Here is a 71,667-nt window from a genome sequence, read left to right as displayed (position 1 = left end):
GGTGGCCCAGGATTGGACTCAACGTCGCCACACAGCATAAGAAGAGACAGTACGAAGTCACGACCAATAAAATAAACTTCAAGCACTCTACGTGGGCATGTCAGCTGGATAAGGCACACATTATTGGATCTGATTGTAGAAACATTGCTACTAACCTGCATGAAAAACAGGAATGCATTTGACATGGTGTCGACTGGACGCCAGCTGCCATGCCCACTGAAGAAGGACGATGGCAGGAGGGCTTTTATATCGCGGTTCGTCGATGACGTCGATGAGGTTGCACGTGGCGATCCGCAGCAGTCGCTCAGATTCGGAAATTCTTTTTCTTTTGCGCAGTCTCCGTGCTGGCGTAGGCGTTCAGCGAGGATGAATTCCATGTTCACAGCGCTGGCTTCCGCAGTCGAGGCGATTAGGGCAAACTGCATGAAAAACAGGAATGGATTTGACATGGTGTCGACTGGACGCCAGCTGACATGCCCACTGAAGAAGGTTGGTTGGTTGGTTGGTTGGTTGCGACTGACAGAAGAATGAAAAGGAAAGTGCACGGGCCTGCCAACTGGCTCAAGCCGAGCCACCAACGCTGCCACGTGCAGATAGAAGGCAGGTGAAAGATAAGAGGACAGAGTAAAAGACAGAGTAAAGACGCGCGTCGCAACAACCGCGTCCGCCGGAACGGACGCTGGCTGAAAAAATACAGATACACGGCCGCAGCCCGAAGGCTGCGAACCGAATGCTGATATATCGCGGTTCGTCGATGACGTCGATGAGGTTGCACGTGGCGATCCCCAGCAGTCGCTCAGATTCGGAAATTCTTTTTCTTTTGCGCAGTCTCCGTGCTGGCGTAGGCGTTCAGCGAGGATGAATTCCGTGTTCACAGCGCCGGCTTCCGCAGTCGAGGCGATTAGGGCAAACTGCATGAAAAACAGGAATGGATTTGACATGGTGTCGACTGGACGCCAGCTGACATGCCCACTGTTGTTCACCTCAAAGAATGGCGCACACCCACAGAGGGGGATCGTCCAAGAAGAGGTTTGGTTGGTTTATGGGGTTTAACGTCCCAAAGCGACTAAGGCTATGAGAGACGCCGTAGTGGAGGGCTCCGGAAATTTCGACCACCCGGGGTTCTTTAACGTGCACTGACATCGCACAGTACACGGGCCTCTAGAATTTCTCCTCCAAAGAGATTCTAGCCGCCGCGGCCGGGATCGAACCCGCGTCTTTTGGGTCAGCAGTCGAGCACCGTAACCACTGAGCCACCGCGGCGGCTCGGCCAAGAAGAGGGGTGCATAGAGAGTTAGCGGAGACCTCCATTACGGCACCACTTTCTTTCTTTCTTTCTTTCTTTCTTTCTTTCTTTCTTTCTTTCTTTCTTTCTTTCTTTCTTTCTTTCTTTCTTTCTTTCTTTCTTTCTTTCTTCCTTTCTTTCTTTCTTTCTTTCTTTCTTTCTTTCTTTCTTTCTTTCTTTCTTTCTTTCTTTCTTTCTTTCTTTCCTTCTTTCTTTCTTTCTTTCTTTCTTTCTTTCTTCCTTTCTTTCTTTCTTTCTTTCTTTCTGTCTTTCTTCCTTTCTCTCTTTCTTTCTTTCTCTCTTTCTTCCTTCCTTTCTTTCTTTTTTCACTCCCACCTTCCTCCCTTCTCTTATGGCGCAGTTCAGGTGTCCACCGAGATATGTGAGACAGATACTGCGCCATTTCCTTTCCACAAAAACCAATTTACACGTAGTGTGCGATAAAATGGTGCCGTGGGGAAATTTGGGTGATGAGGTGTAATTAGTTCATCGATTAAATACGAAAAAACGCAAAAATTACTTAGAAGTCAAAATAGCTATAGACCTCGATATAGTACATGGACGTCAGAACAGCCACGGATGTCGATATAATATGTGGGCGTTTTGCTTTCGCATTGCTCTAATGCAGGTCGCCGCAGTGATCTCAAAGTTTTTTCCAGTACTATTAACTGGGGGAACGCCACCACGCGATCAGTTCTTCCTGCACGATCGGAGCCAGCACAAAGCAGCGGTCACTGGATTAACGCTTGATGTGTCAATGCAAGCGTTAAGCGTTAATCAAGCGTTAATCCAGTGACCGCTGCTTTGTGCTGGCTCCGATCGTGCAGGAAGAACTCTCCCCCAGATCCGTTCCTGTCCCATGTCACCGATTCACAAGCTCTGCGCCAGCGAACACGCGCTCTAATTCCTCCGTGTTCGCACCCTCTCCCCCGTAGCCTTACTCGGCAGGAGGAGGTATCAGTGCGCCGGATTCGGGCAGGGGCGGCCCTGACCCCATCTGTCCGTTATCGGTCGGGTGATAAATATCTGCCAGCAACTGACAGGTGCCCTCACTGCGGCGCTGCGCCGGACATTTGTGATGTGCGACACCTGTTGTGGACTTGCCCAGCGACGGCCCCTATTAAAAAAACGGCTCCTCAGGGAGGTCGGCCTGTGGTGGAACCGCGACGGGGACTATGTGAAGTGGACTATGGACAATCACTTCACCAGCAGCCTATGCGAGTACCTCGCCGAAACTGGTCTACACTCCTTTTAACTTTCTGAAACCTACATTCCATTCCCCCTTTTCTCAACTTATGCCTCATGGCAGACTTCTCGAATAAAAGAAAAAAAAGATTAACGCTTCGAGCTCTCACCGCATGGCGGCGACACCTTCTGTGAAAGTTGCGAATGCTCAAATCACGCCTTGCCTTGTTTTCAAATGATTCGAAGAAGAAGAAAGTTCCTTACGTATACCACTATACCTTGGCCAATCCCCCCACGTGGGTATGTGCCATTATAAAGAGGTGAAGAAGAAGAAGAAGAAGAAGAAGAAGAAGATACTGTGAGCCAGCCTAAAGAAGACGACAAAGACGGTAGGGGTTCACCTGGAATTAACTAAACGAAGATTTTGTTATGCGCAAAAGGTAAGTAATATCTCTATTATTTACAGCGTTTCTCTTTGAGGATACCTTGCTGTGGACATTTAGTGCTCGTGATCGGCCGTCGGGAAAGGAGAAATTTTCTTAATTGCCAGAATGTCTGCACTTGCAAAGAAGACTTGGCACCTTGTTTCGTTTGTTTCTTGCCGTGTGCAGGTCCTTCACTTGAACGTCCATTATGCGCCACTCCGAAAACCACCTGCTGCCTGCCTTCGCTACGCAGGTAAGGCTGTGAAACGGCGCTTTCTATTTTTTACACGGTTAGCGGCGGTCGAGTGCCCTACATGGTTTGTCGGCGTGGCACCTTTAGAAGTTGAGCGGTAGGTTTATTAGCGCTGCTAACCTCGCGACTATATACCAAGAAGTCTGCACTCCTCTTTGGCGCGTCTGATTTCACTGCGCGTAACAAATGGAGCATTACAGCGCCCACGAGCCATTTCATGAGAATGTGCTGTATGGCCCCATAGCGAAGGCATGTGGAATATCTAGTTATAAGGTGAGCTTTTCCGAATAGCTTCGTTCATAGAATTTAGGGAGCACCGCGGCAGCCGTGACGGGCAAGGTCACGCGGGGTGCTTCAGCATTTCGCCGGCATCGGACCGCGGCTTTTGCGGACAATTACGAACCCTGTTTGTGTGAATGTAGCGACTGAAGGAAGAATGAAAAGGAAAGTGCGTGGGCCTATTCACTCTCTCCAGCTTAGCCACATTCGCTGGCACGTGCATGCAGCAGAAGAGTTAAGAGATGTGAGAACAGACTGAGAGAAGAGAGGGATGGGGCAACAACCGCGTCTGCCGAAGCGACGGGGATGGCTTTAGCAACAGATACCGCTGGCAGCAAGGAGCAGTAGCCGCCATAGTGGGGAGAGGGGGTGTTGGTGAATAGCACTTATTGCGAAACAAATGAAGAGCGGGGCAATGGCCCCGTTACATGGCCAAAGGCAGCCCTTGGGGTCGTCTTTTCAGAGCAAAAGACAGCCCTTTAGCCACTTCATGGGCGGTAAATAAAAACAGAGCGGTACAGACAAAAATACCACAGTAGAATTTTCGGCGCAGATGCAGAGTCTTACTATCCCCACAGACTGTCGGTAAACTACATTTTACTTTTGGGTTTAAATCAGATCGCCCCTTTCTTGTCACCCGGTTTTAAATCGGGAAACTTACCACTCAGGTCTGCACGCACGGAGTATTGCAGAGTAGATACACGTATTATCTTGTTCTCCAAATCGCGAACTGACGGGAACTGCGAAAGAGAGCACGGAAACGTGAACGGGGGAAACAGGTAACAGCACGGCAATAGGAAATATCCTGGAGGTTTGTAGCAGACGAAGGTGCAGGCCAAAAGTGACCAAGATGTGGTGAAGCTCTGCAGCAGACGTTGTCTAGCCCCAATTGAAGCTTGCCGTGGTCAATAATAACATGGACAGTTCCAAAAATATAAGAATGTAATTTAAGGATGCGGAAATAGCACAACGAAAGGAGGACGAATGCGCGGTTCTGATGCGATAGCGTTATAGGCCTCGTTGTCCAAAAATCCAGTGTCGGCGTTTTCGGCGTCAGAGTTGAGCGAAAAATCACGGGCATGGCTCGTCAGGTGGACCGCAGAGAGCAACCTAGCAGGCAGGTGGGCCACCATGGTCACATGGCCTTACGGCGTCATCACATTCCCACCGAATAGTGGGCAAAGTGTCCATTGTGGCAGGCGATAGTTAAACTAATGACTGGTCGCTCGGGACGAGCAACCAGGGCCGCAGGAGGCCCACCACTGGGAGCACCTGCCATCGCAGAGCAGTGGCGCAACGCTTAACCGCTGCACCACTGTGCCAGGAGGGATATGAGGACTCCCAGGGATCTACGGATGTAAAGTAGAGAATGACCTTGAGAATATATCAAGAGTTAATCCGTTAAGATTTCGTACCATACCCTTAGGGCGGAGCTTAAGTGTCCCCTCCAATTGTTCGTTTGCATAATATGGCCGTTAATGGTGGTGGTGTTAGTGTACAGGAGGAATTAGCCCGGCAGTGGTGTGTCGGCAGTTGCTCCAGATTTGTACCTTATTTGAAAGATTTTGTCTCTACCGCTTCTTCATAATGGCAGTGTCCTCTAATAGCTTCAGCACGCCACCTCACCTATGTGCGTCAGTTTGGCTCTTGTTCGTGATGTGAGCCATTTTTTGTAGCGAGAGCTACACTACGCTACCCAGTCGAGCACTTCGTCGTGAGCCTGGGAGGCCGATAGTGCGCATGCGCGGCAACTGGACAAGGGCAGCAGGTGCGCGGCCCATACCGCCAGAGCTCGACCAGCGCAGCGGCCGCGTGTGGGGTCGAGTGGATAAACTTTGTGTGTGCGGCTGTGTGTAAAAAGCTGAGGTGATACGACAGCATGCGCAACCAGGGGGAACTGTAGCTCTCGCTACGTATATCCTGGCATAGCAGAGCTGAGTCAACGCCATGTTTTTTAGCGCGGCCGCGTTTTTGTGACGAGCTTGAAACACTCCTGGTCAACGTGAGGAGAATTAAACGTTCCGTTGGACGGCGTCTCTCGCATAGTGCCGCGAATCTTTTTAGCGTCCGTTTGTTCATGCTTCAAGGCTGCCGACGCGCCGCTTTATCGCTTCGTTTGTGACGCAAGACGCGCCTAGAATTATCTCCATTGATCTCATCCGGACGGAGCCGATTCTAATTTGCGCTAGAATGTTCTAGTAACTTCTAAAGCTGTATCTCGAATGTTCGCTATCAGCTTTAAAAAGAGCACGGCTGACAGCGGCGGTCATTCTGTTCGACGACCGCCGATCATGCTTGCTGCTACACCGCCGCCGAGTGATTCAGTTCTTTGCGGGCGCAAGTCAGCCAAATGAAGAGTTTCGCTTCGAAGACATTCTCGCTGTTTTCCAGTGCGCCGAACTGCAGTCACCACTACGTGACTGCCCGGAGTGTGCCCGGAGGACTCCAAAAGTGAGCAGCGATGAGTGTGACACTCACTGTTTTGCCTATTCCCGGTGCATTACGCCGTCGTCGGGGAGATACTGGTAGAAAATTCTAGAAAACATCCGTCTCGTGCGCAACAGTATATAAAAGTTGACTCCAGCGTCGACCGCACCATGTCAAATAGCTCGAGGAGTTGCTATGTCGAAAGGCGCAGAGATAGAAGCACAAACAGTAGAAAGGGAAGTTAAAGAGGAACGCAAATAAAAATTCAAAGGCACTTTGGCTCTCTAAAGTGCTGCAAGGGGAAAGCGTTTCCTGGCGCATTGTTTGTTTTGTTTTCATATCTTATTTTTTATTTTGTTATTTTCTTTTGTTATTTTGTTTGTTTCCCTACCTTTTATTTCTTTTATTTCATTTATAAAATCCATGCATACACTATATGCGCCTTTATTGATGCCCACACCCCGAGCCTTCGTGGCGGAGTGGTAGCGTCTCCACTTGAAAATGCCAAAGGCCCTGGTACGATTCCCACCCTCGACGCTGTTATTTTTAAAGTAGTGACGCCGAACCGCGGACACATTTGCTAACATTCCTTGGTCACGACAGTATGAGGCAAAAATTTCCCGGCTCACACCCCCAGAGGCACAGCGGGAGCGGATTCCCGCTTGTTGTTGCGACTGAGAGAAGAATGAGGACAGTGCACGGGCCTGCCAACTGGCTCCTGCCGAGCCACCACCGCTGCCACGTGCAGATAGAGGAGAGTTACAAGATCAGACGAAAGAGAAAAAGGAAAGAAAAGACGCGCGTAGCAGCAACAACCGCGTCCGCTGAAGCGGACGCTGGCTGAAAAAAAAAATTGGCAGTGGTTTAGCTCTGGTTAATCCTGGAGGATTGCGAAAGCAACGAGGAGTGCGTAAGAGGCGATGGAGAGTGCTCGGCAGTGGCGGCGGCCCCGGCACGCTAGCTATGCGCCAGCTGTGCGCCGGGTCAAGTCACTGCTCCTCGCGCATGCGCAGTATGGCCTTTCGTCAGCTCCGCGAAATGGCTCAGCGACTCGCGTAGTGTTGCTTTCGCAACAAAAATCGACAGCTTTTGTTTCCTTAGGGTATGGTAAGCTCAAAAAACCCCAGAGCTGACCTTTAGCGAACGTTGCTACATCGATTTAACTCGCACTGTACACTGAGGGCATGCTTTTTTTTATCGTTTGCTTCCCTTTGTTTTCGAAGCACGACCTCTGCATGAACACAGTAGGCACGATCGATGACAAGGGGCTAAGACCTACAGATAGTTCTGCTGGGGTGCGTTTGAGCATGGTCCTTAACAGCAGGGAATGCTGTGTTGACATTTCCGTATACTTCAGCGATGTAGGGAAGAAGCATATCTAACGCGGAAAATGTACTGGGACCCGTTGTTCCGTTCTAAACAGTCGGTGGCGCCATCGATGAAGCGACTGTTCTCCGAAACCTCCGTTGATACAACAAATGAACATCGGCCGTGATATATCGGTGCAGTAGGGGTCGCAGAGCGCGTGGGAGGATGCATTGCTGGAAATTTTTCAGCCGTTCACAAACCACGTGTTACCTTTCACAACAGGATCAGTTTGTACCTTTTACTTTATACCAAAGAGCGAGTTTGCGCAATAAAAGAAAACCTATTCGTGGTAAATTTTAAAGCTCCAGCTGTAGAAGAGGAGTATACGCTGGTTTCGCGACGTTTAGAGTCCGCTTTACTATGACGTCACAGGATCACGGCGCGCGTGTAAGTGGCTGTTAAGTTCCGAAACCGTTAATATGAGTAGCCTGATGTAGTATTCTGAAGAACAACGTGAACGTCCCCTAAAAGTGCAAGCGACATCTATGCGAAGATCCGGATTCGTGCACCCATGCAGTTGAATGGAAGCGGCGAGGGAGAGAGAATAGTGACGTGCGAACTCGTGATGCCGAAAAGACTAGAGAATGGCATCTGGATGGCAAAGTGCGCGCCTACTAAAAAAATTTAGGGGGGCACTTTGTTTACCTAAAGTGCGGTGAGGCGAAAGCGTTAAGCGCGGTGTTGCTCCTTGTGTCACTGATGTGTAGTGAAGATGTCAAGCTTCGCCTCTAAGAGTGGAACGCAACAGCGCCTTGCAACGCTGCCAGCGAGTCCACAGAACGCCATCGCCCGTTCGGCTCTACGCCTTGCTCGTCCGTAAATTGGTTTTTGAGGAGAGGAAATGTATCTGTCTTCCCTCGCCGTAACGAGAAGGGAGGAAGATGGGAGTGAACGAAGAGACCGTATTTACTAGACGCCCCTTTGTTCATTCGAAACCATCGAGCTGGCATGGCGGAGTGGTAGCGTGCCCGTCTGGCACTCCGAAGTAGTGCACTGCACGTGCTCGGGCCGGGCCGGGACATGATCTGTTTTGCCGGGCCTGGGCCGGGCCCAGGCCTGAAGTTGCGGGCCTGGGCCGGGCTCGGGCTTAAAGCTGCGGACCCGAGTCGGCCTTGGGTCCGTGCAGAAACGGCTGGTGTCCGACTCTTCACTTTTGCAGAGTGAAGTACACAATTGCGGCATTGGAGCAGACACACGGATGAGCTATGGGTTATAGTACGCGCTGAGAAAAAAAAAAAGAACTAAGCTTAACTCATTGACTTATTTATTTTCTTATTTCCACGCCGCGGTGGCTTAGTGGTCAAGGCGCTTGATTACTGAGCCGGGGAACCAGGGTTTGCTCCTAGCCTCGGCGGCCGCATTACTGTTTAGGCGGCAAGCTTGACAGCCATGTACTTTGCAGTATCATTGCTCGTTGAAGAAACCCAGGTGGTCGAAATGATCCGGAGCCCTCTGCTGAGGTGTCTCTCACAGCCGACTCCCCTGGGATCCTTAAGCCCCAAAAACATAGCTTTTGTTTTATAGCTATATTTTTTTCATGTGAGAAAATTCACAAACTAAAGCGCATTTGGTTTTCTTTTTGATCAGCCGACCTGAACGTCTCGTAAATGAAATAGCCACAAAATCTCATCTCATAACCACATCTATCCCTCCTCGCGTCTTCAGCCTGGTTGTCATGACAAGTGTTTTGCCATGTAAGTTATCACGTGGTTCGCGCGTTTTCTGCTCCACCAGTAAGAGAAAAATTCTACCGATCTTAATTGGCCATTGATCGTTCGTCATCCCAAAACATACCTATACACTACTAGAAATGCATTCGGGAAGAACATATGAGTTCAGGACGCTTATAGTCTTCGAAACACACGCCGTGAAATACTCAAGACTTTTAGCTTTTCGTTTCTGCTGAAAGGCGACCAGTTCAGATATGAGTGAAACCTGTGTGATCGCGTTCACTAAAAAAATGTTATCCCACGGCTTGTTAGGCAGCTTTAATGGTTATACTTCCGGGCGGAAAAATATAACTGAATAAAATCATGGGGGAATGCAAAGTAGTCTATTACGCGTGCATGCAGCCCTGTTTATTTAGCTCTCGGAACTTCCGAGTTTATCTTTGAGCACACGTACACGAGATCGCTGTCTAAAAGACGGGCGTGGCGAGCACTACTCTTAATCACTTCCGTTTGGGTTAAAAAGAACCAATTTTCTGCCAGCGAAACTGTGGTTCCAGGACCATTGTCGGCCAGTTTCTTTTCGGTCTAGTAGCAGTCTATTTGCTCAGAGTGAGCAGTATATCTCAAGCGTTACTGTGAAACGGCCCGGGCCGGGCTGGGCTTCACTCCGGGATTCACGGGCCGGGCCGGGCCCGCTAGAGCGAGACTTTAGCGGGCCTGGGCCGGGCCCGGGCTTGAAGCCGCAGGCCTGAGCCGGGCTCGGGCTTCAGGTCTCGGGCCCGGGCCGGGCTTGGGCCTCATATTGAGGCCCGTGCAGTGCTCTACTCCGAAGACCCTGGTTCGATTCCCGAACTCAACCAATTTTCTATTGGGTTTTATTAATATATTTATTTATCGTGTCCTCTTGTCGTGACGTCACGCGGTCACGTGGTAGCGCCCCGCAGCTCCGCCGGAGCGAAGGATTGAACCTCCATCGATGGCAGAAAAGTGCAAGCAGTATTGCTTTCGCAATAAAAACAGGTAAGCAGCCGTAGCCGCGCTTCGTCACCGCCTCCTGAATTCCCGCTTGGCAAAGCCAGGCATTATATAGTTCGAGTGCTAAACAGGCGCGTTCTCATGGTAAATTGGCAAATTGTTTTTTGAGGAAAGGAAATGGCGCAGTATCTGTCTCGCATATCTAGGCTGAGACCTGAAACGCGCCGTAAGGGAAGGAGGAAGGTAGGAGTGAAAGAGGAAACAGAGAAAGAGGTGCCGTAGTTTAGGTCTCCGCAATAATTTCGACCGCCTGGGGATCTCTAACGTGCACTGACATCGCACAGCACACGGGCGCCTTTTGCGTTCCGCCTCCATCGAAACGCGGCCGCCGCGGTCGGGTTGGTGGTGGTGGTGGTGGTGGTGGTGGTGGCGAAAACATTTATTATGAATGAACAGGAGGTATGTTTGGATCAGCCCGTAAGAGACCGATCCTTACAAACACTAGGTGGAGGTCCCTAGTATGGGACCCCAGTGGCGGTGGCCGCCGCCCGGGCGCACCCGACTAAGGCTTGTGGGGCCTGTAAGTCGTGGCAGCCGAGCAGGGTCGCCTCCCAGTCCTCCCGGGTTGGGTTGGGAATGGGGGGAATGGCCGGGTTGGAGGGGCAGGCCCACACGAAGTGATAGGTGTCAGAAGACACTGCACTACAGTGTGGGCAGCTGCCGCTAAAGGAGGGGTCAAAATGTTTTAGGGCTGCCGGGCACAGCAATGTATTGGTGAGAAGGCGGAGAAGGAGCCGCTCATCCGCCTTCTTCAGGCGTTTACATGGGATAGGGTAAAGGCGATGACAATTTTGATAATATGTTGTAATATCTTTGAATGTATAGACCGGATTAAAATCGGGTTCCTAATCGAATGGGGAGGAGAAAACAGCCCGGTGAAAGAGCGTGCGGGCGGCTGCGTCTGCTGCCTCGTTTCCTGCCAACCCCTGATGAGCAGGGGCCCATATAAGGTAACGGTGTGCGGGGTCCGTATCCCGTAAGCAATTTTGGTAGATTCGATAGGCTAGGAAGGGAGTGCAGCCTTGTTCGACGTTCCGACAGGCCCCTCGCGAGTCGGTGATTATGTATTTTGAATCGGAATGTGAGGTCGGGTTCGAACCCGGGTACCGCGGCGGGTGGCCCTCAGAAAAATCGCACATCGGCATGTGCGGTATGGTACCCTAAGTGACACGCCTGTTTCGCGACCTCAGCCTTCGAATTTGCGTCCACTACCACACGGACGGACTAAGAAATTCAGGAAGCCTCCCGCCACCGAGGCCCTTTTAGGGAATCATCTGCCAGAACCAAAGCCAGAATAAAAGATACGCTACAGACTACAGCAGGCTCTTACCGGATAATATTCACCACAAGAGAAATTAGCTCCTATCACTCCTACGAGAATGCGCGGTGTTACCATGTTTCCGTAGTAGGATGATGCTGCAAAGAAAGCGTCATTTGGGCTGTATTGATTCTTTAGCATGGCTTAAAACAGTCTGTGAAACAGCCATACTAGTGCGACTTATGCGTTTGTTATTTCTAACAAGGAAATATCTCTTGAAGTCCAGACTAACCTTTGGTTTTTATGTATCTGTTCCTGAACCTAACGGCACCTTTCTGAGATCATTAAATTGCTCGACATTTTGTATACCATTATGCAGACTGTAAAATGGTCTGATTTTTTGCACGGTCTACTGTAGTTTAAGGCATGGCAGAGTTTTTCCTAACGTCTGCATACAGAAACTTCGTTCCCACATCTTGAGTGCCATCTACGCGGTATTCCTGTAGGGACAAACACATAAAATGTGCGAACACCATTTCATCGAATAGGTTTATGGTGGTTTAACGTCCCAAAGCGACTCAGGCTATGACGGACGCCGTAGTGAGGGGGTCAAGAAATTTCTACCACCTGGGGTTCTTTAACGTGCACTGACATCGCAGAGTACACGGGCCTCTAGAATTTCTCCTCCAAAGAAATTCGACCGCCGCGGCCGGGACCGAACCCGCGTCTTTCGGGTCAGCAGCCGAGCACCATAACCACTGAGCCACCGCGGCGGATAATGGTCATAAATGTTTGCCATGGAAGTGGTGGAATGTTAATTAATTTAATACAGAAGAAAGTGATCGCACCGCTTATATCAAGACTTTTCATGTTGTCTCTTATCGCTTTACCTTCGATACGCAGTCGTGGAGACGGCGGTACAGGAGACGGTTCTTGGCAGCTGTCTGCATCATCGCAGTTTCCGTCGCTGTTATGAAGACTTCCCTGCCATTTCACTTTCCTTCCAAAGGTAATAAGTACTTTTCGTATTGGCAGATTGGGTACAAGGCAACGATATTCGTTAGTGCGTACTCAAACATACTAGAAAAAAGCAGTGTTGAACAGGATGGAGTTCATGCGCACAATTTTTTCATTTATTGTAAAATTTAACAGTAGCAATCAATATGACCACAGCTCTACCATTGGCAGGCTTGCATTTTTTTGCTATTTACGTTTTTTTTTCGGTCATCGAAAGTGTTCTCCATTTTTTTTCTATTGCCGGATGCGATTGATGGAAACCCTATAAAAGAAAGATTTTGCTGCATATCGGAAGAATGGACCATTGCCTTTAATATTTCTAAGGCAGGGCCTTACAGTTTTCTAACATTCAAAAATTTTTATTCAAGAATGTTGGACATGGATATCTGTGTGACCTTGTGTCCGCTATCTTGGTGCGGTGCAGATACTGGCAGAAAGGGAGTAGTGTGTTGTATTCACCGCCTTACTCTCCCCGCTTGAGTCTCGTGACCGTTTCCGCAGTCTGTGCTATTGTTATGCTCTTTTTACTAATTAATGATTGCAAATTGTCTTCGAACAACCAAATTTGTGTTTGGCCTAATTCGTACGCTTTTTAAACCGTGATTATTGTTGATATATGGCGCTTAGTGATCATTTACGCTTTACTGCGAATATGACTAGCCGTTGCTCAGTAACCTTTGAGGCACTTGCAGTTTTCCCTGCTGTGCTCTCTTTGTGGTGTATTGTGAGTTGCTGTTGTGTTGCCATTTGTTGCACACTACGTCATTCGTTCTAGTGTGATCACATTCCCTATGCGAACGGGAGTAGGCGGCGCTGATTCGAGGCACCAACGCACCAACTTCTCCTTATGTGTCCATGTGAAGAAAGAAGAATAAAAAGAAAAGACCTGTTGGCTGCGCTTAGGCTCTGAAAATAGACGGCCGAATGGTTGACGATGACTAGCCTTTTGTTGCGAAAGCAACACTACGCGAGTCGCCGAATCATTTCGCGGAGCTGACGAAATGCCATACTGGGCGGCATGCGCGAGGAGCAGTGACGTCACACGGCGCACAGCTGAGGCGCCATCGCCGTCGCTGCGCGGGTGGCTCAGAGGTGCTGCTGCCGCGCTCGCCAGTTGCGCATGCGCAGTAGCGGCGCATAACTAGCGTGCCGGGGCGGCCGCCGCTGCCGCGCGCTCTCCATCGCCTCTCTCTCTCTCCTCGTTGCTTTAGTAAACCTCCATGTTTAACCAGCGCTAAACCACTGCCAACTTTTATTTTAGCCGAGCGATGGAGCTAGAGATGATGCCGCCCGCCCGCAGTCTAAGCTTTGAGTTGACGCTCGCTAGTGAGGGAAATTATCGCCGATGTTTCCGATTCGACGCCGCTGTCTTTGCAGCGCGTAACCAGCGGACGTCGCTTTTTGGCTCGGTTTCCTGCGCTCCTCATGCGATGAGTTTCGGTTCGGTGCGGGAAAACAAAACACGCTATTTTCTCACGCTGCAAATCTATAGAGAATAAAATTTTCTTCGCTTCAACAGCATGTAAGCCACCGTCGTCTTCGTGGCTACGAACTCGTCATTGGCAGTTAACCACCAAACTTAGTTAATTAAAAAGTTATTAGTAACTTCTGATTGATTAGCTAGTTAACCAGGATTCTCTTTACAATTACTGATGTCTGCCGCAGCTGAGAGTTTCTTCCTGTGGAGGTATTCTCTTTTTCTATCCAAAAGTCTATTTTTAAGAATTTTTGAAACGATTCACTGAAACGCCAGGTATTTTTTATTTCTGAAACTCAACGGACTGAAGACCAACAGGGGTGCTACGGCGTGTCCACTAGTGAAGGACTTGTTATAGACGTTGCTTTTGAATGGTTTCAATATCGCGAGTGAAAATTTGTTTATAACTGTGTTTCAGAATTTCAGTTCCATCAAAATTGTCCTCCGCGCCCACGTTTGAATCCACAACCTAGTGGTCTCAGCTCGTTCATCGGCTGACCGAGTGTAATACTTAAACGGAAGGTAGAAACGCGGCTTGTTTGAGGCCGAGTGCCATGAAGAAAATCTAAAACCGTAATCATTAGCAAAGTATAATTGACGCTCTCTGTTCACTGTATCCTCAAACTCATTTTTTCAGGGTCCCCACCATCGAAGCCAGCAACACAAGCGCTACCATTAAACAAATACACCTGCCACAATGAAAACTATCGTCTCATATTGTCTGCAATGAATGCATCTGATCTGATGCTTCGGAAGAATCTGCTTTCGAAGAGCCCTCCTGCGCCGCCTTTAATGCCTTACGAAGACGAATCAATGTTTCCAGAGAGCTCAGTCAATAACTTGTTTACGTACTCGGCTTTCCTCGACGAATCGCGTTCCAATTTTTGGACAATCCTCATCACGAGCTTCGTGCCCTCTTCGAAGAAATTGTTTCAAGAAGCAAAAAATAAAACGCGGTGCTACGTGGACTACGGAAAAACGACGCAGAAAACCGAAATCAAATTTATGGGCGCTCCCGAACACCTGTACGGTCAGAACAAGAATGCACTCCTGGCCTGCAACCTCAAGAAAGAGAGCCCAGTACCACCCTTACGAGTCGCTATTGGTTCAGCAACTAATGGCTCAAATTTGCGCTGGATGAAGGTGTACACACCAAAGAGTACACGAAAGGTTTTTCTTTCCCTCTGCTTAGCTCCGGTTTTGGGCAATTACACAGGAATCACGCTTATGGTCGAATTTTTTTCGTACTATACTGCCATGGGTGTCGAACAGTTCCATGTCTACCTCAGTGATGATGTCACAGAAGATGTGAAACTACTACTTCTCCGGCTTAGGTCCCACGGCAAAATTATGATGAACTTTCATAGGTGGAACTTTGACTTCAATAGATCATTCGTTCCCTCCTCCGGCCAACTATCGGCGTTAAATGACTGCATCTACAGGTGTAAAACCTCCTCGAAATACGTCGTCTACGCCGACGTTGACGAATTCATAGTTCCTCACAAGGACCAAACGCTTGTCGAAGCCGTCACCCGTCTTGAGCGAAGCATGCGGAATACCTCACTAGGCAGCATACTCATTAAGCAATGGATGTTCTGCTATGAGTACCCTGCCAATCAAGTGCCTCTCCGAAGCAAACCTTTCCTCCAGACAAGAACGATGGTGGCACGTGAGATGCGTGCTTGGGAATATAAGGAGCGCTCTAAGTACGTCGTCGCCACCAAAGCAGCGGTGATTGCTGGAGTCCATTTTATGTGGACGCTCCGTCCGGGATGGGGAGAACAGCGAGTCGTCGTGAGTGATCTCGTTGTGAACCACTACAGACGCTGCTGCGGCGTATACACCATTTCAAGCAAACACAACTGGGTGGTCCTGAATTCCACGGACATCGTAATAGACAAAGCAATAGGACGTTTGAAATGGGACATCATGAAGTCGCCTGCTTTCCAGGCGATAGGTGAACTAATAGAATAATGAGGTTTTAAATAAAGAAACAAGCCAAGGAATTCCTGAACGTTATCTATAGGTTTCAGAAATAAATGTTTATTTCTTGTTTTCAGCCAACTTGGCAAACCGATGACTGGAATGTGGAGTGTGGAGGTTGTTCTCTCTTTCATGTCAAGTACCTGATATTCATTTGTGTTCAGCACTGAGCATGTCAATGCGCAGACTAATAATGCTAGTCATCATCATCAGCCACAAAACACTGGCGGCTTACGAGGGAGAGGAGTCCACGCATATCACTTGCTTGTTGTAACACGGAGTCCACTTCATGGCGTATTGGCCGCGCCGGGGTTTCGTAGTGGGCTCCGTGTTGAGGAAGAAAGTGCTATTCGTGCACTGTTTTTAGTGTGCCTTTTATTCTTAAAGCTTGGTATCATCTGCAGATCCGCATATCCCTGGACGGTGTGTCTTGAGTGCGGTAGATGCATTCAGCGTCAAATGAAATGGGAACAAGACATTGAAAAGGGAGATTGAAAAACGACAGGTTTGAGATGAAGGAAAATGAACTGTAGACCGCCTGACTTCGGTTTTATAGTTATTTACTTTGTACAACAGAATCGAAGCACAACAAATACAGGGAAAAGCATATTACACATTAAAGGGCATCGAGCAAAACGAACGACTAAAAAGAAAGCACGAATAATCAATACGCGCTCTCAGTCATTGCGTCGGTGAATTCCACTTATATTACAACGTGAAGGCGTTCGAGTGAAGAGTTATGAAATAAGTCTGTGTTTCCTCTGAAGAACCTTATCTGCTTGTGTTCTTTGGTTGACGTTTCCTGTATCATGTTCGCGTTACATCTGATGCTGATGGCACTTTGAGAGCGGATGTTTTGCTTGCTCCCAAATATTGAGTGGGGCCGGCTTTCTTCTTTTCAGAGTTCTTGTCGCATGTTTCTTCATTGCATTCATTACATTATCAGAGAAGTAGCAGCCTGCTACGATAAAGAATGCAGATTCCTCCACACACATAATCAGAACGGTATTTCTAATCCAGATTGTCAATTACCATTAACGCACAAGAAGAAATAACTTGCACGAAAGTAAACCGCAAACCTTTTTAGAACAGCAGCCATGACACACTTTCGTTTTGGTTCATCGAAGTGCTTTTAGTTCATTACAAAAGAAACAAAAACATAATAAGGCAGTATTGTTGAAAAGCATCCACCGAGGCCGAGCTATACGGCTACAAATGAAAGGTATTCAGATTTCACAGATACTTCCTACTTAAAGAAATATTCGTCTTCGAGGTTGGAAGACGGTGCCAAGCCTTTCAGGGGCAGTTGTTCCACCAATTAAGATAACCAGGGCTGCCGGGACGGCTGGCAGAGAGATGGTAGGGCGACAGCGAATTGACAACTCGAAGCCGGAACGTTGTTCATCGATAGTTTTAGTCATGGAATATAGCATTAAAAGGCTTAGCAAGCAAGTGTTGCAAAGCTTCTCGTAATAACAGATATTTTCGGTAGAAAAACTTTCACTTTTTGTCAAAAATGGCTTTCAGATTGCATCTGTTTCTTAGTAGTTTCACGCTTGAAGGTGCTGCAAGAACGCCTTTATTTACACTCCGGAAAACTTGGCTGGCTGGATTTGAAGATAACCGACAATCTGTCCTTGACTTCAATTGGTGCGGCCGTCTCAGTAGAACTGATGTTAATCTCCGACCGAAGGGGCTGCATGATAGTTCTAGCCTGCTACTGTTTACGCATGGTGCCAAAAAAACCGAGATGTTTTGTAGTCGTAATGAAGACCTTGGCCGTAAGTCAAACATTTCGTTTCAACGCAAAAAAGCTTGCTGGCTTGCGATCGGCTGTCGATTACATTTTAGGAAGCGCGCAAAAGAAAACGGGACGGAAAAAAGATAAACAGAGTTCGATAACGCGAGCAGCTCGCAAGAGGTTTCCTCCGAGATGAACAGGGAAATTCTCGATGAGTGTGAGAAATGTTGGGAATTCGCCAGTCCTGTGTGCTACGGGCAAACTAATTAAGAATTCTAATGACTAAATCGCGAAATTTGTGGCATTTGCCAGTGCACCGTTAATTTGGAACACTGCAACATGTTTCTCTCGAAAGGTTAGAATGTATGATAAAAAAATTGGCGAGGACACTTTGGCAACTAAAGTGTTGAGAGACGAAAGCCGAGGACACTATGCCGTGACGACTTCCGGTGGATGTGACGTCACACCGTTCCCGAGGCTATATCGATACCGAAATTATTCATCTTTCGGGTACCTTAAGTTACGCTTAGCTACACATTTCTCAATCCAATTTGACACAAATCCGACGTTTTTCCAACTATCCTGTGACAATTTTCACTATGCCGTGACTACTTCCGGTGGATGTCATGTCACGCCGTTCCCGTGGCTATATCGACGTCGGCGCTATTCAGTCGCAATTTCGACATTTTCCTATAATTAACTAATGAATCTACAGTCATCAAGCTTGGCTTCTAGGTTCATTTATGCCTCCTCTATCGAAAGGAATTGTTTTTTTTCTATCTTTTTTGGTTCCCGATTTAAACGCGTGTGACACGCTTTGTTAACAGACGACAGTATGAGCCATTAAAGAAGAACTCAAGTTTGGGCTAGTTGGTTCATGATTCAGGAGGAAAACGGCGCAAAAAAAACGTGGGAAAAACAGAGACAAACACAACAGGACTAGTGCCACTGGTCCTGGCGTTGGTCCTTTCGTGTTTTTCTCTTTTTTGTCGACATTTTTTTGCGCCGTTTTCCTCTTGAGCCATTAAAGGCTTTCGCCTTAAGAAATGGTAGGGTATTATAGCAGTTAAACCGAAGACACGTACGAAAGCGTGTATTGATTCTTCGCCTCTCCTTTCTGGCATCTGCATGCGGACGCAACCGCGTTTCTCGCTCTCCATCTTCACGCCCTCTCTCCACTCGGCGGCAGCTGTCGCGACGCCCTCTTCCCATTGGCTGCAACTGGCGCGACGCCCCTCCGAACTTGTCCGACTTCCTCTCCTTGCCTATAGCTTGCGCGACGCTTCTCGGAACAAACCCGAGACTACCAGAGTTTTTCCGAGGCTTCGCACAAGATTATTTGCGGGGTTCAACCCCGTCAAGTAGTGCTTCCACCCTAAAAACATAACTATTATAAAATGTAGCCACTTAGCCAAGTATCCTTTCACTCATGAGCATGAGAAGACCTTCAGGATCTAAGCCATTGAATTTCCTTTCAATCAAGCACGCTCCATATGCGGACTGGAGAAGCACCTCGAGGCCGCCTTCCGAAATCGTAACGAGGAAGTGACTCCCTGCCCCGAACCGAATCAGTCGTGTACAGCGCGGGCCATTTAGTGCACTACCGGAGACACCACGGTTGCAGTGACGTCATCCAGTTCTTGTCAATGCATCCAACTCTCACGCCGGATTCCTCGCGCAACGCCAAGATGACCGACTCGACGAATCAGGCCCCCTGGATAGCTGATGAGCTTTGCTATGCATTAACCCGCGAGCTAAAAGACGCCAAAGACGGCCAAGCGATCATCCCATCCGTTCTCCTTCAAGAGACCGTAACCCCTCGCCTCAAGCGAGCCAAGGCACGTTTGTCCAACTAAAGAACGCGCGCCTGTCATAGTATCTCGTTGCGCCATCTTTACGCTCGACGACAGTTACTAACGGTCCGGCCAGCTAGACGAGCGGCTTTGAAAGTACGCAAAGCAAGTCGATCGATTCGAGCGCAGCCCCGGGCGCTGTAAAGCTTCTACTTAATCTTTGTCTTGCATTACTAATGACAGCTGTTGCGGACCTTGTTTTCACTGCATCGCCCGCGTGCCTTCGAAGAATGCGTTGCCGCCATCGCATACGCCATTGATAGAAGCACTGATCGCCAAACTGGCATCGGCCAAAGAAAACAACGGCCTAATTGGGTGCGAGCGGGGCGGGCGGCCGAGAAAATGCTTCGCGCTTACATAAGGACCCCCTCTCGTGTTTCCGGCTTTTGATGTATGCGGCACGCGGAGCAGCTGTGGTCGCTTGCAAGTGCAACGCTTAGGATGCACCAGGACGTCCTGACGCCACCTATTTGAAGAAATACATACTTAATTCGCAGGATCTATACACTGACATAGATGTATGCCATCACGGGCGCGCATGTGGCTTCGTGTGCCTTGGGGCACAGACACTCTCCCATGGCTCTTTCCTGTGCCGTGGGGAAAGTGCGTGGATCATGGGCAAAATCCTCTTCTATGGGTACGTGCCTTTGCCACGATTTGCCATGCCATGATTACTGCGCACGACAAATATGAACGGGATTAGAACAGGATAGGCGAAGGGTCGCCTATCCTGTTCTATGGGAGCTAACAGCGACTGATTCTATTCTTGTTCTACGCTGTTCCTCTCTGAATCACGTACTACAGCAGCACAGTTCACCTACCCAACTTAGGAAATATATTGCAAAGGTCGGTATCACAAAGGACCACAGTGAAACTATCCGTTTCCAATATAGAGCCGATTACCTGTGCTACTTGGGATAAGATGCACTCGTTAACAGCGTGTTCTTTGAGCCTGTGCCATGAGCGAGTGGATGTGCCCTGGGTAAGTGTACGTGTATTGGGCAAAAGCCTGTTCTATGGGAGCTAACAGTGACATGAGTAGGGGCCTATTTATGGCAACAGGCACTTGCCAATGTAGCTTGCCTGTGACTTGGGAGGTGCCTGTATCTTGTAATAGTTTACCGATATCCCTCAAGAGAAAAGTATACAACAGCTCCATCTTACCGGTACTCACCTATGGGGCAAAAACTTCGGGGCTAAGGACCAGGGTTCAGCTTAAGTTAAGGACAACGCAGCGCGCTGGGGAAAGAAAAATGATGGGTGTAACGTTAAGACGGAAAGCGGGCAAAGAGGGTGAAAGAACAAACGCGAGTTAATGACATCCTAGGCAAAACCAAGAGGAAGACAGGGGCCTGGTCTGGGCATGTAACGCGAAGGCAAGATAACCGTTGGTCCTTAAGGGTAAAGGAGTGGATTCCAAGAGAAGGCAAGCGCAGCAGGCGGCGGCAGAAGGTGAGGTATCCGGTTGAGATTAAGAAGTTTGCGGGGATATGGTGGCAGCAACTGGTAAAAGGACAGGGTTAATTGAAAAGACATGAGAGAGGCCTTTGCCCTGCAGTGGGCGTAGTCAAGCTGCTGCTGCTGATGATGATGAGGTGTCTTGCAGAACCGCCTGTTCTTTGCCTTTGTCAAGTGCCTCTGTCATGGCCAAGTAAGTGCATGTCAGTTGTCATGGACGTGCTGCACGTAAAGTGCCGTCATCTTGGAGGCCGACATCTATGTGAAGTGGATTGCTTTAGTGCGCCTATAGTTCAGGCTTATTCACGTTCAACTCGATGAGAGGTAATACTTGCAGTCGAGAAATTGTTACTTTAAAAGAAAAATAACGCGATTGCTCGTGTTGCACGGGTTCCTATTCGTAATTCGCGAATGGCGATGACAACAAAGAATTGCTTACTTTTCTCTTTACCAATTCCGCGCGGTGGCTCAGTGGTTATGGGGCTCGGCTGGTCACCCGAAAGACGCTGGCTCGATCCCGGCCGCGGCGGTGGAATTTCGATGGAGGCGAAGTTCTAGAGGCCCGTGTACCGTGCGATGTCAGTGCACGTTAAAGAACCCCTGGGGGCCGAAATTTCCGGAGCCTTTCCCTACGGCGTCCCTCATTGCCAGAGACGCTTTGGGATGTTAAGCTCCCTAAACCAAACCAAACTTTTCTCTTTTCCTTCATTACCGTCCGCATAAAATGTGGCTACTCTAATAAACAAGCTCAGCTCTAAGCCACTGTTACTGTGTCTACCCTATTCTTCGTCTTTGTGCTGCATGGTTCTCAAAACGAACCACCGCCCTGCCAGACCTTCTGATCTTCATTTCTAATAATCGTACTCTATGCAGCTGCATGATCTGCGTGCTACGAGCCGCTTCAAATGCTTGTAAAAGCCTTCTTCACGCATATTTCTTATGTAGTCAAGCACCAGATCTCACTCCATAAGAAAGATGTGCCATGCCTGACGTGGAGCTAACGATATGGTCAGCGCAGCCATTTAAATAATGAATGGAGTAAACACTAGTTGTCAGGAGATTCCCATGCCAGAAATGTCCTGCATGCATACGCGCTTTTGATAAATGCAGTAGAATAGAAAGCCAGTGAATAGAAATAGAAATGGAATAGAAAGCAGCAGCATGTCGGTGGAAAATCAATTCCCTCTCTGAACAAGACTTCAGGCGGTGCATAAGTCATCTTTCACACCTATCGGAACTATCTCTCGGCTGCCCTCTTGTTCACAGTCCCGAGAGCTGGCTTCGATCGGGAGAAAATGGGTCGCTGAAGCGATTAGCTTCTACGGTCACGCCTGGTGGGCGTCCATTAGCCTCTCTCCATGTCTCGGTCAAGTCCGCGGTGATGCAAGCGGAAATACCTTCCTAGTGACCCTTGAATGTCGGTTAGATTCGTCGCGCCAATACCCGTTGTCGGGCACCTTAAATTCTAGCTCAGTGTGTTGCTTGAAATGTCAGCAGCTGCTCTGGCGTTCGCTGTTTGATTAGCGTAGACGTCGTGCTAAGGCAAAAGTGAAGTTGAATAATAATGAAAGAACCTTGCGAAGAACTATGTGAGAGCGAGAAAAAAACTTAATAAAGAGCAGAGGTGTTCTTTCAGCACGTAAGAACAAGTCCCAGCAAACGCCGCGGTGGCTCAGTGGTTATGGTGCTCGGTTGCTGACCTGAAAGACGCGGGTTCGATCACGGCCGTGGCGCTGGCAATTCGATGGAGGCGAAATGCTAGAAGGCCGTCTACTGTGCGATGTCAGTTCACGTTAAAGAACCACAGGTGGTCGAAATTTCTGGAGCCCTCCACTACGTTGTTCCTTATAGCCTTAGTTGCTTTGGGACGTTGAACTCCATAAACCAAGCCAAAGCCAACCAGAAAAAGCCCTATCAATGCGTATTAACACGATAGCATTAAACGGCTCATCGAGAAGAAAGGCAGTCGGCGGTATTCTTGAAATAATAATAATAAGGTGTCGTCGGTAATGAAATTTGCTTATCGTCTATAGGCAAGTGGCGTCATCTGACCAGTTAATTCCCATTTAGTGGAAAGTGACGTCACTTCACCGGGAATGATGTCTGTTCTAGCTAAGGCATAAACAGCTTCTAGTGCTATTGAATCGCCAACATCTGAGGTAATTATGTGTCCTTATGAATTGTGCGTGCTCTGTATTGATTACTTTTAGGCATAAGTAGGAAGCAAAACGAAGTCCATTACGCTGAATCTTTAACTCAGGCGCTTAGAATTGGACGCCATATACACTGCAGCGTGTGAACAGCAAATGTTGTGCTTGCATTGGACTTCCTGCACAATCCATGAAATATTTGTGTTTTGTGCCGAGAAAAACATTAGTCTGTCGCGTTTATGCGCTTTAGAAAACGACTGTTTATGTTTCTCAAAAACTGATATGACGTCGTATTGTCCGCCGCTGATAACTCCCAATTGGCCCTAACCGCCAGACTTGCAATTCGAACAATTCATAAAACTTTGTTAATTACCTAGTTAAGCGTTTTCAAAACAATCAATGTCTGCTGCGACTTACCGTTGGTTGCTTAAAGGATGTGTTTCCTTTCGACGACCCTACAATCAAAAATTCTTTTTCAAGGTGGGCGCCAAAGTACGTAGTGGTTTAAAGGTGGTGTATTACCACATGAAGTTTGAGAAAACAAGAAAGCAAAGAATAAATAGATGATACGAATGCGCTTGTGATGTGTTCCGCCACCTTCACCTTTCTGGAGTCTATCGAATTACTTCAACCTGCCACATGAACATACAGTTCTTAAATAAGCTTCTAAAACCCTAGCGACATCTTTTCAGCGACGGCCGCCTTCGTTTCCTTAACACGAATTTCTGGCCCTATCATGCCCGTTGGGAGCCAGGCAAAATGAATACATCTTGCAAGAAGAGGGAGCTATCTTGTTATGGGAGAGGCGGCGTGCCAGCAAATTTTGTTGAAGGGCTTCCAAGCTTGAAATTATGGGTTATGGTCATTAGTGGTCGTAGAAGGACGATTCCTGAGCCGATGCACTGTACAGTCTTTGTCAAAAGTATGCAACCAAAGGGTCTGCTTCTCAACCCTGCAGAGTGGCTCCTCCTGCATACTCAGAGGCACTAATCTCACGAAGGCAGGAGGAGTTTAAGCCCTCAACCCTCCCAAGGTTAGGACTCTCAAATGTGAGTAAGAGCTCCGCTACATAGCTTGCAAACAAACTCCTTGGGCTGTATATTTTTGGCAAAGTCTGTATACATGCGAGGTCACCTCCACCGGTGAGTTTCTAGCACGGCTATAACTTCGGAGTAGGGCGAAGCCGTTAACGCATTGTCGTAAACGCATCACTGCAGAGCTGAAAGGCAGACCCTGTGACCTGAGAACATTTGACGCATCCAGTACCTCTCCAAGAGCGTGGCAATAGTGTTAGCTCAATGGAATTCAGGGCCTCTTGAGATGTGCTATACCGTCTATGTAAGCGAGATCGAGACAGGCGTTTTCTCTCGGTACCCTCACTCTCGCGAACAAAAGAGAATATTAGCGTACTGCCACTCCGCTCTCGTCGACCGCGTTGCATACCGAAGTCGCCCATCGGACAGACAGGCGCAGTGCGCGCGCGGCTGTAGGCCAGGAGTGCGATAGAGGTCCTTCGCGAAGAAGGGTGATCACCGCCGGAGAACCGCGCCCAGCGAGGGGGCGCGAGCAAGTTGGGGCGGCCTTGCTCCGCAAAAAAAGGGCGAACGGGCAGGACTGACAGGACCCGAGGCGGCCGCTGACCGGTGCGGCAGCCGAGGAGGTCCACTCGGTCCGACGACGGCGGGCCTCGGGCGCCTTCCCCCCACCCCACCTTGTATAAAAACCAGAGCCGGCCAGGAGAACAATTACTCTCCGCTCTCGGTTTGTTATCGCCACCACAGCCGCCGCCGCAGCCGCCATGAACGCTCTGGTCTGTATAGAGCACGCGCACGTGCTCACAGCGCGTACGCTGCCCGGCGTTTTCTCTTGCGGCACCGCAAGCAGTCGCACGCTGCCTGTCGCGCGACGACACTGTGCTTGGAATGGATCTCGCGCGAGGCGTCATCGATGTGGGCGTGACGTTTGTAGCGGGCCAGAGGACGCTTCCGTTACGCGATGTAAATGCTTTTTGCTGTCGTCACAGGTTGATGTCGGTGACGTGCGCGTGTTTTGTGGTCGAAGCGCCATCTATTATGCGATGCGGGCACTGATCAGGTCATGGGCCTTGCCTGATGACGTTTCCGGTAGGAAATTACCGTGCCAGTGGCGCTTTTTTGATGTCAAGGATTCGTGTCTGTGACGCAAGTTTAATTTGTTGATGCAGCGACATCAACTCCTGGAAGCAGGGTGATTTGAGGGATTGTGCTCTTCATAGATAATGGCTCTAGCTCGAGGAGGTTGAGGCCTTCAGTGGTTCTGATAGCGCTTTTCCGGGCCGGCTTAGATTCGAGTCAGCGACGTATGTTTTATTGCCATGTAGCACTCGATGGGGCTGTCAATGTGCTGTAGAGGTTCGTGGAGGCTATTTTCATTCAGAATACTGAGCAGGCTTATGCTATTAGTGTTGTCCGCCGCCGAAAGGGTGAAATATTCTTCCCTAAAATCCGTTGGAACAACGGCCTGTAGTCGTCTTGCTCTTTGTTCCGGGTCATGTCAACAGCATCTGGTTAACATCCACTTCAGAGGCGGGCGTGCAATATTTAGGAGATGTGCCATGACCTAAATATGTTAACCTCTGTTTTTTCTTGAGGGCCCCATGTGCACCGCACCGACGGGGTAAGGGCCACCCAAGCCTTAATCCTTCTAAGAGGCACCTCCTCCAATCTCTTTAATATATGAGGGAGGGGGTAAGTGCACGGCGGAATTAGAGCACGTGCACTTCTCCTTAAAGATGACGTCAAGATGGGAAGAGTGTAGCGGAGGTCGAACGGGAGGCTAGATGGGGAGATATTCGTGTAGGTGCTTAGTGTGCAAAAGCGTCTGCTGTTGTCTGGTAGATGTTCTGCACTTCTTCCGTCCGATGTATTTAAATGGGTTTCGTTATTTTCTTGCTGAGTGTATCTGTCTCTTGAGTGACGCTTAGTGTCTTTGTCGTTCTTATCAGTGACCTAATAGCCGCTAAAGAGTCCTTATAAATAGGGGCTCCTCTTATATATACTCATTTATTTATAGCCTCTATAGGACCAAAAATAGAGCAAAAGTTCTTCGCAAGTGGGTCCGGGTGGTCACAGACATATTCCCGATGTGTGATTAACTGTGGAATGTAACTGCAATGTATGATTCAGCTGTGCATGTTTCTGGAGGACCGGACTATGGGTTAGTTTTCGTAGGGCCGTGATGGCTCGCACTGCGTTCCAATTTATCGCTTCCAGCACTGCCAACTGTCGGCTCGGCAATCGATTAAACTGGGCCGCGTATAATATTTCGGATTGAGGTAGGTGCTGAACATGCAAGACGCCTGGCCATCTCAGTTGAAGCTCCTCTCCTCCTAGTTGATATGCGTTTGATCAAGTGTAACGCAGTCGCCGCTGCATTCTGTCCTGTGGAGCCATTGTGTTCATTTGCCAGATTTATCAATGTCAAGCCCAGGGACTCTCAGCTCGTCCACTTCTTGTAATATCTGGTTTCCAATTTTCATAGCGTGTCTCTTTTCGTTGCCAGTTGCTTTCTTCCGTTTTTGTTATCCACGTGAACGTATCTGAACTTCTGGGGTGAAAGATCTAATGCTGCTTCCCGGACGTAGTCGTCCAGTGCATTGAAGGCCTCTTGTAAATGAAGATTCTGCGTCTCCAAGTGTTTATGAGTGGTTCATATCATGACATCATGTGCGTAAATCCAGAGCTGTAAGTTTGCTTTTACCGCTAGTTTCCTTGCCAAGATATATCAGATATATTAGACACCTTTAACCTGACGTGTACCGTGTTACCCTTACCGATAACGCATTACCCGGGGCCCGCCCACCACCAGTGCGCACGCCCTGATTGGTCCCCGCAGCTGCCGGGTACAGGCGGCATCTGGCGCCCTCAAGGCGATCTGCGCATGCGCAATGACGGCGACGGCGTGCGGGCTCCCGGTACTCTGGTGACGGTAATAGTAACAGGGTACACTGTCTAAAGGTTATTTTAATTAGAAAGGGACTGAAACTGAACCATGTGATAAACAACTATTTTAGGTGTAATTAGCCAACTTTGTAATTCTTGCTTCAAATTACAGCGGAATTTGTCACAGCTGAACGCTGTCTACCATGGTACCGATCTCAGAGAGCAACTCTATCGACAGTAATTAGTACTAACCGATGGTAGAGAGTAAGGTCCCATCTTTCCCTTCCATCATCGTCCCATGTAACAGTCTTTCAGTGGCAACGAACGTTTCCTAGAGGAGTCACCTCTCCGCACGGGCAGGTTTTCCAACTGTCATGTTCACCTTCAACTGTTCTCTGAGCATGCCTTTTTTATGGTCTGTCTCTCTTTGACATTTATTGTAGTGTGCGTATCATGGTAAGCCTTGTAGGCAGGCAGGCTTTATGGCTTACTAAAAAAAAACTTGTTTGCATATCTGTGCACCTACTACAGTGGTCGGCGTGTCCTCGTTTGAAAATGCCTAATATATACAACAGCACAATCACGATGGTATATGTTAAAAAAGCTGTACTGAAATATATGTAGAGATGCGCCAAGCCATTGAAATTTGAATGCTTGGCTCAGCAAGCAGCATGGACCGTAGGACCGGCGCAATCCTGACTTGCCTTAGCTATTCGTATGGTTTTGTTTAGCTTAGTTTTCGTACCCACCAGTGCATTAGTTAACCCAAGAATATGGGCTTCACGAAACCTTCTCCCGTAATATACCGATCTCTCATGATGCTTCTGCCTTCTTCGCGGAACGAGCCCTCAGGTCTTCTACGCCGCCAAAATAACAAATTTTAATTTGATTCCGCATTGCAGGTTCGAAGGATCGCCCAGCACAAGCAAGCTGACATTTATTCTCGCAGAGTTGTCAGAATCTTCCCACCATTAACACCTTTCGCATAAGGCACGGAGGAGCTCGCAGTACAGACTGGTTTTCGACCTCGCCGTTATCTTTGTCACGATCTTTGAAAAAAAAAACATGTAGAGGTCGGGTCGTAGTTCGTATTTCAAACGTAAATGAGATTGTGTACACCGACCGACATCCTCGGTGTGTTTACGCGGTCTTATTTTTCTAAGAGACCCCGAGTATGCGCGGCTACCTAGGCCGGGGCTCAGCTAGCACTTAGCGCATCCCATCCCGATAGTAGTTCGTGACCGAGCTTAGAGAGAGCGCGCCAGCTCCAATCGTTACCGTCTCGAACCTTGGCGTTCCTATGCCCCGTGAGCGGATATAGAGGTTCTGCCCGGTTGTAAAGAGTCTTAAATGGCTCGCTTCCATTACGGCGCGCTCAATACCTCACCGAATAGAAAGAAAAAGAACAAAATAGGAGCGGCCCGCGGGCGCCATTGATTCACGGCTCCACTTTGTGCCGCGTCGGGTCTCGCGCAAGGCTGATGCTTTAAATGCGCGAGGCCATTCTTTCTGGCTTTCTCATTTCAATTCGTGCAGGCCTTCAAGGTCTATCCGCTCTCGAAGCTGCGCTGTTGATTGGTGTCTACGACGCACCCGAACACCGTAAGGAAAGTGGTTGCTCAGGGGAACTAGAATCAGTGCTTTTTGCCGATTTGGTGGCGACCGTTCGCCGCGAAGGTTTCTTTTTTTTCTCGGTTGCTCTATGCTGATTCTCTCCGACAACGCTGGTCTTCGTTTCGTGAGATAACAGGCGTGGAGGCGACGCTCGCGTTTAGAGTGGTTTAAAGTTGTAGAAAAACAGAAAGGACTGTTTGAAGAAGTAAACCAGGCTACCCGGTATCTGCAGGCTGAGAAACATGCTTGATGTGTGGGCGCTGTCGCTGCTTTGAACACATGCACTCGCTCGTTAAACAGCGGTTGATAAGCGTCAGCTATGAAGTAGAAGCCTATATGTTTAATTGCTTTCCGGGCCTTGACGAGGCGGGTCAGGCTCGTTGAAATATAAGATAAAGAACTATTGCGTACCAAACCCGGTAAAAGCGAGAACAAACAAAAAGAAACGAAGTTAGAACCTTTATCATTTCCATAGTGCAAGGACTTGATCGCAGCCGAGAGTTTATTTGACATGGGCTTCAAAAGGGATCTTTGATTTCAAAACATGCAGCTTAATGGACGCAAAAAATTCGTGCTCCAAAGGTCTTAAAGCAAATTCATTTTAGGCGTCAGGGTATCCAATGATGTATTTTTGACCAGCTTTAATGCGAGAGGCTTTGAAATTGTCGCATTTTCGGGAAAGGCCGTAAAGTCCAGGAAAGTCCAGGAAAGACCGTAAACAGGAGTCGCCATCGCTCCACAAGCCGTGGCAACATTAAACAATTCATAAACGGACATGAGGGTATTCGTAACGAATTGAAATCATGCCGTTCACAAGTATTCTTTGCATTTTTTTTCTTACCTCTAGTGATCAGGTGGCAGGTGTTTGCTAAACAGTTCCCAAGTTTTCGCATAGCTATGTGATCGTTTCTCGATTGCCCATTTCCTGAGCAGTCGCATATTTCGCTATCGCGATTGCACAACGCACTGGTACCCCGCCATCGCGAACCCATCTCGTCTGCAAGCACATACCACCGGTGTTTTTTTTTTTTCTTTGCCGCAGGATTTTATTGTATCCCCCCCCCCCCTTTCTTAACACAAAATATCTGCTGATTATCGTCCACTTCGTCAGCCAGAAGTTTTGTTTAAATGAGCAAAATAACTAGATATTTTTCCTCTTACGCGAATAATTTGTTTCGGTCCTAACTGCTTTCTTATATCATCACATCACGTTAATTTTGTTGGCAAGGGTAAAGAATCTGCCAAAACTGCGCGGGGCTGCCTAGTAGGAAGCGGCGTGCGGTTTGTGGGTGCGTAATACGCACTGTATTTCAGATGGGTTCACATGATGTATACAATGTGTGCCACAGTACCGGCGCGAAAACATCTATACGAATGCACTCCAGGATTCCAGGAATTTAAAGTTAGTTCTTTTTAGTAAGCAGTGTTCCTGGCGTTCACGCCTTCTTACCGTTAGGTAAATGTCACCACGTTCGTAACCTTACGCTATGGAACTTCTACCACTTGTCTTGTTCCTTTTTTTCCTATTTTCATTGCAGCTACATGTATAAGCAAAATTCTTCATTTTGCTTTTGTTGTGCAGATATTTTATTCGTTTTGTTTTTTGAATGTTTGGTCCTTGATTTTTTTTTCCTTTCTCTCTCCTGTTTCCCTTTCTTTTTTTGTCCGCTGGCGCACAACAGTTTTTTTTCCTATCTGTTACCAGAGTAGACAAGTCACAAGTATAAGAAAAGAAGGAAACAGGTGCTACAAGCTGAGACTAGTAGCCTTGGAAAGCTTTCTTTGAGACTCGGGGCGGCTTTCTTGCTAAAAGATTCTCTTATTGCCATTTATTTTACAGCTTGTGCCCATGGGTAAGGTTGTGTTAGGTTTAGTTGGGCATAACCATCTAAGGCTAACATGCAGCAAGCTCAACTTGTGCCCATGAGTCATACCTAGTCGAAGCTTCCTATTTTGTTCTCGTAAACCCTCTTTTCTTATTTCATTACTGATCTGGAAGACAGAAATCGATTCTTGATTACTTTATAGATGAGCCTTCCACTTTAGGTTACATTATTGAAAAAAGATTATTGTTCAACAGGATTTCTCCGAACAAATCTTTACCGATCGCCCACAGTGGGGTATGCAATTTTTAGTTTGAGAACAAGAGCAGCAAACACAGCTTGACACCGTTTGGGAGATGGGAATTTTTCGCCTTTTTAAGCTCGGTCGTTAACCTTCTCGCAACGTAAGAAAAGGTCGCTGTCTCACTATCATTGAGGTCGATAGACGTTGGTATAGCTGTCTGACTGTGTGGCACCCGTTTTGCATGCTCAGCTCGCCGCCGTTCTTCTGGGCCTGGCGTCCTACGCCGCCGCCGGAGGCTTCACCCCACCATCTCCGTACGCCGCTAGCGTGTACGGCCCCGCCATCGGATCCGGAGGCTACGGATACGGCGGACGCGGTTTCCTGCCCCAGGCCTACAACCTCCAGGCAAGGCGCCGCTCAGACGATAGTGAAAGGGAACAGGAGGGGCAGTTCACTTACTCTCTTCCCCTGAAACCGGCTTTTCGGTTATCCAGAAAACATGGGGAAGTGTTGGGAAACGAAGGAGAGAGAAGGCAGGGAAAGTGGGATTCTTGAAAGCACAAAATGAGCAAGAGGCGGGTGGAAAGCCGCCCTCCGTTAGCCAAAAATTTCCAGTTGTAAAAACAGAATTTTCGAAGAACTTAATAACGTCTGTCGTGACGGTTATTCTCCCAGCAATTGTTAATAAATTGCGCACAGTTTATGAAACATTCGTGCATGGGGAGGGGAAGGGGGGCCAATTCAAGCATTCGGCAAACAAACGGAGAGGCTTACAGTAGACTTTTACTCCACAGCATGCCCGACTCTTTGACGTTTGGTATATAATCACCCTGAGCACAAATTCGTACATACTGTTAACTTAAGTGCTGGTGAGATCTTCACGCTTTGCTGCATTGCAAGCGTATGAATTCACCTGGAAACTTTATAAAAGTTTCTAACGAATTCTCCTGTCGAGCTTCGTCGTTAGATAAGTCAATGTTCTTCTCTATACTGTCAACAATGAGCTGCGATGAATGCAAAAATTAATCTACTCACGCCTGTAGCGGCTCTTCGTTCAATAGGAGACTGGCAAGGAAAAACTTGAATTGACGACAAAAATTGCATGCTGACTCTGAATGTCATGTCATTGATTTGTGGATAAAGATATTTACATTCTCTGGCGGTGGGTGTAGCGCATAATTAGGAGTGCTGTATTTGCCAGGAGCGGAATGCTCTTCATGCTATAACTGTCTGTTGCAGACCCAGACGCTCTTGCCATTTCACATCCAACTGACAAGCACGTTCGTTCGCAGGTCCGTTTCGGCGGTGGTATCAAGGCTGGCGTCGCCTACGGAGGTTACGGAGGCTACGGTCACGGTGGCTACGGAGGCTACGGAGGCTACGGACACGGAGTTGTCCTGGGAGGCTACGGTGTCGGCCACGGTTACGGAGGATACGGTCACGGTGTTCTCCTCGGCGGATACGGTGGATACGGACACGGTGGATACGGCAAGCTCTACGGTTAAATGGTGCGTACCGTCCTGAAAGCCTGCCGCGGGGCTTTAAATGTCGTTCTGCTCGGGTATTTGTTAGGAATAAAGTGTGTTGATGTTTATGTATGAGAGATCTTGCATGGAAATTCGTCCTTGCACGTTAAGCAGGCCGCCAAGAAGAGCCATTAATGTCAGCTTCAGGGCTGTGTTGTCCATCTGAATGGCTGCCGCATTCGGAAGCGTAACTCCGCAGGTGAATTCCAAGCAACCGCGGCATTCGGTCATATTCTCCCATACGAGATGTGTCTTCATTTTTGGGGATTATTCTAGTAAATATATCGCCTTTTGCAAATTTTCAGTCCATTCATGAAATATTGCACATTTTCGGTTAATTTTTTGTGGTACTATATATGCTGTGGGGTAAAGAAAATTGCGTGCTGTAAGACCAGTGACTGTACTTGATATGGTTAGTAAATAAGCGTCCTGCCAAGGATACGTTGCTGATGTGCATGTGTAGAAGGGTTGGAGGGCGGCCAGTCCTAAGCGGCACCAAAAGGGCTGGGCGAAATTGGGCTTCGGTCTCCGGTAGCAACCGACCGTTTGTTATAGTATGACCACCAGCAGTTTCAAATGAGTTCTTGTGCTGAAGCTCGCTTGCATGCTCAGCTGATAAACAAGCCATTGTTTCTTTTTGGGAAGTGGCATGAATTGCAAGCTCTGGTAACCGTATAATTTTTTGCGAGTTTTGCGATCTCTTGCTGCTGCCTTGGGTATCTTTAGTTCATACACTGAAGGTGTACAGCTATAAGTTTGTTTATTTACAACCGCTGATCACAAATGTGTTTCTGAAATTGTTATTTATTTATTCTTCCCCGCTCAGGAGATCACATTACTATTTATGAACTTAGTTTGTTACTAAATTTTTAAAATCTAGGAAAGCCAGATAAGCTAATACAATGCTCTAGCGGTGTAGAAAAAGGTGCCGGGCGAAACAAACCAAGCAAAAAGAGGCGAGGTGGTTAGTAAACAGATCATAGCACAAAAGTTATACTGTACGCGCACACAGCTGGCAGGTGTTTATAGAATAAAACATGTAACGGCAATGCCGCTGCAGTTTTTGCCATTTTACATTGGAACTGGTCCTATTTTATAAACATGCTCTATTTTGTCAGCTCTGTATGCACGCATATGCGTGCTTATGTTAATACAGTTCAGCAGGTTGAATTTTCCCTTCCACATGACAGATTTTTGGCGCTCTAAAGAATTTCACGCACTCGAAATTCAGGGGGCGCTTTTCAGCTCGGGGGCTGATAAGTCCTTAGATATGGAGTTGCTTGCTGAAGTTAGCGATTTTCTGCAACAGCACGAAACCGTCACGCCAGTGGGGGCAGACATTATTAACCATGTTTATGTTTCTTTCCTTTTCCAGACTCACCTGAGTAACAGCGACATGCATGTAAATTAACACAGAAACCCGGGCAAAGGCTCCGCAGGACGGATACGCAACGTGTTCGCCATCGGCCGATGCGCTAGAGTACAAACACGTCGGATGTGCACAAAACACTCTACAATGCTTCCAACACTGTTTACACACCACGAACACATCACATCCCCTTTACAAGAAACACAATAAAACACGTGTGTAAATCTTGTGTTGAAATCGTTATTGCCCGTCTATCAAGAAGCAGCGGACCTTTTGGACGTATCTTTATTGGGGCTAGTAGGCATCAGGCTTGTCATAAACTACGACGAATACAGTGCACTGAAGACAAGAACTGGACAAGATTGGCGTGGACTGTCAACATAATTTTTCATTACTCTTTTTTCATTTATTTCTTATTGGACCCGCATCTCCCGCCCCGTTTAATTCCATGGCCCGAGTTTTCCCTCTATATACAGATCGCTCCCTGAGGACGTCTTTTTTTGACAGGTATGTGCATACTTAGGCTTCATATTCAAAAGACTTCAGACCCCCAGGATCTCTGCGTCCTATGGAACTTACTCCATCCGCTTCGCTAGTGGCAGGAAGTGTTTCGGCTAGTCTATTACAACGCGTTTTAGCAATCGATAATCTTAGATGCTGTCTGTCTAATCACTATGCCCAGCGCGCATGTATTCTGTATCTGATGGCTCCTGTCGCCTTGATGAAACACTGGTATGCAAGACTTTCCAACGTGCTTGGGGCTCACATCCAAGTTTAACCACGCGGCGACCTCTGTCGGGCACTTTTTTCCTCGTGACTGTCTCCTGGCTACAGAATACACCGAATTTTAGAAAATAGATTATCGACCAAAATTAAGAGCCGCATTCATATGCAGTTAATTTAATGTTGGTTTTGTGTCGGTAAGAGATTAAGCTCTTTCAAGCACTTCTCAAAGGAATTCAGTCGTCTAGAAATGTATGTTGCTAACAATAAAATGGCGTGATTTGTTCTAAAAAAATTCAAAAACATAGCGCTCATCCAATCTGCCTCCCTGGGCCCTTTCTACAAATCTCTACCTTTCTCTGTACCAACAATATGTAGCGCTCCGAAGCTTGTGAACTTAATGTGTTGAACTTAAGCAATTGCAGCAACCATCCAGCAGAGCTTGAAGACAGCAAAGGCTCCGTGCCACTGTAGTCTACTCATCTCCTGCACTCTTAATCTCATTAATAAACGATACCGGTCTATCGAAGACAAATTCTGAAAAGCTTTTACATTATTGAATAAGATAAACGCCTATGATATCCCTTCTTTAGGCTTTCTACCTAGCGTCCTGACACCTTTTAGCGTAATCCTATTTACACACTATAATTGGGCACAACTCAAGAATTAAGCGGCAGACGCCCCTCATAGGAGGCCCTTTAACCAACAACGTCGGTCGTTTTTTATAATGCCAGGGTTAATCCAATTAAGTGTGGTTAATCTCCTGTCATCTACAACTCTCTACAATGTCACGCTAGCAGATCCAAGGGGATCAACCCCGAAGCCATGAGAATTAATCAACGCCACTGACTGGAGGGCATCGTTAAGGCGCATTTGTGGCTTCATCCTTGATGGTTTAAAAGAACGTAAATTTGGGCTAGGTGGTGCATTATTTGAGACTGAAATGGCAATAGCGCTACAGCGAGACGTACACAAGAAAGACTGGCGCAGGGCATGCGCTAACTTCATCGGAATTTATTTACTGCAAAGCCAGCAAATATATAGAAAATTTAATGCATGCGCAAAAAAAAAACAGTACTACAAGGCGTCAACAAAACCGTTCAAGATATGGCATCTCAGTCTTGAAAAGGCGACTAAAGTACCGCTTGCACAATCTGCTCCCCTCTTTTTTTATGCGGACTCCTTCCAAAACTTTCTTCATTCTTGAGTTCTTAGTTCTTGAGATGTATGCGACTAAAGATCGATATAAAGTAACAATAATAATAACGATTCTATTTTTTCAGCCCTTTCCTGACCCTCGAGCTGTAACAGATCACAAGGAATGCACAGTTCTTCTTTAAGAACGTAATAAATGAGATATCTTGATGCTGCATTGTTCGATTCTGAGAGCATTAGTTGCAATTCTGCAGAGGTTATAAGAGAACACCGAGAATTCGTCAGCTTGTGTTTTTATTCTTGAGTAGAGGCGAAGTGCAGAACCGGAAGGCGCTGTCAAACTACTCAGTCATTTCGATGATCCTGAGATTTTTGTCGCCTCAGCTACGCTTGAGCTTTTGTCAGCTTCTATCTCTGCATCCCAGCAGTGTTCTCGCGTGTACCTTCTCGCATTTCAGGTGTGCAAGTGCTATTGTCTTCAGCTCTGCGAACAATAGCGGTTTCGGGCACCACGTTGATGACTGCCGAGATCCTTCCCACTGGAACATGACTTAAGTCTCGGCAGCGGCCTGCAAGAAGGCGACTAAGGTGGGCGGGTTTCGCACGCGAGGGCATCGCATTTTGTCCCTCGTTCTCAGTGCGCACCGGCCAGTTCCTGTTGGGCGTGGCGAGCCAAAAACCCGAGGCGGCCGACCTTGTTCGAGGTATGCGCGCTGGCTTTTTCTAATGAACGCCGGTGGCGCCGGCGCCTTGGCGGTCGGCGTTAAGCTGTGCCCTGATTGCGAGTGTCGACAAGAGTCGAGCGGCGCGTGCGATGGCGTGCTTTTGGGCTTCCGCCACTGCTTTGCTTTTGTTTTACATTGTGCCCTGGGCAACGGACCTCAAGGCAACTGCGACCACGGCAGTGATAAAGCGGGCCCGCAGCGTTTCCAGCTCGACAAGGCCTGCTACAAGGAACTCGCTGCTTGCGTTGGTGGATAGCGTTGCGTCAGTTCTGACTGTGGCTCCTGAACTAAAAAAAAACGGCTTGTCTGAAGTATTTCCCCGTTGTCGTTTGAACGCGTCACGTAGTGCTCCTAGGCGAAATCGTTATTGCTTAAAATTAAACACGATACAGACGAGAACTTAGGCAGGGAAGTACATAAACAGCGTTTGCCGTAAGTACAGACTTTGTGAAGAAGTTTTAGGAGGCGTTAGTTTTAAGTTATGCAATCAGGCTCCTTTAGCCCCGTGCATACGCGCAACAAGGCAAGAACGGGGGCTAATTGGTGTTTAATGCAGAGGAAATCGCGCTAAGTGGTACAGAAAGGCGTGAACACGGACGGACGTCTTTCTGTACCACTTAGGGCGATTTCCTCAGGCTGGAAACGCTAATCTTCGGAAGGAGGGTTAGCGTGGCCGAGAGGCAAAGCCTATCAGACTCTAAATGTTTGACAAAGGGTGTGCCTATGCCTCCATTTCAGTATTTTTCCTTTGTCGCGATTGTTTATTTCAGGTATGAATTGACACACTCTCGTCCAGTCCTTTGCATTCCGTAGTGTTGTGTAACGCTTAAGGTTAGGGCTTTGACCCATGTCCCTGCGTCACTACAATGTTTATGGGACACGTATCGTTCTTGTAGACAAGGCAGTAAAAAAGTGAAACACTTTTCTATGCGAGGAAACAAACACCATAGAGGACTACAATTAAGTGCAATCACCTGCCGTAGCATAAGTTCCACTCTCACTGCATCTGCTTACCGAAGTATCATGCCGAACTGTGCACGGCCTTTAAATACGGCCACTTAAAAACAATTTCTTCGGGTCCTGCCCAAGGATCGAAGCAACTCATCCAAAGTACATTTTAACTGCAAGAAATTTCATCCCGTCACATCAATAACAATGGCATGAACCATGAAGGCCTGTCATCATGATTCTGTGCGAAGAACGGCTGGAGAATGCACCGAACGGTTGCCTTTGCTAAGACACCCGCTATGGCACCGTGCATGGCAGTGATGGAGGAATTCCTAGTAGCGTATCAGGCATGGTGGTTTTTGAAAAGGAAGTTGGTTTATGCAACTTGTTCTTCAGTCACTGATGCATTTTACAATATTTATGGCTAGAGAAAACAACAATTAATATTTTTTTTTCCACCAGGACAATGTTTCTTTTGCAGCTGTGACACATATGTGATCGACTTATGCTTGACAAACCTCTAGTTTTAAATGCAGGGTGTGTCAGATAAGATGGAAGAGTTGAACCTGCTTAACCATTGTTAACTCAGGGGTATTTTCCCGAAGAAAGGGAGCTAGAATTGCACTAGAAAAGCACTTTCAACTCTTGAGTGGACGCACGGCTAATAGGTCTCATATCACTTATGAAGACAATACAGTGGCGTATCCAGCGAAGTTGCCATCTTTAAGGGATGCCAACGTAATTTTACGAAGGCGCGCAAAAAACAAATTTTGTTGCTGGAAGTTAAAAGCTTGAATCAACATGTGATTGTCAAAACAAGCACTTCGGTTAATGAAAACTTCTCGAGTAAGCAATTCGGCTACCAAGAAAATGCTATCAACAAAAATGCTTGGATATTTCATGAGCATCACCTCAGACAAGATGCGGTAAAAGCACTTCATTCAGTCCAAATAAAGCCGGGAATTTACACAAAGAACCATGGCCCATTTAGCGCATCCTAACGTATGGGGTGAACATAGCCGCAGAGATGAAACAAGGATGATGCCAGCAGAATCTGCGGTTGAGCTAATCGGGTGATGTCAAGTACACTGTCGCTAACGCATCGGTGGGAACAAATAGCCAGTACAAGCGTTGCATTTTATTGCGTGATGTAACGGTTGTCCTAATTTGTTCATGTTGCCGTGCACATGTAACACACAAATTCCAGAGTGAAAGCCAAAGCTGATGTCAGATGGACACTATCTCCATAGTTAGTGATAGCTGTACTAATCTGGCAAAGCTGATCTCTTCTGATTATGTGGTCCTAGGGGGTATTGGGATGGTTTGTAACATTATAAAGGTGGAACTTCTGCTCCATTTTTACATTCAGTCTGCTCGGTACTGATAAATTATTGAGGTTAAGCAAGTGTCAACGTTTTTTAAACCACTGAGTCGTTACTTTTGTATCGCTTTTTGCACAAATAATAGAATAAACAACAAACTTAGCTGGTTAAACCTCTTTGGACAACTATTTCCTAAACACAATGGCGATGAAAAGGATTAACACGATGCCTGAGGTTAATAAAACCATCTCTCCTGCCTTTAGCCCCTCAATATTGTAACATTGTTGTCTTATTGTTGTCTATTGTATTGCATGTACTGTATTGTTGTCTATTGTCTATTGCATTGTAGTTATTGTTGTCTTATTGTATTATTGGCGATATTGTTGTCTTATCGACTGTACTACAGCTTGTGTTAAAAAACAGTGTATCAAACTTTGCTTCGGTATCAACGACTACCGTTAACTTCTGTCAAAGCATTTCGCTTCTGTGTCGCCCGTTGTGGACGCTAGGTGGCAGCACCTCCCAGGAGAAAGTTTGCGCAGTTGTCCTCCGACTTCGTCGTCGCCTTCCCATCGTCCTTCTCCTCCTCTACTCGCTCTTGTTTCGAGCGCAAAGCAAAAGACAGAGCCAGCAGCAGCCGCCGTTCGCAAGGCCATCGCAGGCGGCAATCGCTCCGCAAACCCCGTGCATTCGAGATGGAGCGGGCCTGCTTGCGCGCCGCCGCTCGGTGCCGGCGCCGATTAATCTGCTCTCCAGCTGCGTCCGCCCGGTGCGACCTACTCCAAAGAACCTTCGCCATGATAAATGTATGCATTAAGATAATCCTCCCTCCGGACCCCCACATCACTGCACGCCATAAATAAGAGCGCACAAGAAGCAAACAGTCGCGCTCGGGGCAAGTGGCGCGTGTTTTCTTCAACCCCCCTGCATTCGTTTACAATCGAACTTTCCACGATAATGAGAAAGATCGATTCCCTAGACTGAAAAACACGCCAAGCTCTGCCGAGCTCATGGCGCAAACAATCATTCCAATATAGCGGATGGTGTTGTTTCCAGATGTTGTTTCAGACATGCTTCGTATAAATGTTCCGAAATAAAGTTTAATTAAATTCAGATCCGTTAAGATACGATGTCCAACATTTCAGGTAAACATTTTGAAAACTGAATTATTGTAAGATACTGGTATGGAAATATTGAAGGTAATAGTCCATTTTTCTGATATGCAACAAACTCTTTCTTGTAGTGTTTCCATCTATCCCATCGAATAGTAAAGACTACCATAGAAAACCAACGGGGAACGCTTTTGATGATAGCAAGAACGTTAATCGAAAAAAAAAATGCAACCCAGCCCTTTGATGATCTGCGGATATATTGTTATAATGAAATCTTACATTATAAGGAAAAAAATACGTTCATAAACGGTTTCCCGTTCAAAAATACTTTTCTCCAGAATTGTTGCGTACGATCTACCCCAATACATGATTGACTCATTCGGATTGTATAAGAAGTTTAAGTAGCCACACAGCTTGTTTCAGCATGTTAAACACTATGATTAAAGATGTCACAGGCGGTTTCACAGCCCTCCTACGAATGAAACTTAAAATTACTCGCAGCGTCAGAACGAATGACAGTCAATAGCGTTCAGTGCGGGCTCGTACCAAAACTATGGTCCTTTTTTTTTGCACTCTCAAGACCAAATGTATTTTTCGGCTTTTGGCGGGTACATTCCATGCCCGGCGCAAGGCCTAACGAGAGCATTGCTAAACAACTTCGAAATTTGCCATTAGAAAGATTTAAAGTTGAGGTTGGTAGAATCAACTCTCGTTGTTTGCATGACGCTGACATTTATAAAAGATTTCAATACTTCCACGTCGCCCTTAATTGCAGGCGCTTCCTACCTGGGGGCTCTGTATTTTATGCAACTTTATTCCTTATGTGTTTCTGCTATTCGAATGGGAAGTAAAAAAAAAACAGACAATGACTATATCTTCGGAGAGATAGCTTCACAGCTGAAAGACCGAAGCATATTGGGTCTCGCTGTGTCAGTGGAAGAATTCGCAGTCTAACTTTGTATGAAGATGTAGAAGAGTGCAGTAGCGATAAAAAATGTGACACGATGAAGTTTGAATCGTTGAAGCACCAGGTAAAACCGACTGTCGTAGCACTACGCTATGTTGAAGTTCTATCAATAATGCTTTACCGCATCAGTGGTACGTGGTCGTGTCGTTGTAGTTTGTGGCACTGCAATAGTGCTACTCTCGGTACGATTCGAATGCACGTCGCCGGCTCTTGTTCCTCTGAAATGCGCTCCGAGATGAGCCCCCGGACTTGCCTCCAACGAGGTACGGACCTCGCAAGCACCGCACCGTTGCTTGGTGAACATTCTCGCAAATGACTCCTGTAGCGGTCTTTATAGAATCATTTTGGTGGCACTGCTCGTCGCTTCATGAGGGCCATGATACCGATGTCGTATAATGTTCCGACTCAAGTTCCCTACATTTGTGTTAGGCTACGCAATCACAAGATAGATATGTTTTGACTTTGAGCTGCGCTGAGACTCACCTCCTTTATACGCAACCTCTTGCTTATTGACTTTATATTTATCTTACAATCTTAAGCTCCCTCGTTTTAGGAACCTGTGTAAGAATAGCGGAAATATTATCTGATACATTGGCTTATGGATTCGCTCCATACCCTTGTAGTGTGATACGAGTCTAAAACGCGGGACACAGAAAACGTGCAGACAAGCCGATCAGTGGCAGCCCCAGCGATCCCTGCGCCGTCGTTTAGTCTATTCCATTGTTTTTCAAGGGAAATCACCAAGTAGCTCACCTTTACGGTTTTAACACACTTTCTTTTCAAACAGCTTGCTGCTTTTCCTTAATGACTGCTCTCAGTGAGTGGCGGATTTACTCTTTTATTGCGCATAAGGTACGTTTATAAGTATATTAGCGATACTGTAAATTTCCGAAAAGAATGTTGCTGCCTATTTTGGGTCTAATCTATCAAGTTGTACGCTCATCAAAACTAAGGACTTAGCGGCGCTCTGCCGCCATCAGCAGTCAAAGTGGCATTCTTCTGGTTTCTTGTTCAACCTGTAGCGGCTATACTGGGGGCTTCTCCAGGGAACCCAGACGCCGCCGAACAGCCCCGGGTCTGAGTCCGCGTCGCCTATCTTTTCGTTCTCCCAGGGAACGTAGCTGTCGCCGTATATGATCGCCTGTTTCATTTTCGCCAGGACCTGCGCAGCAGTTTCGAATTCCATTTTGCTGCGTCACTGCTGATTATGCTACATTTGAAGAGAAGACACTGTCAAATTTTAGGTTTACTACCCGACATAGAATCACGTTGGTATAACTGACAACTTTGAATTTAGCACTTGTACACTGTGTGACCATTCTATGGGGGATAGACTGCCAGAGAGTGGTACCGAGTTGATAAGGAAAACAACACAACTGTGAATCTAATATATTGTAATGCACTAGTGTACAGGAGAGATAAACGAAGGGGGGGGGGGAGCACTCAACTAACACATGTTGTGCCCTCTGGTGGTGGTACGTTAGACTATGAACAGCGCAAATTAGGGGAGGGGGAAAAGAAACGGAAAGACGGTAGACGAAAAAAAAAGTCCACTTTAGGCAAGACTTCCCAATTCTCAGCAAACAATGGTTGGCTGGACTTAACAGTGGTTAAGCTTAGGCGACTTATATGACAAGGGTACTAACCGAGTTCTGTGACCTCATGTGGCGCTATACGTGCTTATGCAGAGATAACCACACTCGACTTCGTCGTGTAATTGCACACCACCAGATTTAGTAACTACCCCACGCGTCTTAGCCGTGGTCAAGGCTTCCCTTGTCACCACGGAACTTGAAACCACAAACCCGGTTTACTACCGGAGCACCTCAAAGTCATGTGACCGAAAACTACCTTTTTTCGCAATAGAGGAAGATGGTGCCAGAACCATGAAAGGTTATAGCAGAGCACAATGGGCTTCGTGTCCAGAAGGTATTGTGCTTCAAGCTTCCCGGTGTGCTCACCGGAGTGCTCTAGATTGCAAAGGTCGACTGAATGCGAGAAATATTCATTACTCTGCACTGAATGATTACTTCGCATCAATGAGTGAGAAGCGTACTTTCCCTTTTGTCTGCTGAAGAGTTCTTCGCTAGCGCCTGACCCGTTTAATTCATTATAGAGGCCAGTGAAAAAAAATTACATACTTGTTTTTCTGTGCAGATGTGAAGGGGGTGCTACCATCGAGCATGTACAACAATGCAATGAAAAAATTAGGCACTTTTTCGAGATCGATGTTTTCTTAACAACTGCAGTAGAGGCATCCAATACATAGTTTGTAAAATTCTACTTTATAACCTGAATGCTTGCAGCGCTTTTTCCGGCCCCATACGGTACCATAAATTTTAGCACACAGGAAAAGAAGAAAGGAACACTGCAAAGTACGCCGAAAAAAAGAAGTTTCAAAGAGAACTACGTGGTTCGAATACGTAATGCGCCGTTTGGGCTAGTTATATACGGTCATGACGTTGTACAGTGCGTTAATGAAAAATAAGCAAATGGGTACAGCGAAAAACGGACTAGCCTGCATGAGAACGTTCCCAGTGGCCTTTGGCCAAAACCTGCGACAGGATTGCTGCCTACTCCAAGGTTGTAGAGATCTGATTCCCAGCAGGGCATGAGAACAAGTGCTAGCCTTAACACATTTTGGGCTGCGGGGGAATACTAGCAATGAAGGAAGGTATGCGGAAGGGGGTACGTAAGGTGACCCTACGTCGACACCGATATTTAGAGGCTTGCCAAGCCTTCCGCGGTTAACCATCCATACGAAAACAGTCCACTGAAAACAGCATGTCTGCAAAGGAAGCCAACTAAAGATTAGTAGCAAGCGCTACATGCAGATTTTGCTGAACTTGTTGATTGCACAACGTTGCCAATTGCTACCGGTGCATGCAGGCGATTGCATGAAGTGAGTAGCACGAAAGTTGCCCAGCCTTTTCGCCTCGTTTGAACTGGCCAAAAGCTGATAAAGCGCAACGACCAATCCTTAGTTTTTTTCTAGAAGTCCAGTAATTCCTGAAGGAAATTGGGTTTAAGCATATCACGAGCGCACCCTATTATCCGGCAATGAATGGGCAGCCAGAAAGGATAGTGTTTGAAACCAAGCAGAACTTGACCAATCACCAGTCGGGAAAGTTCTTATGCAGGTTAGCCCCTTTCCTGCTAAGCACCAAAAAAAAAAAAATGTAGAGGACACTTAGCCTGCCTCTTTTGATTATGACGCGTTCGCTAATGGATTAATGCGCATTTTCGCAGAATTGGGCATTCTTTACATAACATTCACAAATCCCTGGGAATTACTAATTCGCGCTCGCGATGTCTGCTCCTACCTTCGTTCCTCGCCTGTCGTCGGTAGTGTTTCTAAGCTTCCTCATCTCGGAATCAAGGAAAACGAAATCCCACTTTACCAGGCAGCTACCCGACTGCTTCGAACGGAATGTTCGTACTGAAACATGAAGCTGAATGTTGGGTCTTAAACATGCAGCCAACTAAACAGTCCTCCGTGTCCTGAGGCAAAAGTTGAATGATTAGAAAAATTAAATTAATAAATAAATAAAGAAAAAATAACTATGCAAGGAAGAAAAGTAGAAAGAAAGCAAGAAAGAGAAGTAGAAAGAAAGCAAGAAAGAGAAGAAAAAACTATAACTGCAGAGCGTGCTGAAGAAAAATAGCCTTAGCTCGCCTCCAATTTCTAGCAGGAAATGCAACAAGTTGAGTATAAGCGTACATTAGACTTTCAGTGGGCACTCCCGCAGCGCGCGTAGGCACAAGAAAATTGCGGGCTGGTCACGAGTGCCTGCATGCCTGTGGAACGTAACCTTGCGAGCGAGTCCGATAGAATTTCGCCTGTGTAAAGGCAAGACACCGATTAGCACACCCTGCGTGGGTTCCTCGCCTTAACATTCGTTCCTTTTCGGACTTCCACTTTTATTTTTAAGTCCGAGCAACGTCCTTGCTCGTTGTACTGTAAATCTCCTTTTGCCAGAACAGCTGCCTGTTTTACAAGTTTATCAAAGTGCATAGTTCCGGGAGCACAAAGTAAGTGCTGCTTCGGTTCGGTGTATTTAAAACCTTTTAGGCCTTTAGGCTGTTCTTATTTAACATACCATAGGCCGGCTTCTTAAATCGTTTGCACAGGGCTGACTCTATAAGCATAATGATATTAGCAATAAAGGGAGGTTCTTTTTAGCAAATTTTTTAAAAGTATCGATTCTCTACTTTTGAGCTCAATATCACTAGGGGCGGCATAATTGTGCCACGTTTACGTTGCTTAGTTTGAAGAGTACATAAACTAGAAGCCTGAAATTGACTGTATTGCCAGTAATTTGCAAACGGCCTCGCCTGTCGGTTGCGAATAAGCAGACCGAAGAGCTAACCCATTCAATCTTTGAAAGCCAACGCCCTAACATGTAACGAAATGTTTTTTTTCAGCTAGGACAAAAATTATGATGTTTCACTGTTGCTGCTTTCAGGCTACATAACGGGAGTCACAAACCGCGTCAAGAGAAACCTCTGCTGCTCTGCAGAACAGACATCCTGCCGACACTCCAGCATTGAGCGAAGGCACGATACAATATTTACTCGTAGAAGGGAATGAATTTTTGTCGAAAAATTGATGCCAATTCGTATGGTGCATTCATCAGGTTTAGTAGGAGTTACACTGCGTGAAATAAAATTTTCCTCAATTTTCAAATTAACCATTGAGACAAGGTTGGACGAGTGCGCTCGTTGGGTGATTAAATATGGCACTGTTCTTAACTTGCAATTGTTAGTTGTTCGTTTAGGTAAGGTGAGTCCAATAAAATATGACACAAAATCCAGCCTTTCTTTTTTTCCTCATCTTCTGCGGTGTACGGAAACATTAAACAGCATGAGATGAAGGAAAAAACAAACCATCGTCATCATCATCAGCAGTCTGACTACGCCTACTTAAGGGCAAAGGCCTCTCCCATGTCTCTCCCGTTAAGATTTCCTATACTCTTGACATACCCTACTGTTTCCACGGTAACCAACCTCCGTTTGGCGATTCCTGCCTTCTCTCCAAATCTACCTCCTTCGGCAATAACCATCTAGCGGATGGTTCCCGTGGTAACCAACCTCCAGTTATGCCTTCTACACGCTCTCGCCATACTTTCCCGTTCCACGAAAACCTTGCTTCTCTTTCCTAGAGCAGTAGGGCTAGTTCCCGTGGCAACTAACCACCGGTTACGCCTTCTTACGTTCTCGCCGTACCTTTCTTCCTCCGCCGCCGCGGTGGCTCAGCGGCTATGGTGCTCGGCTGCTGACCCGAAAGACGCGGGTTCGATCCCGGCCGCGGCGGCTAGAATTTCTTTGGAGGAGAAATTCTAGAGCCCGGTGTACTGTGCGATGTCAGTGCACGTTAAAGAACCCCAGGTGGTCGAAATTTCCGGAGCCCTCCACTACGGCGTCTCTCATAGCCTTAGTCGCTTTGGGACGTTAAACCCCATAAACCAAACCAAACCTTTCTTCCTCCACAATAGCCATCGTCCGGATGGGGCTCCCACTGCAGTCGCGATACCCTCCTCCTTCTACAGTAACCCCCTGCGGATGGTCCCAGGGGTATTAACCACCTGTTACGCACTCCTTCGTTCTCGTCATACCACTCTCCGATCGGTTCCCATAGTAATAGGTCCATCGGTTACGTGGACTGTTACTATTACTACGACGCGACGACGTGAAACCCAGGAGCAGGCGCTTAACAGGTGTCGCTGTAAAATGTGTAGAATGTCATGCGAAACAAATCTTCGGAACGAACAAACGTAGCGTTTAAAACAGGACACAGAAAGATGAGGACAGGATGGGGCTACAACTTACAACTGAATGAAATCGATAAACGAGGCTGAGTGAGGCTGAGTGAACACGCATCTTCGCTTCGTCAGCAAACTGATGAGCACTTGCCAAAGCATTGCAAGAGCTGCCCAGGTTGCTTTCCCTCTTTGAACCGCACGAAGATTTTAGGAAGGGTTAAAGATCAATTGGCGAGGGAAATCCTGGAAGCTCATGAAATATCACAACGCGGTAATGACACGTGCATTAGCACACCATCTATTTATCTAATGGAAAAAGAAAGAGACTTTCTAAGACGCACTTAATGCTTGTAAACAGTTTCATGACCGGTGGCTATTCCACGCCTTTTCATCTCTTTTTCTTTTTCTTTTGCCGGTTTTTCTAGTTTATCACAGTTTTGTCATTCTTTCAAGTTTGCGCATGCGTGTCTTTGCTCGAGAAGGGATGTGTCTTTCGTTTATCGATTTCATTCAGTTGTAAGTTGTAGCCCCGTCCTGTCCTCATCTTTCTGTGTCCTGTTTTAAACGCTACGTTTGTTCGTTCAGATTATGTATGACCAACTGGCCCCACAGTGTACTCTGTTAAACAAATCTTCGTTTCAGAGTCCGGCGATAGAAATGGAGGGTTATGACTTACTGCGGGATGCTTGTCCACGATGTTGTCCTGTTCGCAAGGGTCGCTGGCCAGATCGAAAAGGCACGGCCCGCGGCCCACAAGGCAAGGGCTGGGTTTCTGCACGGCTTTACACTCCACCAGCGAGCCCCTCTTGATAGGGTCAGTCAAGTTGAAATACTTGCCGTGGAATTGCTGCAGCACCTGGGAATATTGGAACGGCACCATTAGCGTTACTTTTATCCGCCTGATGTCCTTCTCTTCGAGGTTTTGCCATTAAGGCTCCTAAAAGCTTCTCCGCAGAAATGTCGGTGTGGCTGAAACCGCAGTCGTGACAGATGAGCGTCTGGTCTTTGTGCGTGTGTGTGTGTGAATAGTAGTAAAAATTAAACCAAGATAGAGACATTCAAGACATTGTGATGAAGTGCAGACCAAGGAACGAAATGTATGGTGCACGCAGTTACCGAAGTAAGCAAACCTTCTCTGGTTTCACAAAGATTTTGATTGACCTTAAATTCATAAAAATTATGTAGCCGCCACAGGATTTTTATTTGCTCTTGCTTTTATTTATTTATTTATTTATGAAGTTATTATTTATATTTTATAGTGATTTATTTTCTTTTTATTTTCTCACGCTTCCGATGGTGCGCTGCAGTCTCCAGGGCTATACTTGAGATCATTTCTAAACATGCTAGTGGGTCACGTGGTGAGGTCTGAGAACGCTTCAAATTCGCTTAACCATTGAAAAGCATTCTCGTGCATTGTTGCGCTTACGAAGGAACTTGGACACAATCAGGGACGACACAGAACAGATGTGCGCAAACTATCAACTGCAAGTTTATTTCTGAGTGCATGTATATATAGGCATTGTCAAGACAAAAACAAAAACAAAAACAATTCCGTGATCACATCGTCATGGCAAGATATCTTTTAACGTCCTGTCCAGCAGTAAAAAAACATGCATTATCTTTCTGACTTAGCTGTTTGTTTTTATTTTTCCAAAAATTCTTTTTCCTGATTTGAGAGCTCGATAGAAGGCACGCTTACACATGGCCCTTCTTTTCCTGATTGTATGCAGTATGCTTCCCAAAGTTCCCTGATTAGCTTCTCTCTTGAACCGAGCAGTATTGCTGTCTGCTTAAAGTGAGGTGTGCAATTTTTGCATCTGGCGCAATGCGCTGCCAGATTTCCCGGTGAGTTGACAAGACTGCAGTTGCGCCTATGTTCTCTGAGCCTCTCATTGAGGCACCTACTGGTCTGGCCAACGTACGTTTGCCCGCATGATAGCGGTATCTTATACACAACACCTTCGCGGCATTCCACGAACTTTGTCTCATGTTTGACGCCACATGACACCTCTTTCTCGGCATTGTCTTCGTCGTTTACTTTCGCGCACATTGCTTTCAATTTTTTGGGTGCTGAAAAAACAACTTTTACGTCGTGTCTTTGTGCAACCTTTTTCAGGTTGTGGGAAAGTGCATGGACGTATGGGATAACCACAGGCCTCTTCTTTTCTTTGGCATTGCCTTGGTCCTTTGTTCGGACTGTCCTTCTTAGCACTTTCTCTGCCACGGAAACGAGCAAAGGTGTCGGATAGCCTGCTTTTCTCAGGCGTGTTGCCTGCAGATGGAAGCTTTCTTGCATCTTGTGGCTGCATGATTTCTTTATGGCCTGCTCAAAACATGACATGGCCATATTTCGTTTGATCAGCTTGGAATGGGCAGAGTCATACGGTAGTAGGCCTTTCTCATTGCGCGTTTTGTACTGCCAGCATATATGTGGTTCAAGAGTGAGAGCTAGATCAAGGAACTGTAGGTTGTTGTTTGCAGGGAGCTCGTGGGTAAATGTGAGCCCCTTGTGGGCTCTTTTGAACTGCTCCAAAGTTTCTTCCAACACGTTGGGCGTGGCAAAGGTTTTATCTGCACAAACCAAAAAGTCGTCTACATAACGGAAGCACTTTGTAACACCAAGCGGTACCAATGTTTTTTCCAACTCTCTGTCCCCTCTGGCAAGGAAGATGTCACAGAGAACGGGGGCTATAGCAGATCCTATGCAAATTCCGTCATTTTGAGAGAAAACAGCACCATTGAACTCGACACACAATGATGAAAGGTATGCTTTCAGCAGAGCAAGGAAATCTGTGGTACTAATGGCGCTCTCATTCATAAACTTCACGCAGCCATATTCTCCAATGCACTCTTCTACGCACTCAAGCACCTGCTCCCGCGGTACACAGTAGAAAAGGTCTGTCACGTCAATGGAGAAACAAGTCACACTGGGATCATTCTTCAGGTATTCGATGACTTCGTTCGAATTTCTGATGACGAACGGGTCTTTCACCGGAAGCTTGTTCAGATGGCACTGGAGGTATCCCGCTATGTTCCTTTGCCATGTGCCCTTATCCTCAACTATAGTTCGGAATGGTGCTCCTGGTTTGTGCGTCTTAATTGAGAAGAATGGCCTCAGAGTAAGCTTCTTGTTGTCCTTAACTGCTTTAGCGAGTTTTTCCAGGCCTGCGCTCTCGCATAGCTTTGCCGCTTGGTTGCGGTTTTTCTTCAGGGTTCTTTCGTTGAGTTGCTCTTGCCTGGTGAAATTTTTTGAGATTGCATCCAGAGCTTTTGCGTGGTAGTCACCTGCTTCCACTACGGCAAAGCCTCCTGTCTTGTCTGCCATCAAAAGTTTCAGTCTGTTATTACGTAGAAAATCGACAGTTTTCTTTGGAACCACTCTGGCATCCTTTTGCTTGCTTCTTTCATTTATGCACAATAATGCCTCTTTGACGCATGCATTCTTTTCTTCTGATTGAGCTCGGTTTGCAATGGAGCGAATCAAGCCTAGAACTTCCAATGGCTTGAGGAAGGTTGCACAAAGACACGACGTAAAAGTTGTTTTTTCAGCACCCAAAAAATTGAAAGCAATGTGCGCGAAAGTAAACGACGAAGACAATGCCGAGAAAGAGGTGTCATGTGGCGTCAAACATGAGACAAAGTTCGTGGAATGCCGCGAAGGTGTTGTGTATAAGATACCGCTATCATGCGGGCAAACGTACGTTGGCCAGACCAGTAGGTGCCTCAATGAGAGGCTCAGAGAACATAGGCGCAACTGCAGTCTTGTCAACTCACCGGGAAATCTGGCAGCGCATTGCGCCAGATGCAAAAATTGCACACCTCACTTTAAGCAGACAGCAATACTGCTCGGTTCAAGAGAGAAGCTAATCAGGGAACTTTGGGAAGCATACTGCATACAATCAGGAAAAGAAGGGCCATGTGTAAGCGTGCCTTCTATCGAGCTCTCAAATCAGGAAAAAGAATTTTTGGAAAAATAAAAACAAACAGCTAAGTCAGAAAGATAATGCATGTTTTTTACTGCTGGACAGGACGTTAAAAGATATCTTGCCATGACGATGTGATCACGGAATTGTTTTTGTTTTTGTTTTTGTCTTGACAATGCCTATATATACATGCACTCAGAAATAAACTTGCAGTTGATAGTTTGCGCACATCTGTTCTGTGTCGTCCCTGATTGTGTCCAAGTTCCTTCGTAAGCGCAACAATGCACGAGAATAACAACCACCAACTAGCCCAATTTGAAACTCTCCTAATGTTTATTTCGTGTACATCGGGCCTTAACATACCACAAGTGTCCCCGCTCACCCGTATAAGGTTTTTCATCGAACTCATCGCCGAGGCAAGATGCCGAACAAGAACTCTCACCTACGCTGTCTCCCATGGATTGACAACCCAAGTTATTTCAGCACTATTTGGCTGGATGACCCCGACAGAAGCAACGTGTCGACGCCTTTGCAAGGTATTGCGAGCAGAGACATGGAGGCAAGTCAGGATCTACCGCGACCACATCAAATTGATCTGCTCTTCGACGCTAGGAAAAGGACAAAGTAAGCACATGATTAAATACTTTGTAGACTGGGCGGAAGGGTTGGCGGAACGTAAGTGGGCTGAGTCTTTTAGAAATCTGCCAAGAAAGAAGAAAAAGAAATACGACTCAGACGTGCCTAATGTGTTCAACTACTCGGGACGCGAAATGCCGTCTGCGATTCTCGACACGTTGAAAAAGGGACCCAAATATGCCGTTCAGCCAACCCTCAAGCCATTGGAAGTTCTAGGCTTGATTCGCTCCATTGCAAACCGAGCTCAATCAGAAGAAAAGAATGCATGCGTCAAAGAGGCATTATTGTGCATAAATGAAAGAAGCAAGCAAAAGGATGCCAGAGTGGTTCCAAAGAAAACTGTCGATTTTCTACGTAATAACAGACTGAAACTTTTGATGGCAGACAAGACAGGAGGCTTTGCCGTAGTGGAAGCAGGTGACTACCACGCAAAAGCTCTGGATGCAATCTCAAAAAATTTCACCAGGCAAGAGCAACTCAACGAAAGAACCCTGAAGAAAAACCGCAACCAAGCGGCAAAGCTATGCGAGAGCGCAGGCCTGGAAAAACTCGCTAAAGCAGTTAAGGACAGCAAGAAGCTTACTCTGAGGCCATTCTTCTCAATTAAGACGCACAAACCAGGAGCACCATTCCGAACTATAGTTGAGGATAAGGGCACATGGCAAAGGAACATAGCGGGATACCTCCAGTGCCATCTGAACAAGCTTCCGGTGAAAGACCCGTTCGTCATCAGAAATTCGAACGAAGTCATCGAATACCTGAAGAATGATCCCAGTGTGACTTGTTTCTCCATTGACGTGACAGACCTTTTCTACTGTGTACCGCGGGAGCAGGTGCTTGAGTGCGTAGAAGAGTGCATTGGAGAATATGGCTGCGTGAAGTTTATGAATGAGAGCGCCATTAGTACCACAGATTTCCTTGCTCTGCTGAAAGCATACCTTTCATCATTGTGTGTCGAGTTCAATGGTGCTGTTTTCTCTCAAAATGACGGAATTTGCATAGGATCTGCTATAGCCCCCGTTCTCTGTGACATCTTCCTTGCCAGAGGGGACAGAGAGTTGGAAAAAACATTGGTACCGCTTGGTGTTACAAAGTGCTTCCGTTATGTAGACGACTTTTTGGTTTGTGCAGATAAAACCTTTGCCACGCCCAACGTGTTGGAAGAAACTTTGGAGCAGTTCAAAAGAGCCCACAAGGGGCTCACATTTACCCACGAGCTCCCTGCAAACAACAACCTACAGTTCCTTGATCTAGCTCTCACTCTTGAACCACATATATGCTGGCAGTACAAAACGCGCAATGAGAAAGGCCTACTACCGTATGACTCTGCCCATTCCAAGCTGATCAAACGAAATATGGCCATGTCATGTTTTGAGCAGGCCATAAAGAAATCATGCAGCCACAAGATGCAAGAAAGCTTCCATCTGCAGGCAACACGCCTGAGAAAAGCAGGCTATCCGACACCTTTGCTCGTTTCCGTGGCAGAGAAAGTGCTAAGAAGGACAGTCCGAACAAAGGACCAAGGCAATGCCAAAGAAAAGAAGAGGCCTGTGGTTATCCCATACGTCCATGCACTTTCCCACAACCTGAAAAAGGTTGCACAAAGACACGACGTAAAAGTTGTTTTTTCAGCACCCAAAAAATTGAAAGCAATGTGCGCGAAAGTAAACGACGAAGACAATGCCGAGAAAGAGGTGTCATGTGGCGTCAAACATGAGACAAAGTTCGTGGAATGCCGCGAAGGTGTTGTGTATAAGATACCGCTATCATGCGGGCAAACGTACGTTGGCCAGACCAGTAGGTGCCTCAATGAGAGGCTCAGAGAACATAGGCGCAACTGCAGTCTTGTCAACTCACCGGGAAATCTGGCAGCGCATTGCGCCAGATGCAAAAATTGCACACCTCACTTTAAGCAGACAGCAATACTGCTCGGTTCAAGAGAGAAGCTAATCAGGGAACTTTGGGAAGCATACTGCATACAATCAGGAAAAGAAGGGCCATGTGTAAGCGTGCCTTCTATCGAGCTCTCAAATCAGGAAAAAGAATTTTTGGAAAAATAAAAACAAACAGCTAAGTCAGAAAGATAATGCATGTTTTTTACTGCTGGACAGGACGTTAAAAGATATCTTGCCATGACGATGTGATCACGGAATTGTTTTTGTTTTTGTTTTTGTCTTGACAATGCCTATATATACATGCACTCAGAAATAAACTTGCAGTTGATAGTTTGCGCACATCTGTTCTGTGTCGCCCCTGATTGTGTCCAAGTTCCTTCGTAAGCGCAACAATGCACGAGAATAACAACCACCAACTAGCCCAATTTGAAACTCTCCATTGAAAAGCAGAGCTCCTTGATCAAGTTTTGCGTCACTGCGCTTCCCAGCTGGCTATTCTCTGAGGACCCATTGCAGGAGTTATTAAATGGAGGCTTCAGCTAGCAGTGGCGAATGGACTTGCCCCCCTACATCGTCATATCCATGGAGGAAAAAAGCACAGGAGAGAGCGTGACTTCCCGCGGCTAGCTTTCGCGAGCCAAGTGCTCACGAAGCCGTTCCCTCCCCCAGTTTCTTCGTGCCTTAATCAGTCCCTAATATTTTGGTGTCGGCATGTTTTAGTGCGCGTGTCTGCGCGGTCCAGGGCGTGGGTGTCTACAGCCAGGACGGTAGTTGGTGTACAGTCAGTTGGTCGCGCTGGTGAGCGCATGCGCACGCCCAGCGGTGAGAGGTATCACCGCATGGGGGACCGAATCTCTCCTTTTACTTTTTATGACCAAGCTTCAAGGTTACAACCGGATGCTCACTCCTGAGTTCTTTTTTTCGTCCATGGCCATTTCAGGAGCGCTGGTGTACATTGTTCGTTTTTGGTCGCAGCTCACCTGCCGCACTAGTATATCTATGTATTTTTGATACTGCAACTTTTCATTCTTGTTGCCAGGCGCCACCTCGATGAATCCCCATCTCTGATTTTGTAACTTATACACAGTTCATTTTATTACCAACAGGCGTCACGACACTCTGCTAACCTACGAGTTGTGAAACTGTCACACCACCTAAGTGCAATACGTCCCTAGGGAACATTTATAACTGGTATTGACCAAAGAGCTGCGTAGCAATCGCAAGCAACAAAATGGCCGCCGTAGACCGCGGATGACTGCACCTTGTATGCCTCGCTGGACGCGACGTGCTTCTTGAAACTGGATGCCTGCCTGAGCTCACAACCGGCGACCGAGAATCGGCTCGCCTGCCGCTCCAGCTTGACGTTGCAACGCTTGGAGATGAAGCTTTTGTAGTCTCCCAGCTGGATCACAAAGTTCCCACCGGCCAGGTCGAAGCAATGCACGATAGACTTGCGAGGGGACGCGAGGTTCTTGCTCAGTGCGGGCCACTGGTTGAATGAGTCGAAGTCGGCGAGGTCACCCAGGACCTTCGGGTCACCGCCTGCGTAAGAAAGAGATCGCCGCCTCTCATTTTAGACTCCTTGCACAATAACGGCAGCAAGCTGTTGCTTGGTATAAGCGATGCTCAATGTGTCCGTGAGCTTCTTCTACCCTGCGTCAGGTTACATTTCTCAAATTTCCCGTCGAGCTTCTTGAGCTCAGGCAAGGTAGGCTTCCTACAGCAAAAAAATTACCTGAGGACTAAGCTTGTCGGTAATGTGATTTTGAGCGCAGCTGCTGAGGTACTCGAACAGTAAGCTATCGCACATGGAGCAAGCAGTGCCGAACAGAGACGGCTCTCAGTTTCGACATTAATAGCGCGCACAGCGTTCCGCCACCGACGAGCCTAGCCTCGGGAGAATGCCTAGTCCGCTTACAGCCCGCGCTACTCGGGCGCCATCTCTTGGCGAGCGACGCATACCTTACCGATGACGTCATCGGCGAGCAGACGACGGAGCACGCTACTCTAGTACCGCGAGTCGCCGCCGCCAAACCTGCCTTAACGCTTCGCCGCTTTGCTTCTCGCGCTCTCTTTACCTCCCTGCCTTTCCGTCCATTTCTCTCTCTCTCTCTCTCTCTTCGCTATCGTTGTCTTTCAACTTCCGCTGCGCTCCGCGATCGGTTACGCCAACGACGGCGAGGCAAGCCGCTCAGCCAGGGAACGGGTGTCCAGGAGCTGCGCTCTACTATCGAGTCTAATCTCTGCAGTGTTTTCTCGAACCTAGTACTTTTTCAGTTGCTCCTTTACAGGCTTGCCTGCGATTCTTGGCAACAGCTTTTGCTCTGTTCAGCTCTGCGCCTTCCAGCACACACACACACTTGCATGAGCGGACACATCGCGCGCACTTATGTATGTATACACCTGGGCCGTAATGTTTTAAGAAAACGAGTTGGAGCAACATTTAAAATTTCATAGAATATCTCGATCGCCTTCGTCAGTCTCCAACAGTGAATACGAGTAAGGAAATATAAATTTCGAACGGCCACTATTATTGCATCCCGAATTGTTAATTTTTCCATCTGAACTTTGTCATGTGCAAGTTAACTGTGAGTTTTAACTTTTTCTTCCACCGTAGTAAATTTTATAGGCCACTTCCTTCCACACACACACTAATGGGCGAGGCTGCAAATTCTAAAAAATTGTGCGAACAACCGAACAAAACGCACGCATGTGGTGACCCGCATACGTCCTGCGCAGTTGCCAGCATAAGTACTGCACAAAGAAAGAGGGAGAGGGAAGTCTTTCGGGTGACTCCAGCTGTGAGAAATACCATATAACCTCCCAGCTCTAGCAGGCATAGGCTCGAATTAGAAACAGCATTTTGACCTTGCGTCTGTTACAACCGCAATATCAGCGAGCCAAATTTACTTTCTGTCCTTAGTTCTATTTTTCGCGGCTCCGTTGCTTCGGAATCTCTTTCCCACAGGAGTGTTTTCTAGCGGACGTTTTCGCACTGTGCAGTGTCTGCTGCGACTAGAACTGCGTGGGCTACAACAGTATAAGCTAGGGAGCAAATTCATGCACGCATGCCGGCCTTACTTGACTCAGTGAGTCACTGGCTGCAGCGCGCAACTGTTGTGTGGGACTTGGTAGAATTCAGGCCCCGGCAGCCGCATTTCTGTACAGACGCAGTACAAAAACCTGTGTGTAATTGATTTCGGTACGCAAATACAGCCAAGCCAGCCGAAATCAATGAGCGGCCCTCAATTACAGCCCACCTAAAATAATAAATTGGTTTTTGAGGAAAGCAAATGGCGCAGTATCTGTCTCACATATCTTGGCGGACACCTGAACCGCGCCGTAAGGGATGGGAGGAAGGTAGGAGTGAAAGAAGACAGAGAAAGAGGTGCCGTAGTGGAGGCCACCGGAATAACTTCGACCACCTGGGGATCTTTAACATGCACTGACATCACACAGTACATGGGAGCTTCTTGCGTTTCACATCCATCGAAACGCGGCCGCCGCGGTCGGGTTCGAACCCGGGTACTCCGGCTCGGTAGACGAGCGCCTTACAACTGAGCCACCACGGCGGGTGCCACCTAAAAGCCCAATGTGTTTTTTACAGTATATGCATGAGCCCCCTGCATCCCTCCTCCTTTGATCTGGTTTGGTTTGGTTTCTGGGGTTTAACGTCCCAAAGCGACTAAGGCTATGAGAGACGCCGTAGTGGAGGGCTCCGGAAATTTGGACCAGCTGGGGTTCTTTAACGTGCACTGACATCGCACAGTACACGGGCCTCTAGAATTTCTCCTCCAAAGAAATTCTAGCCGCCGCGGCCGGGATCGAACCCGCGTCTTTCGGGACAGCAGCCGAGCACCGTAACCGCTGAGCCACCGCGGCGGCTCCCTTTGATCTCAAGGTTGTCCCTATGAAATGCACTGCATGACAAGTTTACATGACCCATTGGGAACTGCACGAATTCGCCTTATTACACCTATTCCTCAACGAGTCATTGACTCTGCACTAACCTGATACGGCAAAACTAATTCCTTTTACGTATTCATGAACACCTTACACTACAAGACACTCTGAAACGCTGATTTTGGAAGTATTGTCACGTTACTTAAGCACCCCATAAGCTCTTTTTGCGCGCATAAGAATCCCAGAAACAGCGTACCGGCGACGTGGAAGAGAGTCGGCATCCAGTCCGTGACGTGCATCAACTGACTGGACACCCGCGCCTTGTTCTGGAGCAGTGGGCTCCAGATGAAGGCCGGCACCCGGATGCCGCCCTCGAAGTAGGTCCCCTTGGTGCCGCGGAAGGGCCAGTTGAAGGACCAGTTGCTGCCCTCCATCTCCTCCACCGGTTGTCCGCCGCTGGAGGAGACGAACACGAACACCGTGTTGTTCAGCATGGTCCGGTTGTGCAGCGTGGCGAAGACCTGACCCACGGACCGGTCCACTTCGGCCAGAGCACCTGCCCGTCAGAAATAAAGAAACGCGAATGATAAGATTCGTTCCATCCACTCACTTACCTCGTGACTCTTATAATAGTTTTTTTTGAGTTCCCACCGTGAGCCGTAGCCGTGGGGAACTCAGCTTTAGCGACCTACCCTGCGTCTTAGCAACGAAAATTTTAGTTCTCAAGAGACAGGAGCCGGGCAGAGTGGGTGAGAGAACCAATGCGGGTTAATGACATCCTACTAGCACTAAAGAAGAAGAAATGGGCTTGGGCAGGGCATGTAATGCGAAGGCAAGATAACTGCTGGTCCTTAAGCGTAACGGAGTGGATTCCAAGAGAGGGCAAGCGTTAGTAAGGGCGGTAGAAACTTAGGTGGGTGGATGAAGTTAAGAAGCTTGAGGGGATACGGTGGCCGCAACTGGCACAGAACAGGGTTAATTTGAGAGACATGGGAGAGGCCTTTGCCTTGCAGTAGGCGTTGTCAGGTTGATGATGAAGATGACTTAATACCTGCCCGCGCACTTGCTGCATCAGTTACAATACATAAATCTGACAAAGCTGGGCTTCCCATCGTTTTTTCGCGCTTGTCTAAATGTTTCGCTGTCATTCATTATCAATTTTAGCTCAATCGCTCGCAAGTAAACTTTGCGCCTGCTGCGTAATGGCTCTGCGTTTCTGATCCCGATCGCGCAAGGGGCGTAGAGTAGCCGTGTTGTGTTGTCTTTAATGTGTTTCCCCCTCCTTTCATGATGATGTACATAGAAAACTGACGCCCTCTAGGAGTTGGCGTGTTATACACCTAATCGTGACGTAGTTGCTGAGCGGACCGATTACTCACTCCCAAACCCACCATTGGCAGCCGGAGGTCACGGTAGCGTCCATTAGCGTCTTCTTAGCAGCCACAGTAGCGCGTAACTACTCAGCGACACTAGCGCGCCTCTGGTGGCAACCGCACGGAACTACTCTCCACTGTTGCTGACAAGAACATGCAGATTCCTCAGAACGTACCACTAAAACCGTTACTGTGAAATAACAACTTCGTTGGGGGTCAAGACTGTGCGATTAGTGTTTTCTACCAAGGGTGATGATGATTTTAAAAGGACTATGTACAGTCTTTGTCAAAAGTAACCAGGCTGCATGGTTTGCTTCTACCTTGTGTAGTGGAGACCTTGTGACTTTCCTAACGACCAAAAGTTGTTGGAAGGTAAGAAGGCGCCCAGTCTTTACCTTTAACGACCATTTCAGCTTGAGGGAAGCTGTAAGGGCTCCACTGTACGAGCTAGAAGCAAACCATGCAGCCTGGTTACTTTTGACAAAGACTGTACTTCAGGCCCACCCAAGCCCGTGGCCATGGGCTGCTTGGCTGTATATCTCAGAACTGTCCAGGGCTTATGCGCAAAGGAAAATTTGGCATTCTTATCGCTATGAGTCCGGTTCCGTTCCCTGTATCCCCCAACGACCCCCATATTCTTTGTACATTTTGCTATTCTCTCACCTGCCAGCAGAATCCTTTTTCGGTGGCCGATGCCTTCGAAAGTGTCCAGATACTCAAGAGGGCACTGAACGGAACCGTGGGAATTGGCTGCTTGGACGCCTTGGTGGGCCATGAACAGGAAGAGCGGCTGCAGCGGACGGCACAGAGGGAACCGTAAAGAAGCGCTAAGATGACTGCACGAGGCATTAATGCGGGAATACAGTCAACGTTTAAGTTTTAGGCCATGCCTTTCCTGTTCATGATTGCGTAAAATTTCGCTAAATGGGTGAGCATTGAAAGGCGGAGGAGAATAGAGACAGTAATAATGAGGAGACAGAAGGAGCAGTAGAACTGAAGAGCTTGAGTTCTGTGCCATTAAGCCTGAGGACATCAACGATCGCACTTAGAGCTGCAAGGAGAAGTAGGCCCTGCCCCGTCTAACCCAACCACCGGACGCTGAACTCTATGCTCCCTATTAAGGAAGAAGAAATGCTGCCGCGGTGGCTCAGTGGTTATGGTGCTCGGCTGCTGACCCGAAAGACGCGGGTTCGATCCCGGCCGCGGCGGTTGAATTTCTTTGGAGGAGAAATTCGAGGCCCGTGTACTGTAATGCTCCGCGTTTTCTTCCGGCAAACATTGTCCGGCCCAATTTCGATGCCAGTTGCAAATGGTCTCAGTTATCGCTGAATGTGGTTGTCTCTATTTGAAAATGATGCGCGCTGGGCCAGGTTACCGCTCATTCAGAATTAACTAATTGTATTGATAGCGCCAAAACCTGGTGTGCGCTGCAATGCAACACTTTCGTGAGGGACGACCGGTACCGGAACGCATTGCAAACTAAAAAAAGCTCTTCATCACCCACGCCAGAAACGTACCTATCGCAGCATCACTTCCGAGAAAATTTAACGCCCCACCTTCATTTACCTGGCGGTGGTGACAAGTAAACGCACTGAATACTGATAGGCCCTCACGGACTAGCAGTTGTTTGAATCCCAAATTTCTTTGGAGGCTTCACTGCCACTTCACATCTAGCTTGTCATTTCTATGAGCTTACCTTGGTTTTGTCGTGGCTTTCGATGATTTTGGTGGCCCTCTCTGTAAACAGGCGTGTTGCGTACTTGCCCGTCTGGTTCCAGAGGACCTCGGTGTTGAGCCGCAGGTCGAATCCGTGAAAGTCGCCCGACTTTTGCTACACCCACAAGTGGAAGAAACGTCAGAGGTGCGGAACCTTGAAGCAGACGGGGCATTCAGGGTGTCAACCAATTGATGTGGATGGGAATTACAGCCAATTCACTCTTTGTCAAAAGCAGACGAACAACTTTGGTTTAGAAAGCAGAGTCGAAAGGGCGTGTTGTGAAAATGGTACAGCAGCCTCGGCATTTCAAAGGTTCAAATGGGTCTTCAATTCTATGAATGGAAGCCGTAACAGGAGCGTTCCTGCGCGGTCCACTACTTTCTGCTCACGTCTTCCTCGTATATGCGTGGATTGAGCGGGCAGCTAGGCATCTTTTACTGGTATCAACCATGTGGAACCATCAATGCTACCAGTAGCATTCACCAATAATAAACATCGTTACATCACTTTTGTTCCCACAACTCGTACCACCTTTAATAAACCTTTGGCTCGCGTTGAATCAGGCAGTCTGCACGGACTCTTAGAACTCTTGATACCAGTCCGTCCGCACTGCTCTGGGCCTACAACTGTCCTGGACCTGCCATTCACACAAAGATCATCTAGTGTAGTAGCTATGCCCTAATTACTCGTAAGTTGAGACTACCGTCTATTTAAAATGTCAACCTAAGGCAACTGGCAAAGAACAGGGCTAACTGGAGAGACAATGCTTGACGACGACTCTATGCCCTGCATACTTCCCGCAACTCTCTTTGAAGACAATTGGCTCTGCTCTCAGAGCTGGTCAACAATAGGTCTCGTTAGTACAACGAAATAGAGTAACAGGAGAAGCCGCTGGAATCACTAAAGCCGTATAGGGTTTATTCTGCGTCTCTGGCAGTCTGAGCCTTGTTCCCCTGGTTGTGAGTGGCCGTTGGCGTAGTCCTATCACATGCCCTCCTTTCCTCCTTTCGTCTCCAGGACGCTGAGAAGGAGTGCGGAGAGGAGGAATGCTCGTAGGAGAAAGGGCGGGACGGGAGAATGCGCGCGTATGCAGAGTTGTTCTCTAGGGTAGGCGCACGCTCATGATCAGCGACCTAGGGTTTAGATATAACAGCGCTGATGTCAACGAATCTGCGGTAGAAGTTTGCGAAAAGTGACTGGAAGATTTCTGGCTGAGAAGCATAGAGGTGACATAAGGTTAGAATTTCAGGATTAAAAGTTGTATTAAAAATGGCGAATTTATAGACTGATTTACTACGCAGTTAGCACGTTAGCACTGTTAAATAAATATAAAAAGAAAAAACGCCGAGCATAAGGGAACACCATCCCGTTACATAAAGGACGCCCATCCATCCATCCATCCATCCATCCATCCATCCATCCATCCATCCATCCATCCATCCATCCATCCATCCATCCATCCATCCATCCATCCATCCATCCATCCATCCATCCATCCATCCATCCATCCATCCATCCATCCATCCATCCACCCACACACACACACACCCACCCACCCACCCACCCACCCACCCATCCATCCATCCATCCATCCATCCATCCATCCATCCATCCATCCATCCATCCATCCATCCAACCGTCGTTGCATAAAATTCCGTCGCGTGAAACTACGCGCGCGTGCTTGCACAGTCTTAATCATCATCATCATCAGCCTGACTACGCACACTGCATGGCAAAGGCCTCTCCCATGTCTCTCCAATTAACCCTATCCTTTGCCAGCCGTGCCCACCGTGTCCCCGTAAACTCCTTAATCTCATCCGCCCACCTATCTTCCGACCCCTGCTACGCTTGCCTTCTCTTGGAATCCACTCCGCTACCCTTAAGGACCAGCGGTTATCTTGCCTTCGCATTATATGCAGCATTACTACTGTGCATTACTTGCACAGTAGTGGCCTGCGATACAGAACAGCGCTGTGTCGTCCTATCTTGCTCACACCGTGTCTTAAGAGTGCGCTGTTTCTATTTAAAAGATGAACTGATAACACCGGGAGCGGCGACGTGACACATCAGATGCGTTTCGGGGAGCGCACGAATGCAGTCGAAAGGCAGCAACGTGATGTACGCAAACGTGGCGAGGCCAGAAATGATAAGATACACTTTCAGAACGCTGCTAGCGAGCACGCTGAGCGAAAGCTTACAGAAGTCGGTAAACAGATATTTCAGGCACCCTAAAGCACTAATTGTATGTTCTCTGTAGCATAAAATATAGTATACGCGTGGCATCATCGTAGCGTTAATCACTTCGTGAACCAACTAGAGCTCATCATTCCGGGTATCCTTGAGGTAAGTGTGTTTCCTGTAGCAACTTGAATAGCACTTAATAATGGTACTGAACATTTTTCGATATGGATTTATTTATTTCTGGTATAACTAGGCGCCAGTAAAGCAAGTACAAAGGAACGATTAGTTTGTAGTGCTGCGATATGCTTTATCTTTGCTCTGGTCGAATAAGCGGCTTTGCTTGGGAGGGCAAAATGAAGTAAGCTGTGGTAACCGCTGGCAGTGAAGACGTTTGTGTTCGTCAGGTGTGTCTGGGCGACGGCTCTGTCCGCCTCATCGCGTGTCGTAGCGAGAAAAAGTGGCGATTATTGAGGATCGACATGCGCTCAGGATCGACAGGAGGATCGACATGCGCTTTGACATGCGCTCAAAACTACAAAGGCGGTGTTATCAGCTGCGCTCAGAGCAACAAACTTTGAAGAGGATGAGAAGCAGTTTTGAAACTTAATTTCGTCCAACCTTGCATTGGATCTTAAGTGCACTTTGCTGGTACCGGTAGACAGCATGGCAGATACAGCATAGCGTGCACATCGTTTTCAGGCTACAGTGTTGCAGTGCCCAGTACTGAATTGTTGAATTCAAAAACAAAGTAAATTTAGTTTCAGTGCCTGTGATACATTTTCTTGTTGTAGTGAGCAGTCAAGGACATAGACGGCGCCACACAGCCGTTTTGTTATCGGAAAGTCGCGGCCATACATAACTCCCGTAAATGTTTGAATGAACTCACGATACTCAGAATACAAGCATTTAGACAAGTTGTTTTTCTCAGAACGACATACCTCGCAACTAACCTAACAGAACACAATGCGCTTATGTGACCGAAAGGGACAATTCAGGGAACCATTAATAGTAGTGCAGTACAGTGCCTCACATCAGTCGATACATGTGTCCAGTAGTCACCCGGTCCGCTCCATTTGGCGAAGGCCGTGTCGAAGCCGCGGTTCTCAGGAATGAAATCTTCTTTGTAGAAGCCCAGGTTCCACTGGCATTGCGTGTTCACGCACAGAAAGACAATAAAATACAGATAAAGGACTGCCATTTTCCAACTGATTGGTTATCTCAGTCTAAGGCTTTATATATAGCAGTCGTCAGCTATTCGGCGCTTGGGTTGCCTCCGAATACAAGATATTACATCACTCCTTCAAAGCTAGGTATAATAGGGGCCGTATTTTGTAAGATTTCATGTCGTTGTCATTTCATATGGTCGTTTGCCGTTAGCCTCTCGTCGTGGTGACGTAGGTCGTTGGCGAAGACGTTATACTGGTCGGGGTAGAAACATACCCATGGCGCGTTTTACCCTGGCAGCAAAGCTAATCGGCCAAATATTGGAAATGTATTTCAAAGGCCGGTCCTGCAAAGAACCAGAGTGCAACCATCCAATTCCGATATTGGGCCGATTGCCTATGCTGCTTAGGTGTCTGCATTATCGGCGCCCCGCGCCCACAGCCGCATTGAGGGACCGGCGCTGAAGCCGACGAATGACGAAGCACGACCACACGTTTGAAATGCCTGACGAGCTCTTTCGGCGCTGCTTCGGCACTGTGCCGCTGCTTTTCGCCGAACCCGCGTAGAATGTTTCAAGCAATACGGCCGGGCTGGACGTGGCGGTAGTATGACGGCTACCGGAGGCGCCGCGTCCAGACCCGCCATGCCTGTGATTAGTCGTTTGCTTGGCTGCATCCTCTTTTTTTCCGTTACGCTTGACGTCACGACCGAATGAAGCGAAAACGAAATCAAGAGTTACAAAATGTTGCAGCAGATATTCAGAATCCAATGGGATATGGGAGCATTACCATAACTGCCATCATTTTTTCCTGCAAAAGATGACGTACCATGTAACGTAACGTGATTTTCTTGCTCGAAATGCACACAATAGATACTCAATAATGCTGCGAAAACGAGAAGCATGCTAAAATTTTGCGAGTTTGTAAAAATGGGCTCATGCATACTGAAAAACCGAGAAATTGAAGCTTCTCGATGTTTTTCAGACATTTGTGCCCTTTATCAGGTCGTACGATATGCAAAGTTCAGTTACACATAGCTGAATGACGCTTCCATTATCCCAGCAGATAGCATACTTGTCACACTTGACGTCGCCGCTTTGTACACAAATATTCCCATTAATGAAGGTATCGACGCACTCTTAAAAATTCTAACTCAAAGTCCTCACCCGCACGAAACTGAAGTATACCTCACGCTACTTGAATTGGTACTAACACTCAACTACTTTGAATTCAATTCTTCTTACTACCTTCAAGTATTTGGAACAAGCATGGGCACTCCCTTCGCACCCACCTACGCGAACATTTTTATGGGGCTACTAGAATCTAAACTTCTAAATTCATTTCTAAAAAAACCACTCATATACCTGCGGTACATAGACGATATTTTCATGATATGGGAGCATGGGGCTGAGACCCTGAAGGCATTCGTCACACATTTCAATTCATTCCACCCCAGCATTAAATTCACCTTCAACTCCTCGAAAACGCAAGTCAATTTCCTTGACACCACTGTCCATTTAGAAAATAGCAAGCTCAGAACCACACTTTACAGGAAGCCTACTGACCGACAACAATACTTAGATTTCACTAGCCATCATCCAAGACACTGCAAACAAGGTATATTCGTAGGACAGGCAACGAGACTAAGAAGAATATGTAGCGACGACGATGACTACCTGAAACACCTCCACTCGCTAAAAAACACACTAATCACCAGAAACCATCCACAGACAACCCTTAATAATGCGTTCCAACGAGCAACCACTTTGAAACGAGATGTAGTTCTTAAAAAACGAACAAAAGCTAACAGTCAACGACCTCCTGCACTTATAACGAAATACTCAAACGCGCTTCCAAACATAAACAATATCCTGCGGAAATACCACCCCATTTTAACTGGTAACGACCGTCTCAAGAAAATATTTCCCGACGCACCAAGGGTAACATACAGACGCAACACAAACCTGAGGGACATCCTGGTGCATGCTAGGCTCGGTAAGAAACCACCACCGACAGTAACTTCATGCTCTCGACCCAGATGCAAGACATGCAAACATTTACAAAGGGACACTACGGTTAAAAGTACGGCAAGCGATTTCAGTTTCGATATAAAGACCAGTTTTGACTGCACATCGTCCAATATTATCTACATGCTCCAGTGCTCCTACTGCCAGAAACAATATATCGGAGAAACCGGACAAACAATGAGTGCCAGATTAAACGGGCACCGGGCTGACACAACACGGAATGAACAGAAGGCAGTGTCGACCCATTTTAATCAACGCCATCACAAATTCGACGAACTCAAATTGTTCATTCTTCAGTCAGGCTTCAAATCGACTAGGGACAGAAAATACAGAGAAGCATTCCTAATCCACAAATTTAAAACACTGCAACCAACAGGGATCAACATGTCCAGAGGAAACCTGGAATCTCTCAGGTACATTCCAGGGTCAGCATAATTTTAAATTAACAAATGTCTTGCACGTGGTCAGACTATTTCCTAGAACCTCACATAAGTATATTGTCGCTCCTTGCACCCTTCCCAAGTCATATCTTCCACCCCATTTCCGGCCTTGTCACCCTCTTCCTTTGTTCACCTTTTTTTTCTTTTTTTTTCTTTTTCTCCTAATCCCCTGCTACCAGTTCTCGGAAACCATGACACTCCTGTTCCCCCCTCTGCCCCCACTTTTTGGCTTTCTCTGAACACGAGCCATTTCCCCCCCCCCCCCTGCCTAGTCGTTCCTTGGAAATGCCCCCATTCCTTTCTCCTTCCAGTGCCAGCCCCCCCCCCCCCCCCCCCTTTTTTTTCCCTTGTTATCATTTCCCTGTACCACGCTGACTAATCCTTTTATCTGAGTTTTGCAGGTTCACCCAGCGCCTCCCCCCCCCCGTCGCAGCCCCTTCAAAGCCTTTTGTTCATTGCATATCCCCCGGATATAGGTTGTTGCACTATTGCAGCCTAGCGAATGATGATTCACCTCCCTCCCCTTCCTGACACGCATCCCCTCCCACACCACTTTCCTTCCCTACCCCCGGGGCCTTCCTCCTCGGAGCGAAGGCCCTATATAATCCCTGCCGATGATGAACGCTTTGCCCAGACGAAGACAAGTCCCCTTGTCGAAACGTTGGCTCTAGCAAACTGAGGTTTTCCCCTCCCTTGTTCATTTTGTGATCGCCAAGGACCATCTACCGCACCCTCTCTCTACCATGGACCTACACGTCAAGTTTGATAACTCGTCCCCTCAGTAGAAGCTTTCGGTTGCACACTTCGCCGTTGAAGGCAGCCATGGAGGATTAACATTAAAACGAGCGGACAGAAGGAAGCAATGCCCAGTGCCAGCCCTATCCTGGAGCCACATCCGAAATTATTTCCTACAGTCTTGAGCATCGAAGTTCGCTCCACCCAAAACCTATGGAAGTGGCCTTATCAGGCTCGAAATGATCACTGAACTATTGCCGCCAGGTGTCCCCGGGCGGCGCCTAGAGGACGAAGAAGTGAGGGACTCGCGTGCGCTCGGAGCTGGGACTCTGCTTTTCTGCTTCTCTGCTTGCGGCCTGTATCTAGCCCTTTTGATTCCGGTTCTATATGTGACAATATTTTTTTTCCCACATTACGAATTTTGTCATGTATACAAGGTCTACTGAAAAAAACTGGAGACGCAGACTCACAGTACGTCCCGCAGAATATTTGTGAGGATGTCGCAGTGTCGCAGACTGAGTAGCACACCTCAGCCCTGTCCTGTCACTTAGTCCCCTGTCCTGTCACTTAGTCTACAATGAAGCCTGCCATACAATATCACAGAACGGTGCAGTGTAGTAAAACAAAATAAAACAGGATGGCGGCACTACTAATCGAACCCGCCCTTACAAAGGATGGCGTGAAGATGACAGCAGGCTCTGTCAAACATATCACCGAGAAGAACCAGTTAGCAAATGGCAGGTCCTGCACTGGATTCGCAGACAGCGCAGCGCACTCGCACAAGCACTTACAACGCCGACGAAATGCGTGTCGTAGCCCAAAGTCTTCAAGAAGTCCGGAAGCGTTCTGAAAAGTGCGGGAAGAGCAGTCGGTTGCGAAGGACGTATTGCCTTCGTGATACCTGCGACGAGAGAGACGCATGTCAAAGCCAGCTTAGCGTCTAAGTTTGATATTTCATTTTTTTAGAATAAGATCTTATTGGAAATCTTTAACTCGCATCCAAAAGAGTCTACGTAAAAGGATATACCATGAATGCAGCGTCCATTTTGGGCCTTCAATTCAGTTTGTCTCGTTAGGCGTATTTGCGAGGCATTACTATCGGCGAAGCTATAATACAGTGCGTTGAAATAAGCTCCTTGTCTCGTTATGCGTATTTGCGAGGCATTGCTATTGGCGAAACTGTCACAACATCACACAGTGCGTTGAAATAAGCTCCTCATATGCATAGTGCAGCTGGTTTATAGAACTTTAACGTTCCGAAGCGACTCAGGCTATGACGGCGCCCTAGCGGAGGGATGTCAATAACTTGGGGCTCTTTACCGTGCACTTACATCGCACAGTGCACGGGCCTCTAGTAGGAATTGAAGAACGCAATGAAAGAACTGTTTTCTTATATCTATTTTCTAAGCAATCATGTATGACTAAGTGAACAGCGTAAACTTTTGCATGCCTTCTTCTGCGGTAGTTTTCGTTCAGACAGTTGGTCCTCATTAGTGGAAAGTTGGTTCTTTAGATACGAATTTGTGCCCAGCAACACTGGCCACGTAGCTGTGCGGTGCGCGTAATTCATCTTTCTTACGCGACGAAGCGCTGCCGGGAACTTATTCCTGCTCACATTCAGCGGAGATCAATTAAGGGTATCAAAAAGGGGAAAAGACATGACATCAATCAAACAAAAGTCCAGCGCGTTGCGCGTCACACAGAAGTAGTTTGTATGTAGAAAACCAGCGAAAAGGACGCTGGTTTTCTTTTCCTTTTCGCTGGTTTTCTACATACCATGCACCAACTGGCCCAACAAGCTACGCTTCTTCAATACAGAAGTAGTTCCTCCGCCCGGAATCTCTCAATTAGGCAATCGAATCTTGGCGATGTATTCAAATGCGACTGCCAGGGTGGAATGATCCTTGATGGTAGATGCTGTGAAAGTAAAAAAATTGCCGATGATTACGTTACATCCTAATGCTCGGACGCTCGACATCTTGAAACCAGCCACCGTCCATTTTACAGCTAGAGTGTAAAGCTGCGCTCACATTCGCACCTGCTCGGAAAGGATAGACGCCAGTCAGAAATCCAATCTTGGAGCCCACGCCGGAAGGTAAGGTGTAGTACTTGTGCAGGATGACACCATCGGCGGCCAAAGCATCGATGTTGGGCACGCGCACCTGCCGGGAACCGTGAAAACCTACATCGGCCCAACCCTGCGAAGAAGCAGTGAACGGGTAGTACCGATGCGCAAAGCGTCGCACACTCGACAGCAACAGTCCTGAAAGTAAAGATTTATGTTACAAGCCGATTAAGTATGGGAGTGGGATGGCAGGTGTGACCTATATCGCCGAAAGGGGAAGATGGGAGAAGGAATTGGTGCGTTTCGATCCAATCAAAATGCCGAGCACTGATATTCTAAAATTAACGAGGAGGTTAGAGCTTTCCAGGTGGTCAGAGCTAATGTGAAGTCCTTGATTTTCGGTGGGCCTACCAGAGCGAGTTTTTGAACGAATGAACTTTGATTGTGGAGAAAATGGTTCAGAGGTTTTCAAGTCCGCGTTGAGAGAAAGTAAAGCGACTACAGTAAATGTTGGTACTAAAAGAAAGAAGTTAGTTGACGTCCAAAGGACACAGCATTTTTTTACGAAAAATGTTTAGACCGGACAGTTTCTCGCGGACACATCTCTTCTCTTTGCAGTTCCTTTGGTCAAGGTATGCTGGTTCATGATCATTGTTTTCTGTGCGTGACGTAATCGGTGGGCAGAAGGCTGTCCAGATATATTCTCTGATTGAACTGGGCTGCACTTACACTCACTCCGCAAATGTTAGCCAGTCGCTTGCGCTGGCGAAGAAGCCGTGGCGTAATTTTGTTTACGGCGTAATTTTGTGCGTAATTTTGACGCTCTTAATGACATTCTAGCCGAAATCAAGAGGAAGTGGGCTTTGGCAGGACATGTAAAACGAAGGCAAGGTAACCGCTGGTCCTTAAGGGTAACGGAGTGGATTCCAAGAGAAGCCAAGCGTAGCAGGGGACAACAGAAATTTAGGTGGGCGGATGAGATTAAGAAGTTTGCGGGGATGCGGTGGCCGCAGCTGGCAAAGGACAGGGTTAATTGGAGGGATATGGAACAGGGCCTTTGCCCTGCAGTGGGCGTAGTCAGGCTGCGGTTGCTGATGATGATGATGAAGCAGGGACATCTCAAAGAGAAGGTTGAATCAAGCATTCTGAACGTTTCGAACGCAACAGAAAGAAACTCGGTAACCACAGTGACTTGTAGTTACAGACAAATGGTTTATAGATTCACAGTGTTATTTTATTCTTGTTTTTTTTTAACTCACTACTCATCAGTCAGCTTAAACATTGTTGCAGTAATTTCTCACAACTTCCAAGTGGGTGCAGTGAAGTTTTCCGACGTATCGTCTCGAGCTACGCAGGATTTTGTCACTCTTGGCCACTTGCAGCGCTCTACACAAGCAGAACTTAGTAGCTGCGAAGGCTTAGCCGTGGTTGAGCAAGTTTACATCATGAGGTGGGTTTCAAACAACTATAAAAAGCTCAAAACTGCATCGCAGAATAACACAAGAACAGTTTATTTACGTATACTGGCATGGTATTAACCATTAAGACAGTCATCATCGCAAGCAGATTATGTCCGCTGAAAGAAAGGCATACCACAATGATCTCCAAAGGCCCTGCGCTCAGAAGTTTAGGCCATCGTTCCCAGAAGACTTTGTAACCTCACCTCTGTACCTTTCCAAGTACGCACTACAATTGAGCAAGTGCATGAAGCAGGAGGACACCAACAGTGAAGAGCAACAAAATGCAGTGCATTGAAACACTCCTGAAACCAAATACCATTCAGCAAAAAGCCCGGCTTATTCAAACTCCTTTCCCAGAATTCACTTACTGGGGCACTATGCGCGAACTGGCCACAGGAACGGCAAAACATTTCATAGGAAAAAAGCATGCACTCAGGTGCACTCACCAAGTCCTCAACCATGATCACAACGATGTGCGGCTTCGACTGTCCTGTGACGACGAGAGCCCACGACAGCACGAGTGGGAGGACCACGGCATGGCATACCGCAGGCATCTCTTTAACCTTCTAATTTACAGGCCACCAAAATAAATGACGAACTGCCACCCAACCTCCTGCTTCTCAGCGGCGTGGTCGAAAGTTGCCTCAGCATGTCTTCGCCGTGTGCACATACGGGCGTGGTTCACGCCGTGGTTGGTCTTCATGCAGGATGTGGAGTTGTCGTTCTACGTGCCGTTGCCGCCGATAACAACACTGTCGGCGCACCAGTGACGGGCATGCTTGCGCATACACAACAGCCAGATCGGATAAGATAATTTTGTGTTACACACCAATTGTTGGTGCAGCACACAATTTTGGACAGCTTCTTCTACTCCATGTTGGCTGCTGTTGTTTGTAGCAATCGTCGTTGTCTTCGCTTCAGACTGCAGTCCTAATTGAAGGTCAAGTCAGTGGCTTAAAGCGACACTGGGCCGTTTGCCGCACTTCGTGTGCGTATAAAAATTCTCTGCAGAAAATAGCTTTTAACGTAAAAATAATAAAACACCAACCCAGACTAAGAAGCTTTGTAAGTGATGCGGAGCGCATGTTTTCTTTTTGGTTTCTTTTTTTAGCAAATGGTAGTCGGGTTATGACAAACAAAAAGCTCGAAAATGTCCTTATATTTAGTCCAATCTTGACGGACTAAAACATAACATTGCAGCTTCGTTCTTTTTTCGCTTTTGTAATCCATAAATCTGTAGTGATCGTGCGGTGTCATTGTGGTTGATCTGGACCTGCTTTAGAGCTCGTGTTTTCCTCACGAGGCTGAATTTCTCTGCTAATTCTAAAAGCGTAAACAAATAACAAAATGTGAGTGAGAAAAAAAAAAAGACGACCCATGCTTCAGCTAGCTTTAGCAGCATTTCCGTTTTTATTCGCCTTATTATCCGGCATGCTCATAAAACAAGTGAGTCGCCATTACCCCACGGAGGGTAAGAGTAGCGATTTCACTGTCGCCAAGGTTACCACTCGGATACTTACCAAAAGTTTGCAGGATTTGTTTCGTGCTTCCCGGGATTTTTTTTTGACCGTACCGCCGTCGTAGTGCTGTCACACATAGCTTCATCGTAGGACTTTCAAGACCCGATGTAGCGTCAATACCGGAATGTCACGCTGAATACGGAAGTGCGCGAGTCTTGGGTGACGCTCTACCTATTCAGTCGGAACACGGCGGCAGATAATGGACAATAGCGCGAGCAAAAGTAGTGTCCTGTTATTAAACGCAACGTGTAAATGTGTCCTTTTGGAGAACAGCGAAGTGGAACAGTTGGTTTATCCTTAACGAGATTGTGTGTAGTAAGAAGACTCTCTTCAACAACGCGATGATAAAGCTTTGCCGCCAGCTCTTTTGGATAGATGCCCTTGAAGCCGAACATAAGCTGAACATACGCATTTTGTTGCCTACCTGCAGGCCTTCTTTTTTTCATTTTTTTTCGTTGTTTGCTGTTGACAAAGCACTGTGCAATTGTATCCCCACTCCTGCCTTGGCCACAAAAAGGCGGCTGGCAGATTGAATAAATAAATAAAATAAAAATA

General features: G+C 47.3%; 2 protein-coding genes across 2 annotated transcripts; one reads left to right on the top strand and one right to left on the bottom strand.

Moving 5' to 3' along the window:
* Positions 1 to 24,631: 24,631 nt before the first annotated feature.
* LOC149347733 (uncharacterized) lies at positions 24,632 to 33,589 on the top strand. The gene is made up of 4 exons (XM_089585659.1): positions 24,632 to 24,674; positions 30,715 to 30,870; positions 31,758 to 31,973; positions 33,367 to 33,589. The coding sequence occupies exons 1-3, from the start codon at positions 24,663 to 24,665 to the stop codon at positions 31,968 to 31,970; spliced, it is 381 nt and encodes a 126-aa protein (XP_089441785.1). The 5' UTR covers positions 24,632 to 24,662; the 3' UTR covers positions 31,971 to 31,973; positions 33,367 to 33,589.
* A 7,699-nt stretch (positions 33,590 to 41,288) lies between these two features.
* On the bottom strand, positions 41,289 to 70,146 carry LOC149347732 (arylsulfatase J-like). Its single transcript, XM_089585658.1, has 10 exons — positions 70,039 to 70,146; positions 68,106 to 68,265; positions 66,859 to 66,968; positions 62,733 to 62,843; positions 59,501 to 59,635; positions 58,468 to 58,594; positions 56,688 to 56,987; positions 53,790 to 54,070; positions 46,751 to 46,930; positions 41,289 to 41,474 (listed from the first exon to the last, which is right to left on the bottom strand). Exons 1-10 carry the CDS (start codon positions 70,144 to 70,146, stop codon positions 41,289 to 41,291), a joined length of 1,698 nt encoding a protein of 565 aa, XP_089441784.1.
* Positions 70,147 to 71,667: the final 1,521 nt, after the last annotated feature.

The sequence above is a fragment of the Amblyomma mixtum genome, chromosome 4 (assembly GCF_055824585.1).
Source record: "Amblyomma mixtum isolate Tamu chromosome 4, ASM5582458v1, whole genome shotgun sequence".
Classification (NCBI taxonomy): domain Eukaryota; kingdom Metazoa; phylum Arthropoda; class Arachnida; order Ixodida; family Ixodidae; genus Amblyomma; species Amblyomma mixtum.
Note: the sequence above shows the minus strand (reverse complement) of the source record. Positions and strands in the feature narration are given on the sequence as shown.

Coding starts and splice junctions, on each gene's coding strand:
- LOC149347733 (XM_089585659.1), top strand. Junction 30,871..31,757: donor CCCAGGCCTACAACCTCCAG/GCAAGGCGCCGC, acceptor GTTCGTTCGCAG/GTCCGTTTCGGCGGTGGTAT.
- LOC149347732 (XM_089585658.1), bottom strand. CDS start 70,146: ATGCCTGCGGTATGCCATGCCGTGGTCCTCCCACTCGTGCTGTCGTGG. Junction 56,988..58,467: donor AAAAAGGATTCTGCTGGCAG/GTGAGAGAATAG, acceptor TCTGACGGGCAG/GTGCTCTGGCCGAAGTGGAC. Junction 46,931..53,789: donor CGTCCAGCGAGGCATACAAG/GTGCAGTCATCC, acceptor CAATATTCCCAG/GTGCTGCAGCAATTCCACGG.